This window comes from Sparus aurata, chromosome 23 (assembly GCF_900880675.1).
Source record: "Sparus aurata chromosome 23, fSpaAur1.1, whole genome shotgun sequence".
In the NCBI taxonomy this organism is placed as follows: Eukaryota; Metazoa; Chordata; class Actinopteri; order Spariformes; family Sparidae; genus Sparus; species Sparus aurata.
In genome coordinates this window covers 24620819-24692540 of record NC_044209.1, presented here as the reverse complement: position 1 = coordinate 24692540, position 71722 = coordinate 24620819, and the positions used below count along the sequence as shown (strand labels likewise).

Genomic DNA, 71722 nt, shown 5'->3' with positions numbered 1-71722 from the left:
CTGTAATAAATCCTGTCAGACCCTGATGGCCCCAAAGATAAATAAAACTCTAACTAACCCTTGCTCAGTGGTTCCCGAATTGGCCGAAGCACAGCGGTAATGACTTAAATTGGCCAAAATGAGTTAAATTAGCTAATGCACAGGATGACCGATTTACTGAAGTCACTGACTGTAAAGGCCAACAGCCAATTATGTAACCCTGCATTAAGTCACATCTAACAACAAAGGGGGGGTGGGGGGGGTCTGAAGGCAATCTCTTACCAACAGGGGTGGGGGTGGGAGTGAGGTCTAACATTAGTCTGTCTGGGGCTCCTTGACATGGTCTTGGATCTCTAATTCCTCCAATGACATTAATGATGGCTGGGAAGCAGCGGAGGAGACGCACAGAGCAACAATGTCAAAGTGGGACACCCTAACTCCTCTGTGCACCAATGAAGTCCTCAAACAAGGCCCTTGCTTTGGAGTGAACCCTCGCTTGTACAGGTCTCAAACTTTGTCCCCCTTTCAGCACTCGCTCCACTGAGGGGACTATAGGCACATTAGACACGGCACTAAACCGGAGCAGGCGGTCCACAATTCACTTCGATAAAAGGGCTCTTTGTGCCGGAGAAGTCACTTGAAAGAGAACTGACAAGACTCCTTTTATGAATCCGCCTGGAAAGCGGCATCCTCGCAGAGCTCTGCCCTGGAAACTGCGCTTTCAGATGATAATAGTTGAGCCAAAGGGGCGACCGAGTCCCAGACCTTACAAAAGGATATGGATCCGATATCAGCAGGGTTAGCTCCTTTCAACTGACACCACGCCGAGTCTCTTATTTGCGTTAAGACGGAGAGTTGCGCATGAAACTCAACCGAACTTTGTGCGTAAAGGAGACGTGGTGCAACGGCGGAGCTCTGCGAGGGGGGAAGTAAACACGGAATAGGCTTCGCAGCGAAGCACACTGTTACAGGCTCGTTACTAACAGGACCGATCAAAGAAAACAATGTAGAAGAAAGCGCATTTACCATGGTAACGCTTCTTTTCATCTTTGGCCAGCGTGACGGCGATTCGTAACCCGATGCCGGAGGAGCAGCCGGTGATCAGCACAACTTTCTGCCCGCTGCTCGCCATGATCTGTCCGGGTTAGGCGCCGTGTTTTTCAGCGGTCCTCTGCTCCGGATGGTCGCTGCCGAGGGAGCTGAGTTACCGATCACCGGACTTTAAAGAACTAAAGCGGATCATGCAGCCGCCGCAGCCATGTGAGCGTCTAAATCAGTCACATGTTCAATCAAATCAGGGACCAAAAAACACTTGGTATCGCACACGGCTCTCACTGACACGATTTTCTTCTTGATAGGTGCCGCCTGCCCTGAAAAATACACTTAATTCCTCTAAATGTGTGTGTGTGTGTGTCCGTGCATGCGCGCACGTGCGTGTGGAAGAGAGGGGGCAGTGCTTATTTGATTTCTGAGCTGTGTGACCCCAACAACAAGCAACACACATACACACACACGAGCTTTACGTCCTGAACTTTTTGTCCTCAACTGATGGGACAGGACTTAGTTTTACTCTCATGTATATTTTGGCAGCATTCCCCAAAACTGTTATGCAACATTTTAGACTGATATAAATCCAACACGTGAAAGTAAACCAGTTGATTCAACTGTCAACACAACTTTTTAAACGAGCTTTTACATATTTGGACGTAAGATTTCACAGCAAATCAAACGATTATTATTTTTTTTTAAATTATCATTATCATTGTGCTCTTTGCTGTTGCACAATTTGCCAAGCCAAATCGCCTCTCCCTGGTTTATTTTCCTTATTTTGCAATTTCTTTTTTTAACTACTCCTCCCACGCTCACCTTCATTTTTGAATGTTGTGTTTATGGTAATTTAATGCGCTGCATTGTACTGCCATCTGGTGGTAAGAAAAGCTGCCGCACCCTCAGGTTTTGATTAAATAGTGCTAATTACGTGACTGTTATCCAAATATGAACTGAATGTAAGTATGTAAGAAGTCTGGTCTGAGTTTAGTAATGCCACCAGAGAGAGAGAGAGAGAGGGGAGTGTTGCGGTGACTAATGGACCCTCTTTCTTGACGGATGTTGTAAGAGGTTAAAGTGCGTCTGATAAGATCTCAAAACAGACTCGCTTCTTTTTCTCTGATTAAAGTCCAGAGTGCAAGAGTCAGAGTCTGTCGTGTTCGGGCCTGTTGCTGAATGTGATGCAACCGCGTGTAAACAGTGAGAGGTTTGCTAGGAGACAGTAAATATGTGTTTCATCGACTCTAAATCCGATTCCAATAAGCCCGAAGCAGGTCTGAGTGAGTGATCAATGTGGAGTGACAATTCATTAGTCCCTCATTAATCATATCACTTGATTATTAACAAATAACTCAGGCATCATGAGCGAGTGATTTGTTGAAAATAATCTGAGAAGAAAGTTTTGGGGAGTAATGAACTACATGTCATTAAATCAGATAGTTATCAAAATGTTTCAGCAGCTTGCCGGCACCCTTTTGTAATTTTTGTTCATTAACCACTAAAACTACAAACGCTTTTACATTCTCCAAGGATGGGCCTAGCCTTTAGTTAATACACACTAATAGAATAGGGCATTGTACTGTAAATATGACACCTGACAATAAGCAGAAAAATGACAAAGGTCAATCTGGTAGTGTTTCACTGGACGTCCCTCAGTTTGTGGAAGGAGGACGGATGTTTAGCTACTAAGACGTCTGTCCCTCTCTTGTTGCACTTCAAATTCTTTATAGTTGTAGAATAATGAAGAACAACTCTCAAGTTTCATCAGTCCCCGGTGGTCAGATATTCTGACATCATGTACTGTTGTTCACTCACTTACTACTCACCCAATGCTTCTGCGTATACTTGAAACCAAACACAACTGCTGGTTGCCACATTAAGGATGTGTTCTAATTAGAAGTAGAAGCCTATACATTATTAATGCTTTGAAATATTTAACTTGTTTAAATTGTTCATTGATTAATGGCATAATTAACACCATAACATGTGTTTTTTAAAGGTTTCTTGAGCTATTAATGCCCCTCAAGGGACTGGTGTTGGAAATTAGCTTTGGGTATGTGCACATGTTCAGTACATCTGACGCTGCTTCTGCAACCATCACTATCAGTTTTTTCTGCATTTCTCCTTTTACACCCATAAATAAAATAATGGGGGTATCCTCTATTGGCGTTTTTCTCCCCCAGCTCATGAGTCCTGATTATGTATTCCAGTGATGAAACTAAAACTTGCTTCGTCAACATTTCTGCCCTTTTAACATATTGCAAGCACCATGATGTTTATGGGCGCCCCTGTTTAACCCCTTTAATCCCATTACCATTTTAACACGTGAGGACCTCAAACACAGTGTGAAGCCTTCATTTCGCTATGAGGACAGAATAAGAGAGTTGGTGAAAGCCGAGGACATCCACTAACACGCAGAGAGCAGCAGAGAAAACAGTGGGAGAGGACAGAGACAGGCTCTTGAATTTTATTGCCTGTTTGTCTCCTGTGGGGGTAAACTGAGGTTACAGGCCTCCATCTTCAAGAGGAGCCAATCATCTCTGTCATAACTTTGAAAGGAGAGATTCTCCCACAGGGAAGACATATTTTAACAATGAGTGGAGTCCTGGCCCGAACCGACAAGGGTCAGCCGGTAACCAGCAGACGGATGGTGTAAAGACAGGTTTAGATTTAATCTGAAAAAAATCAACCTCAAGCATATAATGTGACCCATCGTATCGTTCATCGGACAGTATCTTCAAAAAAGATGTTTTCATAGACTCCCGACCACCAACCGTCTATTGTGCTGAAGACAGAGAGCAGACTGTCAGCGTACGCAGAGTTCAGGCCCAATTTCCTCGTTCTGTCTCACAACGCTAATGTCGGCTTATTCAGAGCATCCCTGAGCTGAAACCCATTTCTGTCACTGAAAAGCAGAAGTTTACAACAGATAATAAAAGTGAAATTTGCATTGTCACGTAGAGCAGCTTTAAATCCGAGCTGACAGTGTGCAAAACAACACGCACTGCAGTGACATTTTAGCTTATATACTTACACATTTCTCAGATTTCAGGCATTAGGCTGACAATTGAGTGTGAAGGTAGAATAGATCAGCAATAAGAAAGAGTCAAGAAGACGATTCTTTATTGTCACACACCCAGTGCAACATAGTGTAACTCATTCTCTGTGTATAAATCATCCCTGATGGACACCCAGGGACCGACTCCAGGTCAGTTCCTCAGTGAGGGGCATCGGCAGGACAATGAGCCTAATATACACTGTTTCTGATGGCGGGAGAAATGGAAGCAGCTGGAGGAAACCCACACAGGGACGGGGAGAACATGCAAAGTCCATAAAGACGGGCCCTGCTGCGCCTCAGCTGGGTATCAAATGCAGGTCTTTCATGCTGTGAAGTGACGGGGCTAACCGCTGAGCCGCCGTGCTTCCCCACCACTACGCTGTCATATAAGAGAGGAGTGATTTGAGCCCGTACACTCTTGACGTGAGTGCAAAATCCTGTACGGCTTTTATCTTTTTGCATTTTTATGGCAGATCACCAGGTGGCGGTCTGAACAAATGTCGAGGTCAGGGAAGAGATAGAGAACGAGAAATGACCATGATCGTTTGACCCAGAACAGCCCACCAACATTTTGCTGCCACATCATTAATTTGAACTCAATGCTAATCGAAGTTATACTGAAACCATAAACGTAGTTACAAAGCTCATAGAAAACAACCTTTAAGCTGCAATTGACCTTTAGATAAGGATTCATGAGTGAGGAGTCCATGCTACATTGCATTTTATTTAATTCTATTCAGTTTTCATCAACCGCTGGCCAACAGGAGAGCTGTCAGTGCTCCAGATGGTCAGTTCACCTGTGGATATGGCGCTAAATAGGCCAGAGCAAACTCATGGAGTAAGGTCAGGGCCGTTCCTGGCATGCTTTCCCTTTTGCCTCCGGAGAAAGTGGACAGGTGTGGATGGAGATGAGGAGGGGCGCCGGACAGCCACTGATGTCTATCACCCTCCAAGCTATTGCTGTGGAATTTCAGAAGATTAAGGCACTAAGACACAGACGGAGTGAGGAGAGAAACACAGAGGAGGGGACGGCACAAGCCTCCACACGCTTTTCCTGCCACGTGCTTTCTCCGCTTTTAATGTCTTGTTGTAAACCCCCCTTCCTGCTTCACCTCAGACGTTTCTCTCCGCTGCGCTTCTTTTCTAAACCTTGCTTGTAATCAATTTTTCAGACATCCTTCCCGAGACCTTTCACCTGTTCTCTCCGACTCCTCTGAGCATACTCCATCTGTGCCCTGTGCTCAAATCATCTGTAACCTCTTCATCAAAGTCCACGTCTCAGAAAATGAAACCTCTGTGCACTCTAAACCTTCTTTTATGGGTTAATAGTCAATTTCCTGTGCTGTGATTTTTGAGGACACACTGGACATTCACTGCCTCTTCAGCTGGATTTGTAAATGTCTGTTTTCACTCATCATAATTAAAGATGGCTGGAGTGATTATGAAGATACTGAGTGACACTGTGTGAATAAAAGAGTAATGTATGCACTGCATTTCACACATTTTTTCTGACATTTCTTTTTTTCTTTGAAATACACCACTTTTATGCATGGTCATTCCTTATTATACAGTGAGTGCATCAGACTGATTATCCCGTGTTTCCCTCCTCCCCCTTTCCCTCCCTCCTGTTGGTGGTATCTTCATGCAGTGTTATTGGACACAGGCAGACTCTGGCTGATGCTACTGGAACGATAGGGGACTCTGGCTGTGTGAAAGGGCCTGGAGGACTGGAATGTTTGCCACAGGTCAGGAGTGGCGCTTTCTGCTCTTTTGTGTGCAGTCTGCAGAGGAGGTGTGGAATGCAAACTTCATGAGAATAAAAGGGATGAAGGGAGAGAGTAGCTGGGGGTCGGTGGGCGGGAGGGAGACTTAAAAACAGAGAAAGAATGGGTGCAAAGACTCAGAAAGGACTGAGCTGGGAAAGTGTTTTAGGGGTTCTGGGGCAGAGAGAGAACATCGATAATTGAGAGCAAGTGCTAAAAGAGTAGCTGCACTAAAAGAGAGGCTAGAAATGTTGCTGCAGCTGCAAGACCACACACAATGAACAGTCCACAGAGAGCGCTTTGAGAGCAATAACACTGATGATCGTAATGTGGCATTTCTGAGCACCAGTGAGCGACATTCTTAGGAACATTCATAGAGCCACATCTCATCACTGTACGTCATTCAGACATTCTAAGCCACACGCCGGTTGAGAAGCGTCGTTGGATTGGACTGTAACACATTGATACAAGTAGAAGCTAATTCAAATGTGGCACAAAATGTCGTCATGGAAACAAACACGAAGTTGTCCCTTAATGGTAATTCAGAGGTTTTCTGAGAAAGCAAAGGGAAACAACAGCATGGTTACATCCCGATCTTGGGCAAACAAAGTGTACAGATGGAGTCTCGGGGAGGGGGTCCACTTAGTCCCCGTGGAACCACGTTACGGACCTCTTCCGATCAAATCATTTGTTTATTCTCAACGTCCTAATGTATTCCCAATACCTGCTTTAAGAGGGAAACAATTGATACTGTTATAAAAAAAAAACTACTTTCATATTTGCAGGAAAATTGGTGTCATGGGGACCTAAAACCAAATGCCTTCCACTCAGCAGGGAAGTTCAAATAAATGCTGGCGTGAATCGCGTTTGGCGTCAGTGTTTGGATTTACCTTAAGTGCCCCTGCAAATGCCAGCTTTCAACCTAAAGCTCGTCAATCATGGGGTTTCGTGCCGTAAACTAGCGGTGAGGAGGAGGGCACACAGCAGGGTGAGCTCGAGTGTGGTTGCCGGTTCAGTTTATTTAGTCTATTTGTTTGCGCAGTTCATTTAACAGACATGGTCCTTAGATGTTAATTAGCTTAGTCTCCCGTCATCTCTAAATATTATAATTATCACCAGACTGGCAGTTCCCCTCAGTGTCTCAGGGCAAGAGGAAGGCAACATTTCCACACACTTTCTGGTGGTCACATCTTTGGTTTGGCAACTTCATGACAGCAGGGTTTCACAACCGACTGCATGGAGCAACACGTATGATGACACAGCTCTTGGATCCAGTCCCGGCTCAGTTCTGGTTCTGATGGCGATCTAGCTTCTTTCAACATGTTTCAGGTTTACAGCTAATTTTGAAATTCTAAACACCATTAGTGGTTAAGGTAAGTGCAGTGGTGGTGAAATGCAAGGCAGTCAATCATATCCTGCCTGATCTGCTCACTCTGCCTATTGTACCGCAGGCGGTTACCCCCAGAATGCCTGTTGCAGTTGGATCGGTGTTGAGGGTTTGTATTGATGAAAGCTCTTATGTAAGAATAGACGCTGCCTGATATGTGGAGATGGTATCATCAGCAGTCGGTGGCTGGTACAGTCATGTTTGTCTCGAGGTGCTGTGACAGATCAGGGGTTTTACCAGACTCTGACAGATTAACCTGCACGCCCCCTTCAAGCAAAATGTGCTTTTCTTTACTGCCTGAGTTTTATATTTGTAGCTATTTTATAAGTTAAGGATGTCAGACTTTTCACAATTTTCCTTTTTTTTTTTTCCATTGGCAAAAAACCCACTTTTAACACCGTCCTGCATAAAATGTAACACGTGCTACAGACAGATGTTGGCTGTTTCTTAACATCTCCATGTGCCGAAAGAAAAAAAAACAGTTGTCGCAGGCTCATAAATCTGTTACGAATGATAAAATGAAGGAACAATGTGACACAGACTCACACAAGCCCCAAACTTCGAAACAAGATCATCATTCCCGCTCGTCTTTAAATCTGCGTTGTATCACAATGACGGAAACTAACGACAACGTTTATCGCATAATGTACAACTAAATGACATCACTGGCCCATCAGGAAGCAGGGATGTAAGATCTGAATTTGATTTGTGAGCGGGTTATTTTATGACTGTGCAGGAAAGAAAAAACTAATTTTCACTTTTAACATACATAAATCATTTTTTGGCCAGCCGAAAGAGTCAGTCTTTTCTTTCTTCTAGGACTTCACATGCATTTTTTTCCCGACAGTTAGCCTGTCTTCCTGTTCTGGCATGTTCTGCAACACAAGTTGCAGACCGGAGGCAGACTCAATTGAAAGCCCATTTCAGGGTCTCTCTAATCCAAAACACTCACCAGATCCTCTTGAGGATTTATAAGGTTTCACTTTGTCTCACAAGGCTTAAATATTGTGATGACGGATAGCTTCGCCTCACTTCATCTTTCACCCTCTCAGTGATTAAATGATGAGACCAGTCCGCCATAATTTATCAGCACAGAATGACCTGCAGAGGGAGAGAGAGATGCTTCCAGTTGTACCGTATCACATGTCAGGGATAAACGTCCAACTCCAATACAGTGAGCACAGTTTGTCATCATGAGGGAATACAAATAAATAAATAAAAATTACAAGAGGCTGAACGTTAAAAAAAAAAAGGGGACATGTGCTTTTTTTTTTCTCCCCTCCTCTACAAAGTCTGTGGTAGATTCATCTCCTGCCAAACTTCATCAGTGAGTTTTATTCAACCGCGTATCCATAAATACATGTCAAAACACATATGGAGTGTAATAGTTCCTCGGTGTTGCCGCATGATTTATAAGTGTTCGCTGTGTGCAGAAAACAAAGCGGTTTCTGCGGATCGCTTATCAGGACAAAGAGACAGCCGGCGCAAACAGACTTCATTCTCCATGTTAAGCACTGTTTAGCAACATTAGTGTGTGAGAAAAGGATAATCTGTTCACCTGAAATCAATCATGATCCGTCTGATTCACGAAACTGCTCTGGGTTAATGAGAGTTGACAAACCACTGGCACGAGATGAATGGATTGACTTTGATTCTAATTGGAATCTTCCTGTGCATGACGGTCATGTCATGTGCGATGATTTAAATGTATGTGTTGGGTCTCAGCCTCAATCAGCGCATGTTGGGTGCCAGTCGTGTGTGAAATCAAAGTGTGGGGTTAACGTCAGTTTTATTTCTTCATAAAGAACTTGTGAGAAAGAACTCACCGTGTGTTGGACGCTTTTTTTCCTTCTTTCACTGATTGTTGTGCATTTTAATGAATATTTATCTGTAAGTCATACACGTCCCGTAGTTGGACAAAAGTACATAACACATGCTGTGGAAATATTTCTCACCCAGAGCTCAGACTACCCACTGGACTCTTAGTAACTATCTGCTAAAAGCTGCCAGGAATGTGGCCCTGACTCAGGCTGGCTAAGCTGGTACTGAGAAGCGAGACGGTGGGAGGTCAGGGCGTCCGTTGTTTACCGACCGGATCGACTTCAATCTGTCCATTTATCTGGGTGTTTCTGCTGAACCACCTTCTATCTCTGACTCATGTGGCTTTCTATGTTCTTTTTAATCCCATGTGTGCTCCCACAGCGTCCAGTCTCAGAGGCTCAGGAAACGTACCATTTGTCTCCCATATTCCTCATCTAAAGAAATCAGAGGGACGATTATCACTTGGGTTAATTATTATTTGCCATGAGGAAACACTTTTGTAGTCACATCATAACTATGTGGCTCAGTGATGTTGAGTGTCTAATAATTTGTGGCTCACAGTTGGATTTGGCTTGAACTAATATGGAACAGCATCTTCGAATAAAAGAGAGACTTGTGACTTTTGAATGGGCGTGTTTCTCCATCTTTCTGTGGTTTGAGACTGTTCTTCACTGAGAGACTCTGGTTTGGTTCATTTTCTCTGAACGCTCTCAGGGATTTCAGCTCCCTATTACTTTACATAGGCCTGTTGTAGCTGGGACTCTAGAAACGTTATCTTTGGTAATTTTCCAATTAGACAAGGTCTTCACAAGTCTTATCTCAGAGCATGTCTCAACCGAATTCCACAGTCTTCATAGAATTAATTAGGCTTCAGGCGGGGTTATATTCAGCTTCCAACAGGTAATCGACACTGTAGAAGCTAAAGTTTTGGCAGATGATGGGACAGATCCACGTCCCCGCCAGTATTAAGAGGTGGTGACTTGTCACAACCAATTATTTCTGCTCCCTCCTGTCAACAGTATCCCTTAAAGATGAATTTAATTTTGCTCCGTGCAAACTCCTTTCATATATTATACCTGTAAAGACATGTTTGACGAAAAATGGGGGTGATGAATGAGAATGTTTCCGTTGCTGGAATCAGGAACGTTATTGTGGGTCTCGTCTACATTAGAGGAGGCGGGATGACCACTCAACTTAAAGTGAGGGGCTGTGCAACAATACATATTTCTGTTTTAAATCATGGTTTCAGTTCAGAAGTGTTTTCCCCTAAATTAGCAGTCAAACACGTCCTCTAATCTGAGGCGATTCAGCCTCCAGCCCCCCGTTGGTCAAGCTCCAGCCTGAACAAGCAAGACATAACTGCTGCTGCAACGCAGAGCTGAGATTAGACTGATGGCGGAGATAACCTGTCAGGCTCTGCAAAAGCCGCACTCCTTGAACTGTCCAGAGCTGTTGTAATGTTCAGGTGTTACCCGCCGATGTGTGTAAGTTCAAAGCTCGGATTCACCCTCAAGCTTCAAATTATTTAGTCAGACCTCTGCACTTCACTGCCAGGTTAAAGGTGGGAATTTGTGCAGGCAAAACAAGAATTAAATACTGAGAAATCTGATTTTTTTTTCCACCTCATTCTCTATTGAATCCTTTATCCAACAGTGAGGCACGGTGCCTTTTGTTGAAGTCTGTGAATCAAAGTGTTATAAAAAGTACCCCATATTGATACAATGTAAAAGTAGCGTCACAAGATATCATTTTAAAATATTACTCTGGTAAAAGTCAACCTTAATAATAGTTCAGACTTTCACTCACATTTGTCCAGCTTCTTCATTTATCTTTTTTAAAGTAACTTGCGACTAAAGTTTTAAAGTAGTTGAAGTGGAGTAAAAGTAACAATATTTGCCTCCAAAACAGAGTGGAGTGGAGGAATAAAGGAGGAGAATGTGAAAGAACTCAAATAAAGTACACATACTTGAGTAATTTTACTTAGTTACATTACATCAGTGGAGGATGATATAGTATCTGCAAAAAAAAAAAAAAAAAAAAACCTCACTAAAGACCTGAAGCTGACAGGTAAGCAGGTAAGGGCGTCGTGCTTGACATGACTGATGTGGCTAATGAGCACCTCCGAGAAATGTAACAAATTATCGCGAGTCATAAACGTGATTTATGACGCAGCGAGCGGCGCACCGCTCCTGCAGGACACCGTCCTGTGGGAGGGAGGAGGCGGAGGAGGTGGAGAACAGAGGGAGGGAGTGCGGGTGAGAGGGAGAAATTGAATGAGAGGGGACAGAGGCGAAACTGAGACGAGCCACCACAACAAAACTTCTCCAACTAACAAGCAAGTGGAACTACAGGCTGGCTTCTCCCCTTCTCTCCCCGCATGGCTGCTGAGTTCCTCCAAGTTTAACTCGTGCAGTGTAAAGTTGTGGTGTCGGGAGGCAGAAGGGGGGTCCCCGCTGGAAAGATGGAGCATTTAATAAGGACCAGGAGAACGCCGCTGTTTCTTTTTATACTGCTTCACGTGACGACGACGACGCAAGCTGGTAAAGTATCTGTGTAGTCAGATATTAAGTGCTGTAGTTGCCAGAACAAGTGAAAACTGTCGACAGAACATCTAAGTTGATCTTAGTTTCAGGACTTTTAAAAAAAAAATTTTTTTTTTTTACCAGGCAGCTTCATTCATCACTTGACCCCCAGCCAGCACAGAGTCATTAGAGCAGAATCATAATCTGTACATGAAGGGTTCCTCTTCGGATCGTGGTGTGAGAGCCTGATGTCTTTGAATCTGTGTGACTGTGCTGCTGATGCTGCCCCTCGGCCCACTGAGTCGCCCGAGGCTGGGATTAAAACTGTGAGCTGGCTCAAATGACTTTTAGGAGTTGTCGGAATGTTTCAGAGCCGTGCAGAGGATTTGCAATTATTTATGAGCCAGGTTTTTTTTTTTCTTTTTTTATGTGTTTGCATACATATTAATCATCCTTGCCGTTGCACAAGCAGCACGCGTCGCTGTGTTCAGCCTCGCCTGCACCAGCTTGCATTTCAAGTGCACATATTTCCAGGGTCTGAATCTGAACGTGTCCTCCCTGCGTCAGGTGCTGCTTGGAGGACTCGCGGCGACCCTTTGGGAGATGCATGATGTCATGTTCGAGTGTGCTTGTGACCAGCGTCGGTTTGCTGTGAAAAGGTTTAACGTTGGCTTGAGAAAGAGGTTGAATGGCTGAACACCGGGCGAACTGAGTAGATTAAAATTCCTGTCATGGATCTGTTTAATGTGCCCTCTGCTCACATAGGTCTTAAGTGAAGGCGCTTAGCACTAACACTCTTACTGCCTCAGTTTATGGTTATTCTGGCGCACATCTATGTTTTGCATGCTTTTGTCGCAGGCTGCTGGCACGAATTTGCATTCTCCGCCAGTTGTAAGCGAACCAGCAACACTCCATTGTTGGAGAGCGGTGACGGGGCTCATTTTTCAATTATGCACCTGCAGGAAGAGAAGAGGGCCCTGGTGTGTGTCAGACAGCTGGGTCCCTCCGCCTGTCCCCGCGTGCTGCACATCAAGCCCGTTCAGCCACCTCAGGACCTTCCACGTTCCCAAGAGAGCCTGTGACATCCAGCTAGTGCATACATAGTGTGTGTCATTTGGCCCCACCGCTATCTGTCACCCACACAGGCCTCCATGCCCCCGCGGCCATGTCCCGACTATCTGCAACTGGCAGCAGACCATTTCCTCGCAGGTGCTACGGTTTAGAGACTCCCCCCGATGGAGCGACGGAGCCTCAGCAGCGGGAGTTAACCCTGTGGTCGCCAGAAGTGCTTAAAGATGTCATATTTCCATGCACCCACTTAACGGCTGGCAGGATTTGTTGAAATTCCGTGGCTGAAATAAAGCGATGGCAGGAGGAAGTGGGCCAGCGGACACACACACACACACACACACGCCCACACACACGGTGGTGTCCACTGCTTTCTAATGAGGGCCTGTGAAGTGAGAGGCAGAGATGACTTAAAAGTGCGTGGGACATATGGTGGTGCTGATACGGAAGTCTTAGATTGTGCATGTGGTTGATAATGTGTTTGTGTCCTTGAGTGTGTGTGTGTGTGTGTGTGTTACAGTACAAGTCTGCTGGAATGTTTTCCCATATGCTTTCTGTGTGTGTTCGACAGAGATGAGAGAGCACTTTGTAGTCATGTTTGCTGACAGGAAGTGAGACATTCTTGCACACGTCCACAGTTAGTTTCAGTCAGAATCCTCTGTTCTTTTGCCTCCGCACATTTTTGCTCGGTTTTCTTTTCTCTTCTTCTGCTCCGTTCAAAGTCGGGGAATCGGGATTGTTTGTTTTGATTTTTTTGTACGCCTTATCTCTTCATTTACATCATCCCTCTCCCCTTGCTCATGCCCTGCCTCATCCATGACTGGTTCTATGACAGAGGGGAAATCGTGCGTGCAGCCCCCTCACTGCCTCCCGTTTGATCCAGCCTCCTTTGCCAATCCTGCACCAGACTCCCCAGAGGAGGACGGCGAGCCTTGTTCGCCTTTGATCTAGCAACAAATTAGGGGCAAATGAAAACAAATGAAAGAGGCAGCTGAATTTAGCAGGATGGAGAATAGGAAAAGAGGAATGTTACGCCCTGCTACAGCGCCAGTGTTCTCCTCTGTTATGTGGGTTTTTGTTTCTCTAATAGAAACATTAAACATCAGAGGTGTCGGAGATGCTGATGTCTGTCCCCAGCTGCTGATGCTGCAAGTGTCATATCAAACCGCTTCCCAGACTGTTTGATGAGGCAAACTGTATTGGAATCCCCCCCCCCCCCCCCCCCCCCCCAAGTCTTTAATATGTAAAAATGCAGCTTAAACACTTCATGGCCCCGGACGCCAATCTATAGTATTCAACACACATCTGGCTTCCAGAGACTCGGTGACTCCCTTCCCCTCAGGCTTCTTTGGCTCTGTGTTTCTGATCAATGGATGATTCAAAGAGCTTTCTGTGGGACTAGTTGGAGATGCGTCCTCTGCAGAATTCGCAATGAGCAGACATCAGAGGAGCCCACTCCTTGCAGCGTCCCTTTACGCGTCACACGCCTCTCCGTCTCAGTTTATGAGCCTCGGAAAAGTTTGATCAGAGCCGTCACACGCACATTTTCAGCAGAGAGGTCGCAGGAGGAACCTTTCGCACCAAAGCCATCATAGACTCATGAAACAATATGCTACTCTCAGTGACACTGTGACCTGGCTCATATTTCAGCCCCTCTGATCTGCCAAGCGTCCTTCAGCTGGACACTAATCTGCTAACGTAGAGGGGAATGATCTGGGTCTCAGAGTTCCACTGAGGCTCACAACTTGTTGGGAATTCCTGCCCCTCATAAGCACAAAGAAGCATGAGCATGTATAGGCCTATGTACTTGTATTACACGTGCTGTGTGCATGTGTGTGTGGTGTGCAGTGTAAAAATGCAGACATGCCAAACCGACATCAAAGAACAAGCGGTGACGAAGAGCCACTGTTGTGTTGCCTCACGGTGCCTGTGTCAGCGCCAAAAAGCTGCCACTAATTATTATTTTGACTGTGAATTGATGTCAGATGATTATTTTCTCTATTCATCAAACAGTAACTTTGTCTAAAAATGTAAAAAAAAAAAAAAAGTCTGTAAAAAGGGTGTTTTCCCAAAGCCCAAGATGACATCCTCAAATGTCTTTTTATGTCCACAAGCCAAAGATATTCTGCTCACTGTCATTAAAGGGGTAAAGGGTTAATTTTTTTTCATCGGAAAGCACCCAAACCAATCAATTGATTATTATAATTAGTTAGCGATTCATTTGATAGTTAACAACTAGTTAATAAATCGCTAAATTGAGGATGAAATGACCCTCCATACCAGCAGGTGGCAGTAGACTGTATTCGTCTACGTGTACAGTGGATTGTTGGTGGAGTTGCTTAGCCGAGCAACCTATCAGTGTGATCTCCCTCACCAAGGGGCTCCGCAGCCAATTCAGAATTCTCACTCAACTGAAAAACCCAGCTAGTGCCATCTAGTGCCAACGGTATGGGACGCACTGTAAAAATCCATAATCGCTGCCTCAGTGTTGTGATGTCTGAGAGACAAAATGACGGCCTGGGGTTGTAACTTAGATGGGCTTGGTCATGTGTGCGCCTGCATGTTTGTATCGAGGTAATCCTCCGTGCCCGAGGTTAGGATTCTGCAGTTGCACAGTGCAATCGAGATTGTGTGTGTGAACTTGTGGTGGCGTGTGGTGTTACATATTTATGAAGACCTCCGAAGTAAAGAGACGAGGAGAGATCCCTTAACATCAGGACATGTTTAACTCTCCTCAGAGCTCTTAAAGGGAGTTCTGAGATTAGAAAATAGGTCAGGCGAGGTTAAGGGTCGGCATTAGCCATGCAGCGATTACAGTTATGGAATGGATTTGCTGTAGTCAGTGAATGTTCTCACAAGTGTAGCCGTACAAATGTGTGTTTCCGTTTGTGTTAGTGTGGGTCGCCTGCCCAGTCCCGGGCCTCGCAGGGCAGGTGTTTTCTCTATGGGCCGAGCAGCTTTTTGGCCCGTGGACCCGTCACACTGTGAATAAACACGAGCAGAACAAACTGTGGAGACTGAAGAATGTGATGGTGAAGAATGTGAATCGGGAGGAAATGTGTAACCAGATTCCATCTGAATTCAGCAGCTACAACAACAGAAGCATGACTCACAGTGAGCATGTACCTTAACAACAGGACACAGACGCTGACCCATATTCAGCAGGGCACCCCGAGCAAGCGACAGTGTTTTAGGATTTGTTTTCACATTTAAGACTTTTGGATAATCAAGTTTGATCTTAAATTGAATGTTTTTTTTTTTTTAAATATCTGAACAATGATTATTCTTCATGCAGCACAAAATGAGCAAAGAAAAAGAAATGGCCTACATTCTGCACGTCACTCAAATGATTGAGAGAAGATTTCTCCGGAGGCAAAAACTGGAGCTTTGTAATCCAACTAATTATAAAGGAAGATGTGCGAGGGTTTTAAGGCAGGGCTGGGTATCATATCAATATTATAACATTCTCTTGACTTGAGACTCTATATCATCTTAGATTTTGGATATCTTATATCATGAAATGGCATCAGTTTTGCCTTTCCTAGTTTTCAAGGCTGCATTAAGTGAGGTTATTTTACGAAGTCACTGGGCTCTACTTGTTTTAATACTTACTTTACCCACATAACTGCTGATAACATTCTGTACTAGCATCTATTGTTGCATTATCAATATCAGTAATATGATGTTTGGTCAAAAACATCATGATATTTGATTTCGTTGCCCTGTGCCAGCATTAATGATGTTCTAAACATGAATACGTAGCAAGCAACGCAATATAACATCAAAATATTGTGATGTATTGGCCATGTATTTAAGGCCATTGCTCCGCCCTGTTGTAAGGCTAGGTAGGAAAAATACAGTATGTGCGTTTGTACAATTGACAGGCATTTTTGATATGATGCATCATATGTTATACATCGTATACAGAGGCACGTTATGTACAGACATTGATATTTGTGTCCAGTTTATCATTGTAGGGTTAGGGTTATATGTACTTTATATATTATGAGAATTCACAAGCGCAATAAAAAAAAAAAGAGTTCATATTACACATTGAACTTTTTTGGAAAAAGGGACAAATTGCGCGTAGAATTGCTAATCCTGTGCGTTAGTCCTGTAATCTGACCATGTTTCACTGATGTAGAAGGCACTGTCAGAGCTGTAAGTACAGGTTAATGCCCTTGTAAACAGCCGTCTTATGAGTAGATGCAGTAGATGCAGAACATTTCATGTTGCTGCACAAGTCAGGTCTAGTCCTCCCTCGCACTAATTCTTTTTCAGTGTTTGTGCAGTTCTGCATGAAAAAAAGGAAAGACAAAAAACTTACATCACTTTCCGTGATTGTTTTATATCTCCTCATGTCTGGGCAGGCTGGAGAGTATCATCATATAAATATTAATAATGTGGCATTGGAAATGTTTCAGCATTAAAGGCCACATGCTTCAAATGGATCAAAGACTTAATTTTGGGTCGCTTTCATCATCACTTCCATTGTCTCTTAATGATATTCACAACCCGTAACCCCTTAGAATATGTTAGAAACCGTTCCCAGCAGTCGCCTACACAACCGCTGACTTGACTTGCTCCTAACTGTGATAACTGAAAGCAGACCAAACCACAAAGCACATTCAGGGCGATAAACATCTCCGCTCTCAGTTTACATACTTCCTGAGAAAATGCCTCGGCCTCCTTGTTACAGCACATGTAACTTGAATGGGATATTTCGTGCTCACTTGTCCCTGTTTTGATAACATCTGTTAACGTGTAAAAGAACAAAATATTTTACACATAAACTAATAAAGTGACACGTTGTTTGGTCGTACTAGTGTGGCTGTGTGTGCAGTCAGTGTATCGATCTTGTTCGGCTCTTCGTGGGTTCAAATTTTCATCTGTTCAGACCGTGCATAAGCTCTCCTCGCCTCATAGTGTCCTCGACCACAAACAGCAGTGACCCAGACAGAAGGTCACACCCACTGCTAATTAGATTAAGGCTGTTCTTCATGGAGTCGAGGAGAAACTGTTTCTGGATTAATTCGACCGTTTCCACTGAATCTGCCAACAGTTTTTCATACTTAACTCACTATATGTTTTGCAATTTGTCACATTTAGAATGTTGCCTGAAGGAATGCTCTCTCAACACTGTGGATCCATTCAACACATTTCAGATTTCAGCACGGAATCATGTGCTGTCATCTGTCTATTATAACCTCCAAACAGTAATTTAAAGTTCAGATGTCAGTGCTTTTGCTCCACTCATCTGAGGGTGTGGACCGAGACATGGAAAATACTCATTGCCCAGATTCATTCTGGCTTTATTTCTTGTTAAAATTCCCCAGTTCCCAGGCGCAATAGATTCTGACAGAGCAGTATTGTGTGTGTGTGCGCGAGTGGTATTTTCGGGCTGAGAGGGGAGTGTAGGTGGTGTGAGTCATAAAGAATGTCTTCAGAGACAATTGGCTTTAGAAGCACCGAGAACACTTTATATCCATGTATGACTGAAGTGGCGCTGAGCTGCGCTGACTGCAGGGCATGGAGAGACTGTGTCATGTGTCCCACAGACGGAGAAGACGCACAGATGTTGTCTGTTTGGTGACATTTTTGGGGGATAGAGAAACTCGGCTCGTTCCGTCAGGGACGGCACTGTTGCCGGGCAGTCATGGTCGTCTCAGAGAAAAAAGCAAAGGAACAGAAAGAGGGAAAACAAACATCCCGTATGTTTTTATATGCATTATTATGTACCTGCGCAGTAATTACACAGTTATTATTGCTATTACAGTTTCCCCAAAGTTGCCAGGCATATGTTAAATTGCTGGAAGTTTCAGCTCCTTCTCATGTACTTTGACCTTTTGGTGTGATTTGAGAGCTCCAGTGAGTCATCAGTCCTGAGGGATTTAAGAACGCTTTTTAAAAGAGGTTTGAGCCATATCTTTAAGTGGTGCTGCACAGGCAGCAAGTTCACATCAGAGAGCAGGGTGGACACTGTTAATGTTTAACCGTTACTGGTACCTTGAATTTTTTTTCCTACTTAGAAAAAAAAGCCCACACTTTTCAGATGTAGTCAGCGGCTGATTTTTAGCCAACGCTTATAAAAAAACACGCTCTCTCTCTCTCTCTCTGGCGCTGATTTATTCAACGCAAATCAACACACAGTAATATAAAGTTCAGTATCCAACCCTACAGCAGGGTTCTCTGAATGTGTTGATCACCTTTCTGTTCTCCCACCATTCCTAACTTTCTCCTGAGGAAACGCATTCTGACAGGTGAGATAAGGACACGATCATCACAAAGCCTAATGAGATGCAAGCAGAGCCTGCACAGACAGTCAGTGCTGCAGGATAGGCGATAAAGGCTGCAAAAATTGGCACAGTTTATGTGACATTAATGGATCCAAAGCAGGGGATAGATAACTTTCTTTTATTGATTGTTGGATTCAGACTTCATTTGGCCGCCCGCCACTGGCCTGAAGCACCAGAGTCAGGGGCGGCGGTGTTGAAATATTAAAGCAGTGGAAACTCTACAGAAACTTGTTTGTATTTTATGTGGGTCATTGTTGTATTCATCAAGCTTTTGATCAGGATTGCATCCTCCTGGCCGACGCAGGTTTTTCCCATGTCCTACAAACCAGCTTGCCAAACCTCAGCAGTTTATTTTGCACACTTGGGTGTGGGATGCCGATTATTTCCTGCACGTTAAACCGACAGACCGCCGTGAATGCAGTCCCTTTCTCTGAGGAATCTCTGCGGCTTGTCTCATATTTCTCCCTTTGGCATTGTTGCACTTTTCGACCGTTCTCCGTTGTCTCGAGAGTTTCAGGGGTCATCAGCCCCCCCTGTCAACACGTAGCTGGAACATGTTTGGAAATGGGCAACAGCTATCTTTAAAACTCATCACGACTGAGACGGATGCAGTTTTCGTGTGGCGCACTAACATTTTATCTTTGGATTGCTTGAAATAAAGAACTTCTTCTTAAAAGTTAATTGTGTTAGTTTGTTTTGAGGCCATTCTGTCAGGTGCTGTTCCGGATGGGTTGACAGAAACCCAAGAATCCTGTATAACTAGACCCATGCTGCTTTAATTTAGAACATTATCCAGACTGTTCCAAACATCACTGCCTTATGACCTCTCTTCCTCCCAGCGCGAGTGTGTGTGAAAGAAGCAGATAGATAGACAGAGACTGATAGAGGCAGAGTTTACTTGATTCAACCTTTGACTAAAACACAAACTTTCAACTTTGCTATCCTAAAGGAAATTGATATTAAAGAGGGACCCGACAGAACTACAAAGAGCTCACTTGGGATCAGACAAAAGCAGAGACACTCCCGCCGATGCAATTAAATACAGACATTAAAGATTAAGACCCAGACATGATGTAAATTGCAAAGTAAGGATTAAGTGCTCTGACAGAAATAGATTGAGCTCTGAGCCACAAGAATTAGAGATACTCTTGTCTCATCTTTGTTTGTTTTTTTTGCTTCTGAAGTGGCGACATGATTAGGTATTTTGCAAATGCAACACGCCTTTTTGATGACTTTTTAAAGGTGAATATCATGAGGGTGAGTTTGTAGCAACACATTCAGTTTCCCGGCCAATTTAACCAGAGTTGTCAATTTATTTGATTTTACCAGGCAACTAAATAGACTTGAAAAATAAATCTTTCTTGAATAACATGACAAACATGACCGTCTTGCACGTACAGAAAGAGATAATTGAAAACAGTGTCAGTGTCCTTTTGTTGATCTAAGTGAGGCTGACTGGGCTCTGACCTTTTAAAGTCAATAGATACCTTATTCCTTGACATTTAGTTTCCGTTCTTGTCATGATGGCAAGAGCAGATCTGAAAATGATCCTAAATGACTGTGTGTGGGTGAACATTTATTGGTACCACTCGTACATATTACAGCCTGAGGATTCTTTTGTTGGAGTCCATCAGCTTCTGTAATTATTTCATTCACACAGCTCGTTTATGACTGTACAAATTCAGAATTCAGAAAGCCCCGAGGTCTTAAATACGTTTAGATCTGTACCCTAATGTTTCCCATTGTTGGAGCCCAGCTGTAATTCACAGCTTAACCTATTTACAGCCCCGTTGCCATGCTAGGGGACTGAGAGTGTGAGCTCTCAAAGCTGCTTGGAATAAACGGCCTCTGCTTTGCAAATAAATAATGCCATAAAACGCAACGCAGTGTTTTTTCTGCGAGCAATGTCTGGGCAACGGTAAACTCTCTCCACATGTTTAATTAACAAGGAGAATAAAAGGCGAGCTCTGTATGAGCGGCAAGTGCTGCAGGAGGCAATTTGGGTTTAGGATCCTCATTTCAGATGCCTGGAATGCTAAGTGCTGAGTTGCTCCAAACAGGCTCTCTCTAGCAGCTGGTGGGAGACTTGCTGCGCACAAAACTCTGATCCTGGCTAATGCTCACGGCAGCGCTTTATCAACAGAACATCCAATAACATGACCAGCAGACTGCAAATAAAGCACAGGCACGTTGTTATGAGAGAGAGCGCCCGCACTGTGGGACGTCTTGTATCTGCAGGGGCAACAGTTGCTGTGCTCATTGCAAATTTGCATTAAATTGAAACTGTGTATATTTGTACAACATACAAATCACCATCTTATCAATTGATGAGATCAGCTGTCCTGTTTCCTGCTTCACACTCTCAACTCTATCTTGGTAGACACCGAATTTGACGCCATTTACGCAAGTGAAGTGTTCAAATTGTGATAAATGTGAAGCAGACGTATTGTTCATATCTCTGGTGCTGGCTGAGTGGTGTGCAGGTGTCAGCTGTCAGGTGTGCTGCAGCAGGATTACGGGTTAGGCTGTGTACCACCCCTATCCTATAATAACACCCACAGAAGCCTGGCCACCTGCCGCCACATCTCAGAGGAGCTCGTCTCTTCCGACTCCGAGGAAGCAGGAAGCCTCCACAGTTTAAGACCAGCTTCCAGCCGCACTAAACCCTGCTCTTCGGCTCGGTAACAACCGGCACTTAAATGAGCCAGACAACAAAGTGCTGTCACACTGGCAGAGTTGAAGTGTTAGATTGATGTGACTAAAAGCATGCCATCTGCCACAAGCTCCGACCTATCACGAGTAGCTTTTACACCAGAAGCTAGCGGACTGAAGGCTTGCAGGAGCAGGACGTCGGCTTATTTAAAAGCATGTAAACAGTATGTTGTTTAAAGAGAAAGAATTAGCGACAGTCAGTGAGCACGAAATGAAAAGAAAACACCACGTTTCTTCAATCTGCTGAATAACTATGTGCATATGGGCTGTTTTTTTTTTCTTCCCAATTCCAGCTAATCCCATCGATGTTCTACGAGTTCTGGAGCTGTCGGAGAGCATGGAGGGGGTGTCCTTGGAGGCCGGTCTCTGCACCAGCAGGAGGGGCGTGGAGGAGACGGATCTGGCCTACAAGATAGAAAAAAAGATCCAGCTGAGTGCTCCCACCAAGCAGCTCTTCCCTGGTAGTGAAATTTATTCCTATGAGACCACGTAGAGCATAGCCTCGAGTCCCATGTACCAACTTGAGGCTTTCCAAAAATGGCAAAAAGCACTCAAATATGTCACTTCTGTGAGGGATTCTTCTCTGTGCAAAACCCTGGGAAGTTTGACTTTGAACTCCCCTTTCTCCTCCTCATGGGTGTTCATTGCTTTCATGGGCAATATTTTTCATCATTATTATCTTTACTCAGGTCTCTGTAGCAGCAGGGGGTGGCTGCATGATAAAAATATCTGTTCCCTGCTGTGTGCTGTCTTGTATGACTTAAGAGCACCAATCCTCTCCTCTCCTCTCCCCACCTCTCCTCTCCTCTCCTCTCCTCTCCTCTCCCCTCCTCTCCTCCTTCCAGATTCCAAATTTCCCAAGAATTTCTCTGTGATGACTACCGTACGAGCGAAAAAGGGCTCCCAGTTCTTCCTGCTGTCAGTGTACGACGATCAGGGGGTGCAGCAGCTGGGACTGGAAGTGGGTCGCTCGCCTGTCTTCCTGTATGAGGACCAGAATGGGCAGCCCACACCGGAAATGTACCCCACCTTCAAGAAGATCAACATGGCTGACGGAAAGTACGTCGTTCCAGCGGCTTTAGGTCCTTCGTTAGAGCAGATTTTAATGAAGTACCTCCCCCCGTATCGGTTGTGCTTGCTCAGTAGATCAGATTCACCATCGCTGTGTAATTTACCTTTAACAAGCCTTAAAAATCCGAGGCGGGCATCACATTTATGCAGTTTGCTTCATATTCAGTCCCTGCTCTTGACCTTGAGTGACCCTAAAGGGAATAAGATGCTTGTGGAGAGCTTGCGGCAGTGATTTGACTCGATCAAAGGAGTTAAGGAAATCAAACCTTCACAGTCGCAGGCTCAGAGGCACTCGTGTTTTGCTTGACTTGAAAGAAGTGTGAAACAGCTCCTTGCATCACCGATTCAGCTGAGCGACAGGCTTATCTTCAGACACAAAACACCTCCACCACTAAATTTTAAACAGTACCTCCCCCCCAAGGCTTAACCGTCAATTCTCACCCTCCCTTTTCTTCTTGCAGATGGCACAGGATAGCCTACAGTGTTCAGGACAAGTCTGTGACCCTCTACCTGGACTGTCAGAAGGTAGAGACCCTGGATCTGCTGCGAGGGGACAACGCCGTCGTCAGCACAGATGGTGTCACTGTGTTTGGGACAAGGCTGCTCGACGAAGACGTGTTCGAGGTAGGACATCGTGAAGGCATCTGATCGCTTGTTTTGGTTTGGTAGCACACTCTCTCACATGCACGCACACACTGAATGCAGCTGAAGTTTCAACAGGTGTGTTTGCGAAGTTGCCAAGAAGAATAACACATTTCAGCGCATATTGCACTGTGGCCTTTTTGTGAAATTGAGATAGCAAAAGGAGGTAAATGAGAGTCGGCTTCATGTGAACTTTGCGTTATTAGATTTGTAGGTGAAACCACTGGAGACCGCTCTGCTTGGGTAATGTGCCTGTGAAATAAATCATCTGACACGGCGCTGTGGGAGAACACCCTGATGACCTTGTTTTCATTTGTAGGACTTTTTTTTTCTTTCTTGGTTTATTTGTCAGCCTCTTTTTCCCACTCACACATTTTTGTAGTCCGTTGGGTGGAGTGAGGATTTTGATATTTTCCCTCTCACCTAGTGTGATACATATCAATCAAGATTGTTCTTGGTGTGAGTTGCCAAGTTCTGGAGACGCCCGCCATCTCTCGAATATGTTTGAACTAGATGTCAAAGCGACAAAATAATGCATTTGAAAAACTCAACAGCAAGGTGGCCTTCTCCTGAACTGTAGTGTGCATCTTAATATCTTTAAAACTCGGCAACTCACGCTTAAACAATCTAGATGGATAATAGCACTGCGGGTAAGAGGAAAAAATCCATATTTTTCATTTTGAGGAGGATTGAACTTTAATACGTTTTCTAAGTGTCTGACACATTTTGATGAATCAGCATATACACAATATTGCATGATATATAGAGCGTGGTACAATAGGCGTGTCAGCGAAATGGTGGGATAAGCGGAATGTGAATTATATTTTGGAATCCCCCCTACTTTGAAAGCTAGTTATGAAAAGAGTTAAACGTAAAAACACAGTTCCAGAGGCTACGGGGGTGACAGAGGTCTGCTGTCAATCACGTGCTGCAGGAACAAAGCAGTGCAGAGGAGGAAAGGTGTTTGGGAGAGAGTGGGGAGGAGGTGTGCTGTTCAGACATGCCCTGCTTCATCATTTCCATTGCAAAGCCAAGAAATGACACTTTCTCTTGGCTTTTTGGATTACTCAGTATAGATGCGTCGGCTGTAGACGTGTTGATGTGGCCAGCTGTGCATAGGCACATTAGGAAACAGGATTGACTCATGAGTGTGTGTGTGGCTTGGTCACGTCTTCTGATTGTTAGGACTCATCCTCTTCTTCTCCTCTTCTTGTTTTTTGAAATTCACCAAGTAGCAGGAGACACAGATAAAGCCACGACAGTGAAAAATAGGACAAATGATCCGAGCATTCGAATGTACATGCATGTCCACGTGTGCATCATTGTGCTGGGAAAAAATGTAGGAGCGAGAAGATTCAAACCAGTGGTTCCAGTTCCTCTTTTCCTCTGCATTAACCTTTATTGTCATAAGCCATTCGCTGTGCTTCACATGACAATATGCAACCCCTGCTCCATTGTCATTCCCAATGAGGCTCCAGTCTAAATCTCTGGCCCACAGCATGAAACAGAGATCAGCATGGGCCCCTTCACCCTGCCATGTCCCCGCGGCTCTGTGTCTCCTCAGCAGCATAGCAAAGAAGGAAGAGGAAAGATAGAAAGTGATATAAGGTACAGTCAAGTTTAGAGCAAATGACCAGCCTCCTTTCCCCTCAGTGTCCTAAGAATACCGCAGTCTGCAGAAGGGAACATACTGTTAAACTTTACAGAGGGAGGATTGTTATCACTCCCTGTTGGCTTAATAGGCAGCGACCACTGCCTTCTTCACTTTCGCCAGGAGAAAACCAGATGTCTTCGGTCCTGACAACACCTACCGCCTTTAGGGTTCGCGTGTGTCGTCAGTAACTACCTTCCACACATTAACTTTACCCTGACTTAACCTCAGCTGCCCCTCCCATCATCCTGTACATTACTCTCTGCTCTCCTCCTACACTTCCCCTCTCAGACGCTGATAGCCATGCGAGTTTAAATGACCTCGTATCCCACTTCACTTCAGAAATGTGTCCCCTTGTGGGCTCTATAAATTTCCCTTTTCAGAAGCAATGGAGACCGATTCATCTTTGGCCCGACTCCAAAAACACTCCCATGTCCTTATTAACATCCCGTGTGGAGAGTTATGACGATACAGTACTTGTGGTGATGACTAATAAACTTCAGACTATCTCATGATCAGATCCGTCTTTTAGCCCAATTCGTGCACTTTTTTTGCAGTCATCGTGGTCACGTGTAAGGATGTTTGCAATTGGTTTAATCCAGAACTGAGTCTTCACATCTTGTTTTTTTCCTGTGGAGCATGGGAAAAAATCCACCCGAAAAATTCTGAACGTATTGAAACACGTGATGGTAAGAAGTGACTGTCAGCGTGTGCGTGTACAGTATCTATTCGCAGCCACACGTCTCGCTGCGCTTATTTAAGCATCGGTGTCGGACACCTCGGCTGAGGCTGGTACCAGGGGAAAAGAGATTAAGCTGGCTGACCTCTGGGCCTCTGTTCCCAGGCCCTGGTTCTGGGGGTGGAGGTCAGTGTTCCGGCCCAGTTCTCCCAGCGTGGGAGCTCAGCGTGAGAGCATGGGGACTGTGGTCAGCCACTAATGTCTCTATTGCTTCCAGATTTTCGACAAATGGCCACAGAAGTTTGGTGTTCAGACTCAACACTCTGCTTGCTTTCGGACTAAAGCAAACATGAAACTGTCCACAAGTCTGGTTGCGCTCCCTCCTCAGCTGTTGTGTGCCTCCAACACGCTGACTGCTAAGATAAGACCAGCCCAGCGTTTATGTGTTAGGAAATTCAGATCCTTTCTGTGTCGATTAGTTCTGGACATAAGAAATGTTTTTGGCTCACTAACAGGCATGTTGAAACCATGACTTGTCAAGCATATCATTAAAGGGCAGCTTTATTGGAACACTTAGCAACCCCATCAATTTACCACACAAATCGCAGAAGAACATTAAATCGGTCATGGTCTGTCTGAGTCATATTTCGCCTTGGGAATGACTTATGTCTGATGGTGGTCAGATGTTTTCCGCTTTGCTGTGAGCATCTGTTGCACTTTAAGGAAATGAGGAGCATCAAAAATGCCGTTTCATTACGGTGAGCTTGTTTGCTGGAAACTTGCGGTTGCTTCTTCACCCACGCGGAGGCTCTGACTCACAAAAGTACACAAGTTATTTTTTATTTAGAGATTATCTGATTAAGGTTGTGCAATTAAGTCTGCAGTACCCCAGACACAGTCTAGATAGTTGTGATTTGGTGAAGCAGTATGACTCTTGGCTAGCGGGCACCAGACACCTTATAGCAGGCAAAGTGGTCACGCTCTGAAACACTAATGAACCTTTGCCAACAGAGCCATGTGCGACCTCAGGCGGGATATTAGTGAGCCATCACAACTTTGTGGATTCAGCTGAGGTGTTTTCCTTTTTCGGCACGTCCTCACACGTCCTCCTCAGATGTCCTCGCCGCGTCCTAAATGGAGAATGGCGGAGCGCACTGGATTTCGGGCAACACTTTACTCGCTGTGTGTTTTCGAGAAGCGAGAGCCCCTGCTAGGGAAGAAAAACAGGAATACTTCTCCTTGAAAGTGTTGCCTTTGATCTCAAATTGAGATTGGATTAGATTGGATTAACTCCCTGTTGCCTTTCTCTCTCACTCTTTCTCTCTGCCTCTCACCTTAGAGTGCTATAATTTCCCTTTGCTTGACACTGGCTTTTGGCCAAAACAGGAAGAAAAAAGGATAAGTGGATAACAGCTCCTTTCATGTTTGGTGTATTAAAGCATAAATGACTGTTTCAGCATTCTTTTCCTTTTCCCTTTCCTTTTGTGTGTGGTGATTGGGACTTAACGTAGACATGCATTGCTGATAAGGCATGATGTGAGCTGTATTAGAAGACGTGCTTACGGTGGGTTGTGTGGTGTTTTGATTTATTTCACCTCTGCCCGCTAAAGCCTAATTAAAGAGATTACAATGGGACTATAATTACCACAACATCAAGCTGTTGATCTGACTTGATTTATCACAAATGGCTGCCTGGCTGTCCCTGGGTAATGTTTCACCAGGCAATATGTTTGCAACGGCCCGTCAGTTACACAGATTCGTATCGCTAATGTAATCTAAACCTTGTCAAACACTGTGCGATGGGGCCGCCGGCATTTTATTTATCCTGAATTACTTTCGTACTCGTGTCTCAAAAGGAATTCACACTGCAGCTCGTGATTATATACACTTGCGTACAAACTTTTGGATTTATTATTTCAGTCATTATTCAACTTGTGAAATGTCAAAAAATAACTACAAATGACAAACGCACGTTGTAATTTCCTTGAGCCAAAATTGTTGTTCTGTAAACCATCATGTTTGGTATTTTACAATTTGCACGTTATTGCATCAGCTGACAGTTAATCAGCTCCAGCACTGTAAAGCATTATGTAATGATATAATGTTGACGGATCAGAACAGGAGTGATGGTTGAGTGTAATGCCATTAAAGCCAGCAGCGGCTCTGGGCCGTGTGCTGCAGGGTCCAGCAGTGCTGTCTCTGTGCATGTTTGTGTGTACACACTGGCTTTTCCTCCAGGGCAGGATGGGAAGTTAAAGGTCCTGGCAGCGGGGTGGGAGAGAGCTATTTGACCGTTCGTGTACACAATCAGACCCCTTCTGGAGTTCTGGGAACACAAGGAAGCGACAGTCAGCAGCAATTGTAGCAGTAGTGACAGTTTGATGATACCACTCTATTAAACATTGCTTTATACGAGAGAGCTCTGCCAGTTGTGTTGCTCTCAGAGTGTCTGTGGTGGCGAGGTGTATTTTTTAAAGGTGCAGTCTGCTGTATAGATATATGCTCCACTGAGATGATTTTGCTCAACCTATATGACTGACTTTATAATGTGATATCTGTCTGTCTCTCTGTCTGCTATCTGTTTTTATTTCAGGGAGACATTCAGCAACTACTGATTCTGGAGGACCCCCAGGCTGCTGCCAGCTACTGTGTAAACTACATACCAGACTGTGACTCTGCTTTGCCCTACAACAGCCAAGCCCTGGGGCTGCAGGAGGTCAGTAGTGCCACCGACAGGAAGCAATTCCAACGGGAAAAACCCCATGCAAATGTTTGTAGAGGTCCTCAACAGTTGATATGATGAGGTGTAGCCTTAGGTCACCTCCGTCACCTGCAGAGACGCAGCTTGTATTTTTGCTATTTTCATTCAGTCTTAGTTATTGTCTCTTTGTTTTCCACATTTCCTTAGAAATTATCAGCTCCCTTTGGCTGCTAAGATGGGCCTTGCAGAACTCCTAGCTTCACATCCAGCCAGTTAAAGGAAGAAAATTCCGGTTATCAATAGACCTATGTGTCCCCGAGACCTCTATGATTTATAAGCCAACAAAACCCGGCCAAAAAGAGGTCTGAGTAGTGCAAAGGAACTGAGTGTTTGCAAGAAGAGACTTGAGAGATTAAGACAGAACAGGCCATCAGTCAAAGGAGAAGTGTCTTCTTTCAAAGCGCCGCCAACAGTGGAGCATTGTGAGGGGCAGTTGTTCCTTTGGCAAAAGACACACACATAGACACATCAACACACACTCATAGAGCCAGGAGCAGATAACTCAGACATGATATGATAGCTTTTCACCTCCTCAAGGCATGCATAAACATGAATAAATCATGGATGTGAATTACTGTATATTTCTCTGGAAGTGTGTTAAAAATATAGAGATGTGGATGGAACGAGGCAGGCAGAGGAGAGGAGGCAGAAAGATGTAAGTGTGTGTGGCTGAGCCTCGAGGAATGCACAGTTTCAACTGAACAATTAAATGTCTTGTCTCTGTGTCTATTTTTTATGTTTGCCGCAAGCGTAGACTCGAATGCATAAACACTCAAGTGAGTCTGCACGCAAACGTGAGCACTGATAGTGCTCCAGAGATGATTCACTGATGGTCGTGTGAGGTCATTTGGATAGTGATCCAGCTGGACCTTACAGAGCTACAGCTGAGCGATGAGTTCTGAATCCAGAACATGTCCACATCTGTCACCCCACTGACCTACTTCCCATCATTCTCCCCTCACACACTGACCCTGTTTACAAGTGGATCTAAATCACGTCTGGTGTCCTTCACAGACTGGGCCTTCCTGGCGTCCTTTTTCAGGCAGAGCCCATTCGTATCCCTGACATGCAATGGAAATCATTTAGGAGAATGACACAGCCCATGTTTGCTCACTTGCCAGAGCACACTAAGAATTAGCACCTCTGTAGGATCACAGACACGGTGACCTCTGACCACAGAAGCAAATATGTCTTGTGCTTTGAAAAAGAGGAAGCAGCTCTGCCTTTGTTTGTCCCTTCTCATTTGATGTTTGCTTTAGGCTTTTACCAGCTCAGTGGCAATCACAGTATGTATCCACTGACCCTTTAAGGACCTGTACACATCACTTTACTGTTGCAGGCTATTTCCCTTGTTGTATTTTCACTGTCATCAGTCTTGTGTTTTTTCTCCATCCTCCACCTCACGTTCCCTTTTTCACAAAAGAACTCCCCACTGGCGTCTGATGCCTTAGCGCAAAGCGACCAGCCCGGTGAACCAAAGGAGCACTCCAAAAAGGACAGGAAAGGCAAAAAGAAGAGGGACAAGGGCTCTAAAGGCAAAGGCAAAGGCAAACGCAAAGGCAAGGGCAAGAAGGGATCCAGAAAGAAAAAACATGAAGAGGCTGCTCTTGAGGACGGTTTCCTCAGAATGTCCACAACACTGCCTGAGTATCTCTCCCAGGAACCCTTTCAGCCGACAGAGTTGCCAGAAATTAAGAACACCCTAGAAACTGTCATCCCCACTGACATCTCCGGCAAGTCACTCGTGGAGATGCCGACACATGAACCTGACTCGGCAACTGAGGCCCCCACTGTGATGCCCAGTGCATTGCCTGAATCAAAGGTTCCTGAGGAGGTAGACAAGTTTGCCTGTAGACGCTCTTCACCCCAACCCTCACCTGCTATCTGCAGCTCTAACTGATCACCCCCCTAATACCTCCTAACAATAACGAGCACCTTTTCCCTCTCCAGCTGCTTACCACCACCACCACCACCACTAACCAGCACCATCCTAATCATCTCCTCCTCTACATCCCTGCCAGAAAACATGGAGAATACATCTTAAATTACAATTTTTTGCTGCTCTCATTAAATGCATTTCGGCATGTGTTTTTTTTTTAAGAACATGCAGTATATTTCCAAAAAGCATCGTATGAACGGCACATAAAGTATCCGTACACAAACCAAGAGAATGAGTAATGTGTTTATGAATGTTGTGCTCCGACCGTTGAAATCCCTCAAATCAGACCACAAGTGCTGAATATGAATATGGCATAACAACTGTTTATTAGGGCTGAACAATATGCCAAAAAAAAACCCTACATTATTTATGGTGTAATTTAGTGTTGTCAACAGAAAAATCGATAAATATTCTGTTTCTGAATATTTGAAACAGTTTCCCGGAGTTGATTCGCTCGCGCCAGCTGCACTTTTTCGCTCTCTCTCCTCTCAGAAACATCACACAAGCCTTGTTATATTTATCTTTAAATAAAATGGCATCGAGCGTCAACATTTTTTAAGATATTGCACTGATGTTAGAAATTCCAATAACGTGACAAAACTGCTGTGAACGATACTGTGATTGCAATATGAGTCATCATTTCGTGAGAATGATAGTTTTTGCATTTTTATTCCGCTGAACAAAATATCAAATTAATGATATGATGTTTTATGTTTGCTGGGGTCTCCATCAAACAAACATGTTCTCTTATGTCTGGAGGATATGATTTATAGGCCGGGGCACCACAGTGCTTCTTTTTAAACGGCATGTTATGACACACTTGTGTCTTTATCAAAACATGGCTGCTCCTGCGATTTATTGCTCTTGACCGTATTGCAATTTCACAGATTTTTTTGACTTAACTGTTCAGCCAAACTGCATATCTTACTTGTTTGTTTTTTTAGAAAAAAATCCAGTCGGTTTTTTGTTTCCCACAGCAACAAGGGATGTTTCTGTGTGTTTCCATCGTGGTCATCATTTGCTAATTTGCCAAGTGAACTAATTTTTCATGCTCATGCTGTTTCTGTAGCTGTTGCAGTCTCTGCCATGCTGTCACATGAATCTGATGTAGTCCATTAACTAATTACACTCAAGCATTGTAATTAACATGCACAACTGTCAACCTGTATCCTGGATAACCAACACTTTCCCATAAAATCCACTCGTTTTGCTAACATTCATGTTGTACATTAGAAAATGTGCTGGGTGCTAATAAGACGTGCTCAGCGTCCCCTGGTTCATCTTTGCTATGACTCATTTGAGTGTGTGTTGGCCTGCAGGAGGGCAAGCCGGTGACGAAGCCCATGGTGGAGGAATATGGAGATGACCTTTACGGAGACCTCTATGATGATCTCTCAGTTTCCACGGTAACAGTGGGCCCCAATGTTACTGACTATGAGGTAGGCTAAATGCAAATACAAGAAATGTCTTCACCTCAGCGCAGAAACACTGAGAGCTTCTTTCAGTATTCACCACGCCTGTCACTAATGGAGCTTTTCATTCCTTAACAGATTCTCGAATATGAAGATTTCAAGAATGAAACAGAGTCAGAGTACGAGGAGTATGAAGTATATGAGGACGGCTTTCAGTTTGCCGAGCGGGAAAGAGCAGAGACTTGGAATAAAGAGGTAAATCTCAACGTGAACTCATACATCAAATGAGTGGTCACGTCTTCAATTGACTGTGTCAAGTGATTTCTAACAACCCACATCTATTCATCTGTTCCTCCATCTCAGGTTAGTCTCAGAGCCGAGAAAGGCCAGAAGGGAGAGCAGGCTATTATTGAACCGGTGAGCTGCTGGAGGCATTCACAGAATAGCCTTGGTGATTTAGTTATGAGAAAAGTAGCTCATATTCTTCTAATTTACATTCTATTTGTGCTTGTTTCTAGGGAACTTTGGTGGATGGACCCCCAGGTCTTCCAGGACCCGAGGTAAGCCTGCTCACCTTCTGAAAACAGAGGAAACTGTAGTTGTACAGGATGTGGCATAATGTAAGTCATCAGGATGTAACTGTGGTGTTTTCGGAAAAGGAAACAGGATTTCCCCTCCCCAAAATACCCCCTGCACGATGATGCATTGCAAGCTGGCACTTTGTGAAGGACAGTTTCATGACATTTACTGCAAAACTATTATCACACTTTGAAGTGACCTCTGTAGGTACATCATCACATCAAAAGTGAAAAGATTTCATTTCCAAAGCACATAGATAAATGAAATGGGAGCGTTGTCAATCACTCTCACAGCATCGGAGCGTTCATTATGGTTGTTTGAGTGCTGTTGATGTTTCCTCCACAGGGACTCACCGGCCCAGCTGGACCAATAGGTCCTCCGGGACCCAGAGGAGATCCTGGTGAAATGGTGAGTTTGGCTTAGGTCCTGACCTGGACCCACTGTTTAGTTCGACCCCTTTACCTGTGGGACAGACTGTGAGTTTAACTGGGAACACAATGTCCTCCTTCAGCCCCGAACTAAACATTGTGGACTTCAGGGACGGATGTTGACTCACACATGTTTGACCTGATTTTCCTGTGTGTGTGTGTGTGTGTGTGTGTGTGTGTGTGTGTGTGTGTGTTATGTATTTGTCCATGATTCATCACAATGGAACACATCTGAACATAGACGCAAGCTGACAGATGCTCTGTCATCTCCCAGTTGTCGATGGTTGTTATCATTTTGCTTTGCAAAGCTGTTAATGATGGCAGCTCATCAGCATTCAGATCCCCACTGAGCTCATCACCTTCAGCCATTGTACCCATCTTTAATATATATGTACATTTCAGGTTCAGCCCATATCAGAAACACGTACTCTATTTGAAGAGACGCAACAATAAAATGAACAAATGCAATATATCTTCAAATAATCTCTTTATCCATGGCATTAAAAAGACATGAATATGCATCACCATCAGGATTCTGCTCGTTTTCAAATAGTAAGCTGAAACTGACAAACTGAATCATTGGAATCTATTGCACTGCTTCTGCATGTGTTACAATGTACTGCATCATGTCTTTACTATGATTATGGACATTCATTTACAGGATTGTTTTAACAGTCTAGTGTAATTGTAATGGCAGGTTAAATGTAACCAGTGATTTGCCCCAGTTATATGTCAAATATATTATTATAATATTGATGTCAGGTATAATTAAAACTCAGCAATAGCCGTCTGGTTTCTCCCCTGTCAGTATCACGTGTGAAGGAGTCAAAGACAAAGAAAAACAACTTGTTTCTTGTTCAAGCTGCTGCATGAGACTGTTTAACACACATTAGCCCGTCCACCAGTGATTGGCTCATATGAATTATCTCATGTCTTTAAGGCTTTATGTGATGAACAATTCAGGTAGAAAAATCATAAGCCTGCCGTATCCAACCTTGACAACTCATTTTACTGCACATTCAGAATGATTATTTAAATATTTAAAAATGGAAATAAAGATGTTCACCAAAGAGGTAATTAAACACACTTCTACCGCCGCTTCACTTTTCCTCAAAATTGCTCGCTCAGTGAGTCAGTTCTTTGACATTAAGTATTGATTGATAAAAAAAAACATTGGATCAAAAGTATTTTAATCACTAGTGGAGGAATGTATCTCATCAGTCTCTGACCAGTTTGAATACTTATTAGATAACTCTATTAGTAATCTAATGAACCGATTCCTTATATCTTAATGTTACATTAATAGACTTAAAATGGATATTTGAAACGTGTAAACAGAGTGTGTGTGTGTGTTTGTGTGTGTGTGTGTGTGTGCAACATGCCCCATGGAAAAGCAAAGGTTGTTTTTGTAGTGATTAGATTGCAGGGCTGTTTTCTCTCTCTCTCTCTCTCTCTCTCTCTCTCTCTCTCTCTCTCTTCTCTCTCTCTCACTCTCCCCCCCCCTTCTCTCGCTCTCTTACACACATGCAAACACAGTAACACAATACACACAGGAGCTGATGCTTATCCCTTTCCCCGTGCTCTCTCTTCAGGGTCCCCCAGGACGTCCGGGTCTTGCCGGGGTTGATGGGATTCCAGGTCCTCCAGGAACCCTGTTGATGCTGCCAGTAAGACCTTAAAGACACTTGAAGCAAACCTTTTCCCAGTGTGGAGTAGTGGCATGACCACAAGGGGGGGCTGTGTGACTGAACTTCATTTACATTTGGGGAATCCTGCAGTGGGGACTAATTCCTCCTTTCTCATTGTCTCCAGTTCCAGTATGGAGGTGATTCCCAGAAGGGCCCAGTGGTGTCTCCCCAGGAGGCGCAGGCACAGGCTATCCTGCAGCAGGCCCAGGTACGTTTGACAGAAATCGTCAAGGTGCCACATTATAAGTATCAGTTATCAGTGACTGTTAGGTTTAATGCTGTCTGAAGCCCAACTCATTGCGTATTGAAAGTCCAAAAATGCCTTGTGCAGTTTTGATAAATCACCCAGTTGTGTTTTTATTCCAGCTGTCACTGAGGGGACTTCCAGGTCCACTGGGTCTTGCAGGGCGACCAGGCCCACTGGTAAGGCACTCCTCTGACCTTGACCTTTTTTGCCTCATCCCTCACAGGCTCCTGCAACCTTTCACTTTTACTTCACATTGTATTTGACCAAGCACAAGCTTCACGCTCTCCTTTCCATCCGAACCTCATCATCATGCAAGATCAGTACGTTCAAATTGCTGTGATTGTGAAATCGCTGCAGGGTTGCAGAAATGATCAGATCTGTGCGGTTATTTGTTCTAAGCTCATTTATATTTATGTTTGATGCCAAGTTTGAGGAAAGAGTTGAACTACTCCTGCACACAATGTCATGCTTGAATAATACTTGTTTTTATTTTGCAGGGTGTTGCAGGTCCCACTGGGCTCAAAGGAAACAGAGGAGACAACGGCCCTACTGTAAGACCAGACAATACTATCTTCAATCATATCGCTCTTTCTTTTTGCCACACTTAAACATCTTTATCTATTTGTCTTGCTCTCTTTCTTTTCTCATATAGGGACCGCATGGGTTGCCAGGCCCTGCAGGAATTAATGGAAAGCTTGGAAAGAGGGTGAGATATCTTGAGCGTTGCAAGTCTCCACACTGAGAATCTGTGTACCCGCATCTTTTTTTTTAAAAGCATACTGTGCCTGATGTACTATAAAGAAAAAACAATTTCAACTGCTTTGTGTTTGTCATAGGGGCGCGCAGGAATGGACGGAGGTCGTGGGATTCCAGGTGAAACAGGCGCTAAGGTAAACTCTTTGACATCTAACTGCACTGCACCGCTGCAGGGATAAACACAACAAAGTGAGCTGCGGCAAGAGCCCAAATATTCTGTTCGAACAAAGTATTTACGTCCTTTCTCCGTGTTTGGATGCTATTTCGAGGCGAACAGATGTGTGAATGGATGTGTGACTGCAACATTTCCGTTTGATGAACCATATTTCTGATGTTAGGTGCTCAGTTCCGATTTATTCAGTTTCTTGTTTCCATGATCACAACAATGCCATGTTTAGGCGGCAAGGTCTTGCACAATAACAAATCTCCCCTCGCGAGTGCAAGACTTTGGGTTTCCAGCAGCCCACAGCTTATTATATGTATAGACAACGAGGCAACTCAATACTTAACAGCTGCAGGAAGAGCTTAGTAAATAAATCAGGCTCCCTTGATGCCGGCTCTGACAGAACAGCAGAGTCTTTATCAGTCAGAGCAGCATTTTAACAGACCTACAGCTAATCTGAAAGCTCCCTCTCCCCAACACATACTCGGAGCAGATGGGAGGCTCTGCCAGGGGAGACTCTCTCAGTACAATTCAGCTAATTTTTACACATTTCCGTATGTGTGCGTGTTCCAGTATTTAATTCACTTGCTTTTCTATTACTTTTCAGGGTGACAGGGGTTTTGATGGCCTGCCAGGCCTGCCAGGAGACAAGGGACACAGAGTGAGTTAGTCTTGGTAACTTACCATTGTCACTGTATTCATTCAGTCGCGCAGACACTAACACACCAGCACGTCATGTGGCAGATGTTTATCTGCAAATGATAATGACGATTCTTGTGATTCTTGTGACGACAGTGAACGCTAAAAAGCATCTGCTCGTTGCTGCTCTGCTGTAAACAGAGCTGTCCTAAATATCTTGAGGCTTGTGGCTAATGCTTTTATCTTGTAGGGGGACAGAGGAAAACCAGGTCCTTATGGGCCCGTCGGAGAGCCAGGAGATAAGGTGAGTGCACTGTACTTTGCAAGATTTACTTACCTCACATGCAACCGAAAAAAAGCACATCCTGCGGCGGGGCTTTGTTTATCAAAAGGTCTCCACCATGCGAGGTGATAAAGGGAAAACTTTCCAGACCAATGAATCAGTTCTGCAAAGCATTTAATGGCAAAGCACCACAGATCAAAGCAGGCGTCACTGAATTGAAGTAATAAACTCCTGAATTTATTAATTCCACTGTGCTGGCCTGAGTTTATTCAGTGCCAAGGTTTGCAAACGACATGAAAGCGATGCAGTGCATTCCTGACATGAAATTGAAAAAAATGGAAGATAGAAGCTCTGTCAAGATAGAATCAATCCACGCAGGCAGGCGGGTGAAGTTTAGAGAGCGGTCTATTAGTCTTAGCTCGGAGATAGTTGAGCCTTATCTGTCAGACAGTGAATTTCTTTAATGAGCTATTTTCCTCAGATTATGTCTGTGGGGATATAAATGTATCCACGCCGGAGGTTGACTTGGAGAGGTGTATGAGATTGATGTGTTGAATCTGTCTTCATTCCATTTAGGGATCTGATGGACCTGTGGGGCCAAGAGGGCAACCTGGCGAACCCGTGAGTAACCACATCTGGATGGATGTAACGCTCTCTCATAACACACGCACATCACACCGTACAGTCACATCATCAAAATATTGCTGTTTGTCGGTTTTCTACGTTGAAAACACTTGATGTAGCGTAGAGGGTGTATTTATCAGGTCTGTGCTTCAGGCTCTCAGAGAAACGATAACAAAAAAAATCTTTTTCTGAGCGCAGAAACACAGAAATTAGGATTTCCGTAAAAAAAAACCAAAAAAACTTAAAGGGATTTAACTGGATTTACGCCGAAATCTCATAGATTAACTCACAGAAGTACAAAACCTACTGCTCATAGAAAAACACTGCACAATACCTCACATACAGCCAATACGAAAAACTAGGACGGTCAAACCATATTAATGCAGTCCTGCCACGGTGTTCAGCCTAGCATTAAGAGAGAAAAGGTCACTACCGTTGTAGGCACAAACATTTACAATGGTAGTATCTAGGAAGTAACCTTGGATCATGGAGCCAAAGATCTTAAGAGCCGTCATTCTGTGTAACTCAGCCGAGAAAAATGTTTGATGACTCGCACTCCATCTTTCTCCCAGTAGGCGAGGTTGGGGCTCAGCATGGTTCTGTCCCTCCAAATGAATCACCTTGCACTGGAAGAAATAGAGTGCCATAAAGCTTGTGAAGAAATCTGTGGTAAACTACAAAGACACAGGAAAGGAGAGGAGTTGGCTATGCTGACATGTGAGATGGAGCGATGGGAGAAGTGACAGACAAACGCAAGACAGATATTTGGTCGGATGGGGAAAGAGATAAGAGCGATGGAGAGAGGAAAGAGAGAGCGTCGGAGAGGGAAGAGATAAAATCCTGGCCTGAATGATTATATTTCCATATCAATCACTTCCCTGGAGATCACAGATGTGGCTTTGGAACAGGTGGCTTGGCCAGCCTACAAAGAGGGAGGCTGACAAAAACAGAACACACAAACACACTCGCGCAAACACAGGCTAGTGCAGTCTCCGTGACTACCACAGAAATCCAGATGCGCCCACACACACACACACACACACACACACACACACACACACACACACACACACTCACTCACTCACATACATATAGACACACACATACACATACACACACACATGAACGCATACATGTACTCTCACACACACACATGCAAGCACAGACAATAATATATTCTGTCGCTCCTTGTTTTTTCAGTGTGTCTCTCTCCTTAGTTCTGATTTATGATTTAGTATTCAGCACTCACTCCATCTCATCATGAATGCAGGTAAGCCGCTGACTATTTGCTGTGTTTTGTCTCCAGGGTCCTCGGGGTCTTGTCGGGCCAAGGGGGCCGCCTGGCCCACCTGGCCAGCCGGTAAGTCAACAACGCCTTGATTACAGAATCAGAGCTATTCAGTCCTTTCAACTCTATCAAAGGTCTTCTGCTTCATGGAATTATCAATATGCCAACAGGGAAGCTATTGAACAATATCTCTGTTTTTGATCAGACTTTGACATTTCATCTGTTGTTTTCTAACATCTTGCATGTGCGCATTCTTAACAGGGTATTAGTGGAACTGATGGACCACAAGGTGCAAAGGGCAACCAGGTCAGTCCTGTTATTTTTCCTTAACACATTATCCAGTCAATATCACTGCCAATATATACCACTGACGACTGTAACGTATGTAAAAATTGTTCTATGAAAATGTATGTATGGGTAACATTTTTGTGAAAGTGGTGTCAGCAGCCGCAGCGGCTTAGTGTGGCCTTTCAGTGAACCTGTTAACCAGTCATGTGACGATGAGCTCATGACAAAGATCATGTAGCGGCAGAGTGTGTGACTTCCAGTGTTTCTTGTTGTTAGGGTCTAGCTGGAGAGATCGGGCCCCCGGGTCAGCAGGGAAATCCAGGAGAACAGGTACGAAAAACTGTCCCGTCACTGTGAGCGTTAATCCACTTATTACACAACCTATAAATGTATTCACGGCGTGTAGACGAGCTTCGGTTGTACACAGTTGCAGGCAGAGAGTTACATAAGCTCTATTGCTCTCTCTCAATGATGGCATAAACTTTCTGCCTCTGAATATTTTTAGATTTTGATTCAAAGGGAGATTAATGTTTATAGGATTAGACAGTCATCTCGCCTTTTTACAGTCCAACTACATGTCACTAAATGTAGTCAGAATACAAGGCTGTTCTTTTCACTGGACAACAACAAAATGTAATTTTAGAATAGAATCAGAGATATTACAGTCATATAAAGAAGATGTAATAATGTTTTCAGTTTCCAGCATGTCAACAATCCACCTCGTGCCCCCAGCTCATATGCACACACACTGCTCACGAGTCTTACATACACACATAGCAATATGCACACATGCACACAGACCAGAGCAAAATCTCAACTCCTAGCCCTCTCCTAGTCTTTTGACACTTAACCTGATTGATGCTTTGTTCTGGTCCAGGGCTTGCCTGGTCCTCAGGGTCCCATTGGAGTGCCAGGAGAGAAGGTAGGTAGCATGTCTCTCACTTAATTTCAGAATTAAAGCTGTGACCTTGCGACCCCTGTCATCGCATTCCCCGCGGGAGGCCCGCTGAGCTGGAGAGTACGATCCAACCTCTTCTGGCTCCAATTCAGACCAGACAGAGCTAGACAGGAAATCAATACACAAGAAACACACACAGGCATAACAGACACTAGGGACGGCCCTGGCCGGTGCACCTCCAACTGCTAGACCGATAAAAGAAATAAAAGTGGATTTAGTCATGAATACAATATGTTGCAGCAAAGTGGGAAATGCTCTGTGTGGCATAAGTTCAGGTGTTCAACATGTTTTCGTCTCTGAAGCTCAACTCCAGTACAGTATTCATATTCATGTCTCTGTCCTATACAGGGTCCCCAGGGGAAACAAGGCATGCTGGGACTGCCAGGCATTGATGGTCCTCCCGTAAGTACACACATAAACAAACACACGCACACACACACACACACACACACAAATGCTCATATCCATGTATTCTTTTGCACATCAAGTATTTATGTCCAGGTAAAAACAGAGTGTGCTGTTGCTGCTACTTCATCAGCCGACTCAGAGCTCAACTGACAAGATAAGACACGATTCTGCACTATTCAAAGCAAGGCATTTTGGCACAGGTTGTTGTCGGGGTTTTATTTTTTAAATTTTTACAGAATGGTTAAAATCAAGTGTACTTAAGAGTAAAATAAAAACAAAGACGTTTATAGACCAGTGACTCCCAGCCAGGGCCTTCTTGATACTTGGGGAGACTGTAGAATAGCTCACTTAATTTGAAAGATCAAAGCTGTATTAATAATTTTATTGAAAAAATGAGTCAGCTATGGTACAGACACTGATCTTTTTAATGAACACATCTGTTGCATCCAGGCGCTGTCTCACAGTCACACAGTCACACAGCAGACTACGGCTACCAAGTAGGACGGCGATGCGCTATGGTTCACCTCACACAAACAAGTGGCTCTGTCTCACACGCACACAGCGCTAAGGTTTATTGCAAGGCTGTTACTGCAATGATTCCGTTCATGACAGACGGATTTCTGCCTTTGCACGTCTTACATTTAGCCCATTGTTTCACTGTAGACTAATTAACTGACTGATAGAGCAGCAGTGCTGTGTCTACCTCAACGCTGCAGGAGAGCTTGTGAGTGAGTGAGGCCGGGTTGAATCACGAGTGTGATGGAGTAGAGATGCAAACCGCATGGTGTTACAGAGAAAAGAGGTTATGGTTTATGATATCCATATAAACTGTATTGTCTCAAGCTCAATAAATCTTACAATACTGCCCAGCTCTAACTTGAAGTAACGGATATGACCGGTGGTTATTCATAATAAAATCCCTCACTCAGGTTTGCAATTTAAGTATCTCAGGGTTCATATTAATAACACACTCAGTTCAAGAACCTATGCTCCAGACTGCAACAGCTGATGTATATTTGACATAGACTTAGGGTCTGTGGATCTATGCAGACATGCGTTTTCCTGTTTTACCATGCAGTCTTAGACATTATTATGAGACGTAGGATAACAGCCTGGTGCGGTTTCTCTCCTGTATAGTTAAAATCACAGATTGCTTGCCTGGTATATGAAAACGATGGGGGTTAAAAATACTCTCCAAGCAATCGACGAGCAGCCTATTATCAGACAGACAAATCCCGTCTGATCCAACTCTCACATCCTCCACTTAGATTTTCAGCTCTTAGCCTCTGGTAGAATATTCAGGGTCTCCCAGAGCAGGCTGGACCGCCATAAACATCCATTCTGTCCATTAAAACCCTCAGCACTAACAGGTAATGAATGATGTTGGCTAAATGGGGTTGTGCATTATGTCACCACTGTCAGAGACTCTGTGCAAACTGTAACATTGAAGGTTATGTGTTGTTTAGATGTTAATGTGTTTTATTGTACTACTGTATGCTGTTTGTGTTTTTATCTTAACTGTTGGATAGAGGCCAGAAAAATTACCCTACAACGACATTAACAGTGTAGTCATTACTTCTAGTGATCCGATCACTAACAGTAATGGATAAATGGTTGCAACATCCAGACATCGGCAGTCATACACCCACATCCATCATAATATCTGCGTTTTAATGATCAATAGCCAGTAGTAATATCTAGTTTGAAATGTATCCAAATGAGCACGCTTAGAACATTAAAGGCTTTTGTTGATAAAGGGGTACCTGAGTTCATCGGACTGTGCTGTGGCGGTACAAAGCAGGTTGGGGGTCACTGATATACTACACATAATGACTGAGTCTCTATCAGTTATCCAAAGAGGGCAAGACCCAGACAGCCAACACTTTCCAAATTAAAGTCCACAGATTGCCGTGGAAACAATCAAAAGGATAAAATTCACTACTGCACTTCCTGTGGTCTGCCAGTAGGGGAACTCGGGAGGCTTTTCCGGAACTGTGCTAAAGCTGTGTGACTTTTAGAAAAGAATGAAACATCCTCTTACATTGAGCCTTTCTCATCTCGCAGAATCCATTTTAGATTGCAGTCAGACACATTTGAGTGCATTTCACTTAATGCCCCTTCTATTATTCCGCAAAGCTTTGTGACACACAATGATATTTTCATGGTGTTTTACTCTCAGTGCCGCTGGTGCCTCTTCTTTGTCATTGGTTGGTTGCATTCAGAAATTTCCATCAAGAGGTGATAAAATGATGATGTACTCGCAGCAGCGCTAAGTCGGTCTGATTCGTGTTTTTTCCTGTTTCAGGGTCACCCAGGAAGAGAGGGCCCCCCAGGAGAGAAAGGCATCCAAGTGGGTAACTGCATATCTGAGGCTTGTCTGCTGTAGTGTCATAGCAAGATATCAAAAGTGCAATATCACGCTGTAACCTGCAATCTATTGTAACTCTGCACTCGCTCGCATTATGTTGCAATAGCGCTCATCATTCTAATCAGTGTGTCCCGACGATGTCATCATCTTCGTTGTACAAGAGCATTAGCAAATTAGAGTCAGCAGCATGCACTCATCAGATCAGATCAGATCTTTTTTCAATTTGAAAATGCTTATTGACAGTAAAGGAAAGGACACAGTGACTGAGTGCAATGCTTGTACATATCTAATCTGACAAATGCATTCTTTTGTTCTTTTGTAGGGTTTACTGGGTGCCCAGGGGCCTATTGGGTACCCGGGTCCTCGTGGTGTCAAGGTGAGACATATAATGCATCATGATCCCAAGTGTGATGTCCACTGAGATGTTTATTCCCCTGCACATTGCATTCTGCGCGTGTGTCTACCTGTGACGGACAAGCTGTTTGAGTCTATGAGTGACAGGTGACAGGTGGAGGGAAAGCACCTCGGTTCTCAAGGGGAATACTAACAACAGAGTGAGGAACATTTGATGGATGGGAGAAATGTCAGAGTCTGATAGAGCAGAGCTGTGTGCGCAGGTGTGGAGCCGACCGTTCTGACTGAGAATAAAAGTAAAGTTGTCATAAAGTGACACTCTGATTGGTGTTTGTTTTTGTCACATTTACACACATCTGGGGTTTTATCTGGCAGTTTGGCTCGACATCCCTGAGGGGAAGCTTTACCATGTTGGCGAGTAATAAGAAATTAATGTCAAGGTCAATAACTGCTCAATAACCAGAGCGATGTTAGGTCAAGAGAAAATCAATAGACACTTCTAAATCATTTGTTTTATGATGGGGTATTTCTAGAAATACAGGCAGCCAGTGTTTTTTTCTATATGGTGTCTGGAGTTGTTGAGGGCAGGCTTGTCTGTGAGGATCCCTGTCAGATTAAGTGTTTTCACTTTTACACAGGGAGCCGATGGAGTGCGGGGTCTGAAGGGGAGCAAAGGAGAGAAGGTGAGTGAAACGGATTAGCGGGTCTTTACTCTGACGCTAGTTGCCAAACTGCGTTCATGACTGGAAGCACACTTGACAAATTACAATCACTCCCTTCATCATCAAAGAGCTTCCATTACTAATCCCCTCTTCTCAAAAGGGAGAAGATGGCTTCCCTGGTTCCAAAGGTGACATGGGCATCAAGGGGGACAGGGTGAGAGCGGCCACAACGCCTCAGCATCATTTCCTCTCATTCTCAGTTAGACTGGAGATAAGATCCTCACCTAACTTCTTCTCTCTTTGACTTCAGGGTGATAACGGAGTCGTTGGTCCTCGCGGAGAGGATGGACCAGAGGGGCTAAAGGGCCAAGCGGGACCTTTGGGAGATTCAGGAGGTCCTGGGACACCTGGCGAAAAGGTGTGTTTTAAAACAGTCACATTTTCATTACAAGACAAGATGAGGAGGAGGATTTGGAGATCAAATAGGCTGAAAACTCTTATCTAAACCTGCATTATGCTGCTACGGCCATTATCGTGCTGGGGAGAAAAGTTACATTTCTTCATTTTTCACTTGTGACAAAACTTTCCAACAAAATGACTGAAAATCTCTGAAATACTGAACATATGGATTTTAATGCCCTCACATTTATTACATCGGGTTACAGCCCATTCCTAAGGCGACTGAAGCAGCGCGCATGTTTAAGCATTTAATCTTTCTGTCATCTCTACATGCATTAATTTAGTGATACCCTGCTGTATTGGTTCATGCGTAGTCAGCAGTATGTCATAAAAATCTTAATTAAAGCCTTTCACACACTTCTTTATAAATTCTCTGGTTTCTTTCTTCTTCCCCCTCTTCTTCTGCCTTCTTCCCCTCTTCCGTCTGTCTCTGCAGGGTAAACTTGGCGTGCCTGGATTGCCAGGATACCCAGGAAGACAAGGTCCTAAGGTGATTTAGCATTGATGAGCTATTATGATCAGTTAATGTGTCCTCTGGTTTCTTTATCAGCGCTCTAACCAGCGAGATGTGTGTCTTTGGCTGGACTGTTTCCTGTCTGATTAAAAATAAAGGATGATAGATGGCTTATTAAAAAAAGGCTTTTTTATTAATAGTTCATTAGTGACATCAATTCATTACATGTTGATGAATGGTGTATTTAAGGCTGTGTTGGGCCCATGGATTAGATTTGCTTTAATTCGATACAGTAGTTAATTATAAGTTAATGAGACATTGGGGCTGATGTGTGATGAATGGAAGGCTGAGGCTGATTAACCTCTACGTGTGTCTGCAGGGATCAGTTGGCTTCCCGGGTGTGGCAGGGGTCCCTGGAGAGAAAGGACGAAGGGTGAGGAATTGTGTTCACATCCCGACTGCTTCAGAGTATATAAACTTTTTCTGCGTATCGTGAAATAACTAAGTGGTAAATCATTGTTAACCTCTACTCTGCAGGGTCCAGCCGGTCAGCCAGGGTCTGGAGGCCAAAGAGGTCCTAATGTGAGTACAGCTTTAGGTGATGATGCCCGTGCACCGCGTCTCTTTCTGAATGTATTTCGCTCTAATTAGATACCATCAGTTTACCGCAACTTGTGGGAGGCACACTGTTACTTCGCCGCAGTGTTTTCCACCAGACGTTTATCTTCCACCTCCAGATGAGTAATGCATGCGCTAATCAGACCGTTGTTTGTTTTCCAATAGGGAGCCCGGGGGGGAAGAGGAGCAAACGGCCCCACTGGAAAACCTGGAGAAAAGGTGAGCTTAGGCTGACACACACACACACCCTGATGTAAACGCAGACATGCACACGGAGTTACACCGGCATACACACACACACACACACCTGGCTGTCTCATAAAGTATGGATGAATGCGCAGACCGAGTTGGAGCTGGTTGTTGCCTTTCACTTCTAGATGACAGGCCATCTGGTGCAGTGACAAGCTACTGTCTGGCAGCCAATGCTTCAGTTTACACTCTCACCCTCGAAGACCATCTTGGGAAAGCTAAAGATTTGTTGGAGGGGCGAAAAAACTCAAAAATGTCCGAGTGGCTGTTGTATACAGAAAGTGTGATTTTTATTTGTCTTCTCGCTCCTCCATCTGGTAGGGTTCTGCCGGACAAGATGGTCCTCCAGGCGGCACCGGAGAACAGGTAATCTTTTGTCTTGTGTGATACTGCCTATACTAATGCCTGAACAAGACGATAGCTCTGATTAAGTAAAGTTGGCCTGACAGATACAGTCTCATAAATCAGTGTAGGACAAGCACCAAGAAAATCCAATCTGGGGTTTGAGACAGCGCTTTGACAACCTGTTTTTTATTATTTTCTAGGGTCCCCAAGGACCGCAGGGAAGAAATGGTGAGCCAGGACCCAGAGGGCCTAATGTGAGTGTTGGAAGATGTGCTGCATAATGTTTGTCCTGTGATTTAGTGTAACTCCTTTTTACCTCATCCCACATTTTATGCTCACCTTTGGTCATGTTTGGTTCATCATGATGATGTAAGAAAATGCTTCGCTTTCCAGGGTCCACCGGGAAAAGATGGATTACCAGGTCATCCAGGCCAGAGAGGGGAACCAGTGAGTCAGCTTTTAATGTCAAAATGATGCAACATATTTAGGGAACAGCATTATATTCTTTATGAGGTGCAAACCCCATCATTAACTTAAAACACCAAAGTCACACAGTACCATAAACAAACCAACCTACCGAGACAGCGTTTGACAACTCCAGTGTTCTGTAAGGGAAAATTAGTGTTTTTATCAAAGGAGCCTGGTGGCTTTGAACAGAGCAATACAACTGCTGTTTCTGGTTAAATAAAATGATCTTAGTCTTCAACAAAAGGTTTATTTGTGAAGGATCTTCTCAATAATTAACAATCTGAGCCTGTCAGTGGCAAAAACAAGTGCCTTTAATGGACGCACAGAAGCAGGCTCAGTTGCCCACAAGAATTACGAAGCAGCCATCGCAGCTGCTGGCTGATGTGATCTACGGCACCAGTCCCAAATCTTTTTGTACCTTTTAGTCAATGACACACCAAAATGTTAAAATTGGGCTTAAAATAGGGCAGATTTGAAAAATACTATAATTACCCTTTAACAGAGAGTTGAGAGTCAACATTAACTACCAGACGAGGGCTAATTTCAGCATGAAATAACTGAAGTCAGAGTGCAAGCTGACAGGCACACTGTACTAAATCTAGTAAAGCACCTGTGTGCAGTCCTCAGATAATGGGTTCTATGCATCCCACTGACTCTATTTCAAATCTTGACTGAGGATAATCCGACTCTTGTCTCTTGTCTCTTTCATCAGGGCTTCCAAGGCAAGAACGGACCCCCCGGCCCCCCAGGCGTTGTTGGACCACAGGTAAGAGGATCGGCTAATAGTCTTAGTTGATTATTAAAACAAACAGTTGTTTGTTTCAGATGTTTTGAAATAACTGTTATGTAATGTGTGTTGTGTAATTTGGTAATTTTCAGGGCAAATCTGGTGAGACCGGGCCAACTGGAGACAGAGGGCACCCAGGTTCGCCAGGACCACCGGGTGAACATGGTTTACCGGGAACTGCGGGAAAAGAGGGTGCCAAGGTGAGTGTCTTTCATCATAATGTCAGGATCATAATCAGTAAGCAGCGTCACCTTATCGTTGTTATGTTAGATAAAGTCCAAGGACTCTTTCAGCACTGCGTGAATATCTTATCTCCTGGGTCTCATCCTATCCTCTAATTTGCTAATAAATAACGGAAGAAAACTTCACAGTGTTAAGTGTATTATGGCTCATAAAATATAAGTGTTCCTTCTCTGTGTGACTTGCTGGCTACTGTGATTTATGACTGCATAAGGACCTGCTGTCTGCTGGCTACTTGCCTTACATCTAATCACATATGTGTGAATGTGTGGTTTCCAGGGAGACCCAGGTCCACCAGGAGCCTCAGGGAAGAGTGGCCCTGCTGGGCTTCAAGGCTTCAGAGGAAGCAGAGGGACCCCTGGTGCTATGGTGACGAAAAAAATTCTATACATCTCATCTCTCCTCTCCTTTGATCACTGTCAACATCAGACTCTCTGGAAACGTGTATCTTGCAGTTTGATCAGAAATGAACTTGAAGTCACGACAGCATGCCATTCATTCAAATGTTTTGCAAATCTAACCAGACCAAAGCAATTGTTACTACTGTAAATCACTGATGGTACATTTTATAATGAAAGCACTCTTGTTTTCTTTCCAGGGTCCTGCAGGTCTGAAGGGAGGAGAGGGACTACCTGGTGTTGGAGGAAGTCTGGTAAGTCTGGTTTTGTTAAACCCTCCCATACCACCTCCCGCTCAGCTTTCATGTTCTATAGAATATGCGTGAGGCAGGAGGCTGTTTCCATGGTGATCAGTGATCGTGACCGCCACATTAAATCAAAGCGTAAATCATGTGACACACTCACCCCACCTCTTTATCTCCTCTCATTTCCAGGGTGCTACTGGAGAGAGAGGCCCCTCTGGACCGGCTGGCGCTATTGGCCAGCCAGGACGGCCGGGCGGCGTGGGCCCTGCTGGGCCGATGGGAGAGAAGGGCGAGCCAGTAAGATTTCGTACATTGCTAATTTTATTTCTGAGGCAACAATGTCCAAGAACACATATTCCATCACTATCCGCCGTTGGGTAATAAACAACATGTGCTCTCGCTTTGGAACATGCCATTATGAGACAGAGAGAGCGAGGGAGGGAGAAAATATTAATGTGATCAAGCTTGCTTTCTTGGGTGCGAGTTCTCTTCCTGGTACGAGACATTAATCAATGTGTCGTGCCGCTATATGAGGATGATAAGTATTGTGGCGTTTGCTAGATGTGCGTGGTTTTCCCATCTGTTCTCCAGGGAGAGAAGGGGCCTGTTGGACCGGCTGGGCATGATGGGGAAACAGGACCTGTGGGGCTGCCAGGGGCTGCAGGGTCTTCTGGGCCTCCGGGAGAGGATGGAGACAAGGTAGTTACAGTACACTGCCACCTGTAGGGCTGTTTGTCTATTGAGATTGTTTTGGTGTGATTTACAGATTTTTTAATTGGTGGAACAAGACCGCGCTTGGCTTGTGATAATCAAAACTAAAAAAAAGTTTGGAACTTTCCTCTCTACTGAAACCACCGGCCACTGTAGCCAATGGAAGCACACATCCGCTCCTGGAAGAGAGGCTCGTGCTCGTGACAGAGTGGGATGTGCATATTAATTGTGTCCTCGTCAGCTGAGCTGGCTCAGTTAGCGTAGTGAGCTAACCAGGTCGTAACCGTGTTATAATTTCTGGAAGGAGACACTGCTCTCAAGTTTTTCAGATGTGTATTTTTGGCGCTTTGAGCAATACAAGTGTCCTTTAGTTCAATTATATTAGAGAAAAGTCTGCGATTTCTTTGGCTGAAACTGAAATCGCAAAACTCAGCAGCTCATACCAAAACAGTCCTAATGGATCAGTAGCACTGTTAGTTATTGATTTTGTGGGTAAACTGTCCCTTTAATTTTTTTGCGCCGAGCCCTTACACGTGTGCATTTGTCTTCATAGGGAGAGACGGGCGGACCAGGCCAGAAGGGCAGCAAAGGAGACAAAGGAGAATATGTGAGTGTAAATTTCATGTGAACAGTTCATCATCACCTTGCATCAACAGGGGGTGGAGGACACACTGGCTTGTAATTGGTTTGGGGCTCGTCATTGTTACAACGGTGTGCCTGGACCGTGCATCCCCTGATGAAATGAGCAGATGGTTCTAATCATGTTCTTCTTGCAATGAATTCTAGGGACCGCCAGGACCTGTTGGAATGCAAGGACCTGTGGGCCAGCCAGGATTGCCAGTATGTTACACAATGCATAATTTGCGTTATGATATAATAGGTTTAGGTTATGCAGGGTTCACAGTACCGGCCTGTCTGTGAATATTTCAGGGTGCAGATGGTGAGCCAGGTCCTCGTGGGCAGCAGGGCATGAACGGGGCAAAAGGAGATGAAGGACACAGAGGCTTCAAGGGGGCATCTGGACCTTCTGGACTGCAGGTACAAATTACAACTACCTGAGTTTATTTCTATCAGCTCTGATTTCACATGTTGTATCCGTTTCCATATTACGCCTGAGACCGTGTTGATCAGTGTGTCTGCATTTTATAGGGAATGCCAGGACCATCGGGGGAGAAAGGAGAGAGCGGGCATGTTGGCTCAATGGTGAGTACTGCTCAGCAATCTCAGCACACACAGCACTCATCTCAAGCCCACTGCATTGGCTCAGTGTCAGTCTCAAGTCTGTTCTCAGCACCACTTTTCAGACAACTTGCTCTTAGCTTCATGATTATTATGACTTTGACTTTTCTTGGCCTCGTCTGATATCGACTTGACTTTTCCTCACTTTCCAAACACCTTTGAAGACGCTGCTCCACTTCTTTCACTTCCCAATGTCAAAAGCAGTTTAATTGATCCTTGAATTGATCCCGAAGAGCAAACAGATGTGCTTGCATTTATTAGTCAAAAGCGCAATACATTATTTACTGTTTAGTGTGTAACGAAGACCAAAATATTTCACATTTATTTTCTGTTTATGGTTATGGGAACTTCAGTTTGACAGTACTTAACTGTGACTTACAGGAGATACTAATGTCTTTGTCTTTTGTCTGTGTTTTTGTTATCAGTCAATCTCACAGGGGTCGAGCTTGATTAAAGCATTACCGCATGCGATAGCTATATCCCAGAAGCAGACAACAAGCATCCCCTCTGCTGTGGAAAGATTAGGTGATGCGCGGATTTGTTGTCGAGATCAGGAGAGCACAATAAACAGCACCTAAACCAACATTATAATTATACGGCATTAGAAGTAGGCCACTGAGTACAAGTGTGCTCGGTGTAATTATGTTGCTTGATACCTGCAGACAATGCAACCCAAACAGAGTTAGTTAGAATGTGACAGTCACTTGCAGTCTGTAAAAAAAGAAAAAAAGAAAAATGAAATTAAAATCAACCATGTAAAAACAACAAATGCTCCTGAACTGCAGTGTACGAACTAAGTGCCGTGTTCCCATTGTAATAGCCATGACAACTCTTGACAAAGCCATAAACACCCCAGATTAGCTCTGCTCAGTAGCTGTCCTTAGCAGTTAATAGTAGGTAACACTATGACATGAGCAACACTTGTGATTTTCAGAGTTGCCAGAAGTAAAAAGCTGAAGTTAGGCTATAAACAAACTACACCACAGCCGCATTGCTTTAACATCACCACCACCACCAATCATCTTAGTACTAAAAAGATAGCCTGCATGCTTTTATATAAATTGATCAATCTACTAGTTGGAATTTAAAGTCGGAATAAAGTTGACCTCTGACTGAAAACCCATTAAAAAGACTCTTGACTCTGAGATGAGGGAACTGGAACTTTATAAATGCTAACTGATTTCCAGGCTTTACGTCTCATTCCTGCTACACTCCACACATGCATGTAATTGGTGAGCTATTACATGCAAAGTGCACAAGTGGACGTAGCCTGTGTGAGATGGAACATGTACTGTGTCATTATATGCTGGCTAAGAGAAAAAAATACAACCTTAGGTTAAAAAACAGTCAGCCACTCTCTTATTTCTGTTCCTCACATCTGTGCTGTGTCTGTTGCCACCGGCTGTGTCTGTCCGGGATCTTACGGAACGATATCCCCTCGGTGAAAAGAAAGAAAGCCTTTTAAATCTGTCAACCTAGAACAATCTGAAGACATCTTTTTAATGTGTGAGGACTCTTCAAGGGGCGAGTGCGAATTACAAAAGCGACCATGACTTCATGCGCAAGAAAGACGAGCCCAGAGAATGAATAGGTGGTCCTGTAAGTGAAAGGAAGAAAAGGGATATGAAAATCAAAAAAGAAAGAGCGACAGAAAGGAGGCAGTGGAGCAATGGCGTGGAGGGAAGAGACGGGGCACCGATTGTGAGCAGGAAGACGGTGTGACAGCTGCTAATCAGATTAGCCTCAGCCTTGGCTGTCTAATGAGCATCCTCCTTTGTGACAGTCATCTCACAACGCTGTCAACCATGAACACACGCTCAACAAGATTCTCTGTAGCCTCTCTTTTCCACCGCCAGATTAGGGAGGGAATGCATCAGTATGGAACCAAAACAAAAGAGAGAGAGAAAGAGAGGAGAAGAGAGATGCTGAAGACTCAGTGGGGAAGTTTCATTCATGTGTGAGTGTTGCGGATCACAGAATTCTCCCCTCTAATGCTCAAGTATCTCTCCGCCAGAAGGATATGTGTTTCCTCTGGTCCCACACAGTCGCTCTCTGGGCAGATTGTCTGTCTTTCTGTCTCAGTTTCTTTACAACACAAGGCTCCCTCCCAGACTTCAGAGTGATTCAGAGCGCAGCTCAACATCTACTCAACTGAAACTGAAGCCGAGCACAGTTAGGATTAATTGCTTGGCACTCTCTTGAGCTGCACAGAAAGTCAAATCACATGCCGTCACTGTGGCTGAGAGAATATGGTCCTCACATATCACAGGCTTGAGGTTTCTTATTAATAAGAGAGAATAAGAGAGGTGGGTGTGGGGGAATCAGAGCCTGTGTCATATTGAGGGTAATGACCTGTCTGGATGTCTTCATCATGTCACCACGATAATGATCATAGATACTGGGGCCATTGCAGAAGCAATCCACCATGGGCCTTCTTCTAACGCTCTCTCTTAATTTTGGACACTCTTGCCAACCCAGATCTCTCATTCAGTGTGTATTTCTCTGTGTTTTTTTTTTTTTTTTTGATGCAGTATATCCTCATGTCTGCACTCCGATTCTAATAAATCTATTTTATTTCTCTCTCCACAGGGGCCTCCAGGACAGCATGGCCCACGAGGCCCCCAGGGGCCCATTGGGGGAGAGGTAGGGTGCTGGATTTATTAATTTCTAATAACCTGTTTTGAATAATAGGAATAATTACATTACATTATAACAAATAGTATGATTGGTCCGTACATAATGAACAAAAAAAACAATTACCATAATTTATTTCTGTCAGATTATTGCCTGATTCCCATGCATTATTAAATTGATTTATGGAAATGTATCACTGAGGCTTTATAATTATTTTTCTTGATTTAATTCTTGTTTTTTAAAAGATGAAATTACATCCTGTTCAGATATTTGAGTCTGACATTTTCAATTGATGGCAGCTGCTTGCCTCTGGTATAAACAATAACCTGAAGGTATCCACTTTGGTATCAATAAGACTCCTGTTCAGTACACAGCATTACCTACAGTTCCAACTGAACAATAGCTCATCCTCACACACCTCAGATACTTTCTGTTTTACAGCCTCCTGTCCGTTCATTCCTGCCACAGACTCTCCACTGCTTTTGAAATTTGAATTATTAAACAGTATTAGAATATAATCCCTGGGAGAGAGTTATATTTACTGCTCTATGAATCATTAAGAAGTATTAGACTATCATCCCTAAGAGGCAGTTATATTTACCTCTAGTAATGGCTGTCTCTCTACAGCCTCTCACACCGGTCAATTATTTAGCAGTGAGCTGCAGAAATCTGTGTGAGCCGCGCTAGTACTTCATCACAGGAAGGATGGAGACACAGCAGTGCAGAGATGGTGGGATTCATAAATGGACTGATACAGGAATAGTGGAAAAGAGAGAAATGGGATGGGATGGGCTGCGAGAAAGCCGTTGACAGCAGGAGCTCAGTAGTAGTGCGTGGCTGTACTCAGCTCTCGTGTTTGTGCACTCTACCGAAAACATGCTTTTACCGGGCTCGTTTCAAGACGGAAAGCACAGTACACTGACATGCAAGTGCGCGCTCTAACACACATTGCACGCGCACAGACAAACAAACTGATTGAGGGAAGCGGAAATGGAAACTGTGTGACTCAGACTCTATCCACACAGCAACCCTGACATTTAATATTTCTCCTTGTGTTGTGATAGTTCTGTTCCAGATTCAGCGTTCTGTGAGCAGAACTGCTGACAAACACAAAAACAAAAAAAGCAAAAAACACTGCGCCAGGAACTTCAGTCTCAAAAAATCAAATGAATATTTCAAACTTGCCCTCGTTTTATGATATTTTTGGTCAAGCTTCTCTCTCTGTTCCTGCGACAGGGCCCACCTGGAATGCCTGGTGGAGTTGGTCAGCCTGGACTCGTTGGAGAGAAGGTCAGCATCTCCCCTTAGCGACTGCACAACTTGTGTCTGTGCCGACAGTGAAGAGGTGGTGGTTTGTGTGTGGGCTTGTGTGCCACTGTGTGTGTGGTGTGTGTGCTGGAGCTTCCAGATCTGAAAGGTGAGAGGTGATGCAGAAGTACCTTAAACGTCTTTCTAATGGAGACTCCACCGGTTTCAAAAAGAAGTGCAATGGTATATAAGCTTATGATAAAATGACCCTACTTCTCACTCAGTGTAAAACCTCCACTTAACAGTTTCTCAATGAGCGTTTGTCCTCAGTTGCTAGTTTCAAATCTCTCTTGTTCCAAATATGGTCTTACACTTACTGAACGTTCCGTTTCTACCAGGGCGAGGACGGCGAAGCTGGAAACCCGGGGTCAGCCGGAGAGCCTGGCATTGCCGTGAGTCACTCTGCTCCCATCTCTCTGTCCTGTCCTGCTCAGCTTCATCCTTTCTTCACCTCTCATTGATTGACATTTCATATGCTGATGTCCCAGGGTACTAAAGGCGATGTGGGGGAGAAGGGTGACTCTGGTCCTCCTGGTGCAGCTGGACCTCCAGGAACAAGAGGAAAACCGGGGGAGGACGGAGCCAAAGGCAACCTTGTGAGTCTTTGTCCCTCTTAATCAGTGACTTTTTCTTGCTCTAGTTGTCAAGTCAGTCAGTCTATAAAATGTCATGCAATGTATTTGATGTTTTTCTGAATGACTGTTTTTGCCCATAGGGCCCTATTGGATTCCCTGGAGATTCAGGCCCTCCTGGAGAAGCTGGTGTCAATGTGTGTATTATTATTGTGTTATCATTATTTTATTATTAGTTTTTTGCTTGGGTCAAACATGATTTATTATTTGTTTTAGGGAGTAGATGGTGGACCAGGGCCTAAAGGAGACCATGGAGAGCCTGGCAAAGCAGTAAGTGCACATATTGACAACACTAGTACTGTAACTGTATTTGCTGGACTTTATTAAGTCTTTATTCTATGTGATTCATTGAGGTTTCTCTGTGATTTTAAGACTGGGAATTTGTTTCTGTTTTTAACTTTAGTCCTTTTTCTACTCTCCGCAGGGACCCCCAGGAGCCTCTGGAGAGCCAGGTCCAACAGGACCTCCTGGAAGAAGGGTGAGCTATGCATTATATTATAACAGAGAGCCAAACAGAAGTAACAAAAAAGCCAAAAAGTCACATCAAACAGAAACAAAATAAAGAATGTTGCAAAATGACAATATAAAAAAAAATCTAAAATGTAAATAATACAATTAAAATAGATAAACAAATACAGATCAGAGCAATGAAAGATCTGGGATTTAAACAATATGATTTCTGACTTCAAGGTGTATCTGTATTAAGGTAATGCTGTGTGTCATCAGTGTATTTGATATAGCAATGAAAAGATAGGATGTTGAACAATATATGTTTTGTGTAGCTATATGTGTGTTTGTGTATAACATTGTCTTTCTCAACCCCAGGGTCACATAGGTCCTGCAGGAAAAGAAGGGAAGCAAGGCACGAAGGGAGCCAAGGTATGTGTAATGACTGGAGGGCAATGAGCTCCGTGCTTGTGCATTGGCCTTCAAACAGAGCTATTTGTTTAAAATCTTTGCCTAATGCCTTGCTGTCTTTTTCACTGCTGTGTAGGGGGGAACAGGAACCCAGGGTCCAGTGGGGAAGACGGGCCCAGTGGGACCCCAAGGGCAGCCGGGAAGGCCCGGTCCAGAAGGTCTTCGGGGCATCCCAGGCCCCTCGGTCAGTACACTGTCTGAATCTGAAGACCATATTAAAAGAACACACTAACAATAATCAGGACTTTCCAACATCAGGTCTTCTTTGTTTGTATTGTTTCAGCATACAGTGAGATGATCTTTGATTCACATGTTTATTTTCTAGGGTGAGCACGGGTTAAATGGGCCACCAGGACAAACGGGACCACCAGGACCACTTGTAAGATCCTTATCTATTTTGTGTTAAATGAGAGGAGGGATTTGAGACAATAATTACAAGTCAGGATGTCCAACACAGTCAAACCATATCATCACACAGTCTATATCATTGGCTAACTGACACTTCTGACATTGTTTACAGGGGCCACCAGGACTTCCAGGGTTAAAAGGAGACCCTGGAAACAAGGGAGATAAAGTGAGTGTTTAGACCTTGAGAGAGAAAACATTCTCTACAAGTTCTTTGAAACAATGGTGATGAACCATGTTTCTGTCTGCAGGGTCATGGTGGGCTGATTGGTCTAATTGGCCCCCCAGGAGAGCCTGGTGAGAAGGGAGACAGAGGTCTACCAGGGAACCAGGGTACACAAGGTCCTAAAGGAGATGAGGTACATGAATTGCAACATGATCCATCTGACACACAAAGGAAGATCTGTTCACTAACAAGAAATGCTTGCTCTTATTTCCAGGGAGTGGGTGGCACATCGGGTCCCACTGGCCCGCCAGGACCACCTGGACTCTCAGTAAGTGAAACAGCTGTTAGAACAATATGAATGCTTTTCTATGATAAACGCAGGAACAATAATGTTTAGTTTCTCAGTGAACAGTCATACTATATCTATATATGCGTCACCATATTCATACTCCGTTATTGTCCATTTTATTGGGTAAAATCATTTTTGACAGTGATATTCCTGACAAATGAATATGCCTCTAAAAAAGTTTCAGTGCAACAGCAATAAGCAGTTATCATCCACAGATGTGATGTCCATGTTGTTTTTGTTTTTTATGTAAGTAAGGTGATAAATCCTATACGCCACGTGGCTCCATCACTGACAGATGCCCTAAACAGGAAGAGATTTATGAAGCGTTTACATTATTCCTGCTGTGGATAAGCAATAAAAACTACCATCTCCTTACAGTGAACGGTTGAAACCTGTTTATGTTTTTTTGTTTATGTATTGTTTTGGATGACATATGTGCAGAAAGGAATAAACTTTATACCTTGGGTTTGCTACATCTTATTAATGCAGACGCTATTGGTATCAAAAATGCATCTTTTAATCTTAAGCCATCGTTTTGCAAAGACTTTGCTGGTATATAACAAACACATGCTGTGTATGAAGAGGAGAACAGAATATATATCGCCAAGAACAGTCATTCTTTAATTCTGGTGCAGATTGGCTGATTAATGATCACATTATAAGCTTCTAAGTCATCTCAGGGATTTAGCTGATGGTTACACCTTTAAAGAGCTGAGGAACCAGGGGCCTCATTTATAAAACATTAGATATTAAGGATGACTTAGGCAAAAAACATATAAGTAGTTATTTATGGAATCTTACCTCTAAGCAAAGCCTCGACCTAGTGTAAGAGATTTTCCTGCTGGTTACGTAAGGGTATTGCAACTCGGGATACATATGCACCCATGCCTGTTGTGAACTTTGCATGAGCTTTCTGAACAATGTGCAGCAGTGACATACTCCCAACCTGCGCGTCCGGCTTGGTTTGTCAACCTATTTGACCCCCATCGGGCTTCAATCTCCCCGACCGTCACTGAGACCTCGTCTTCCAAAAAGTTTGAGATTCTCTTTTGGTCCATGGCTACTCCTGACTAATCCCTCATTTGTGTTGGCATTAAAGAAGGGGAGATTGCAAGGCAGGTGCTGTCAGTTCAGGTTAACTTGAGGTGTGTTAGTAAGAAATGGGATTCTCAGAACCTGCATAACCAACGTTTCAAGTACCCTGTCAAAGTTAAAGTTTAAAGACTTGACACAGCATACAGTCCTGTTCTGACTCACTGTCGCTCAGTAGTGAAAGTCATCATTTTCACCCTAATCCACGTCGTTAAGCAGGTGCCTGATTTTAAAGTAAGTAGCCGATATGTATTTGGTTGTTCTAATCTTTCTAAAGCTTTAATGATCCATCCTCTCCTCTTTTAGGGTTCAGCTGGTGAGAAAGGATCGAAGGGAGAAATGGTGAGTCCCTACAATCTTTCTTATTTATTCACTGCCATTCGCACACTCACACCTCGGCTCGGTTAGCAGCTGCTGGGAACATATGCTGGGGAAGAGGGAAAAAGAGAAAAAGTGTTTGTTGGCTTAAATGTACCATGCTTCATAATCATAATGCTCCACTGTGTTTACTGCATGTCTTTGGAACTAAAAGCCTGCTGTACAGCCATGCTTGTCTTGTGTGTGATTTTTCCATTGGGCCCTTTTAATAGGATTTGGTTCTGGTGTGTGTGATGTTATGAAAACCACTATAGTGTGTCTTGAGAGCCAAGGCTTTGACCACAGAGTGCTGATGCGCACAACTGGATAATCCTGTAAAGCGGCAGCCATAGTGTATCTGCTCGGATAAAGCTGGGATTTAGCCAAGTGGTGCGAGTGAAGCTCCAGGTGAGACATGATTGACACAAACTTTTCGTCCTCCTCCATTCTTCAGGGTGTCGTTGGTCCCAGAGGAGACACAGGCCCTGCTGGCCCTCCAGGACCCCCAGTGAGTACTGCCAATGATCCACATCATGGCCTTCTCAGTGCCAGTGCTCTCTTACTTCTTCCTTCACCTCTTGCTTACCTCTTTGTGTTACCTGCAGGGACTCCCCGCGACAATGATTGAGCCCCTGCCTATCAGGGAGGGCAGGCGGAAGAGACGAAGGCACTCAGATCGGGGAGGCGGAGCAGCCCCATCCAGAGAGGAGGATCTGGATATGGAGGAGCTCCTCCAGGGAGATCAGCCTCTGGAGGACCCTGAAGGGATGGAGGAAGTCTTTGCTACCCTATCTTCCATGAAAACAGAAGTGGAGCTGATGAGGAGGCCCCTGGGAACCTTTGAGAGTCCTGCCCGGACCTGCAAAGAGCTCATGATGGTCCAACCTGACTACAAAGATGGTTAGCGAAGACCTTGTTGCTGATTCACCACCTTCCAAGAAAAACTAGTCCAGGAAAACGTGGTCATTTTTAAGAAATGCACAAATTCTCCAACACATACCCTAAACACGCTTAAAATGCTTTTTATTATTTTGCTAATTGCATTTTATAATGTTGTCACCCTGGGTGTGTTTATTGTATCAGCAAATGGTGCTTGACTGATGTCCTTCCTCTGCACACTTTATAGGAGACTACTGGATAGATCCTAACCAGGGTTGTCACAGAGACTCTATTAAGGTGTACTGTAACTTCACAGCTGATGGAGAGACATGTCTCTACCCTGACAAGAGGATTGAGATGGTAAGTCTCCAATCTCTCGCTGTCAGCCTTTACAAACCCGACCTCGTCATATTACATCAGAGCACAAATCACTCCCTATATCCCTTGAGCCTTAAATTTTTACCTGCCTCTCTCCCTCTGTGTGTCTAGGTGAAATTAGCAGCGTGGAACAAAGAGAAGCCAGGAAGCTGGTACAGCCAATACAGGAGAGGCAAGCAGGTACATGAAAAAAAACAACATCAAACCTCACCTCCTACCATTTATCTCAGCTGGCTCTAAATGTCAAACTTTTTTCAGCTAATTTACTCTTCCTAATTGAGAGTGTATGAATGATACTGATAATGATGAAGATGTGTGTGTGTGTGTGTGTGATCATCCATGTGCACATGTGAATACTTTTTGTTTCTTTGTAAATCTACCCATCATATAATTTGGTAGTAATTTATTAGCCACTGTGCGATGAGAGATGATCTGATTTGGTACCGCCAGCAGCTGATTGCAGCAGTCAGGATGAGTCACACAAAGCCACTGGCAGCGCCGTCTCATCGACTAGCATTCAGGGCAGCACGCTCGGAGCGCTGGCCTTTCATGTGCACCTGATCAGAGGTCTCATAACCCTCTCAGATAATCACAGTGCTGCCAGCACAATTGCAATTCGCAAGACTTTCTCATGCAGAGTCCTTGACTCCGCTGTTTTTTTCCTATCTTTCCGTTTAATTTCCTGACTTTCGACTTTTCTTTCTGATTCGGAAGAGAAGTTGCTATAACTTTTTCATCCTTGCTTACGTAAAGCCCTTCATCAGAACAAATCGGGAGATTTGTAATTTCATGTTTGTCAGACAGATTATAGGATCAGACGTGTTTTCTCTGGCTTCATCTCTCTTTGACATTCAGTGAGATTTTGTGTAATTCAATGCTGGTTTAAACCTGTGCCTATAGTAAATATTATATTCCTCCGCCTGTGTAGTACACAAATGTTTTTCCCAGTTTTTTAAGATAGCAGCTGGTAAGAAAGAACCAAGTTCCACAGCGTCTTCACTTTTGAAAAGATTTTACTTATATGCGTATGGACTCATCTCAAGGGAAATAAGTCACAGTTGTCACGGAGGAGATTCTCGCTGTCTTACATAACGTGGTGTTGATGGTTATCTGTACTGGACATTTGGTTTGCCGTCCCTAGGTAAAGTACAAACTGAGTCAGACGAGTATGACCCACTTCCTCTATGCTCACATCAACAAGTTATCTTACGATCTTCATGCCCAACCTACACAATATTTGCTGTGATCTATAGGGAATGGTACATGTGTGTGAAAACGAGGAGCACATTGGAACGTTCATGTGTCTTACATCAGAGGTTAAGAGTCAAAATAAATTATAAGTATAATGATAAGTTCTCATTTAGAATTGTAGCCTTAATACCTATGTGTCTGTGTTGTCCAGTTCTCCTACGATGACAGGGATGGGAACCCTGTACATGTAGTTCAGCTGACCTTCCTCAAACTACTGAGCGCCACGGCCAAGCAGAGCTTCACCTACACCTGCCAGAACTCGGCAGGCTGGTTTGACAGCACCTCCCGCTCCTACCAGCATGCCCTCCGCTTCCGGGGCAGCAACGACGAGGAGCTGACACAAGCCAAAAGCCCCTTCATCAGTGCAGTGCATGATGGGTGCCAGGTCAGTGCGCAGACATGCCAGGGAAAGGGGACGAGCGGGACAGATAAGAATTAGCTGTAACGAAACTAATGTGCCTATCCATTGTGTCACTGTGTGTTTGATTTAATAATAGCCATCAGATCACTGACGAGAACATGGATTTAGGCCAGAGTGAGTGGGGAGGGCTAGTTAGTGGAATCAAGCCAGGCAAATTCTAATAATGGCTTTAATTTTTCTCTTTCAGTTACGCAAAGGTCAGGAAAGGACTGTTCTAGAGATTGACTCCCCCTCAGCAGAGCTGCTCCCTATTATAGACGTGGCTCCAGCAGACTTTGGCAAGAGCAACCAGAAGTTTGGATTCCAAGTGGGACGAGTGTGCTTCAACGGTTAACGTCTTGCCAACGACAAAGAGAAAAAAAAAAAGAAAAAAAATGACACACAGCAAGAAAAGAAACTGGACTTTTACCACTGCCCCAAGCAATATTTATTATATTCTGTTCCTGTATGCGGTGGGTTTGTGGCACATTATTTAAGACTCTTCGTCGGCCACGTTCTATGGCTTTACAACAATGAGAAGAAATGCGAGAAAAGAGGATATGCAACAGTGGGAACAAAGCACATTTACCAAAGGGAAATATTCCAGTTACATCTATTTAATTTTAAGTGTTTCTGTGTTCCTTTTCTCTCACTGTTTGAGCGGCTGTATCCTCGCGAACAAAGAGGACAATGACCACTTATAAACCAGACAGACCTGTCTGATCACAGAAAGGAGACGGTCTGTCATTCTGTGGTGCGGCTCCGTTAAGTGGGACCTTTAAGACTGTGGATGAACTAGTTGCTACCTAATGTTTTTTCATAGACTGCGACTGAATAATTCAGGGGTGCAGTCGTACTCATTTGCATGCTCAAATTTCACTATAATGACAATTGCCTAGCAGTTGTGAACTAGCTTAGCACATTAATTCCACACAAGTACAGTAATTAATTTCCTGTGTGCAGGAATGATAAATTGTCCTTTTTACCCTTCAACTGCAGTTTTCTCAGTGAATTACCTTGATTAGTATTCAGTAGGCGTAGCTAGTTATTGAACCCGACACTGACTTGAACGGATAAGGTTGTTTCCTTTATTGGACTGCTTCCCTCCACGGGTTTGATGATAAGCTTTTTGAGCCGTGCATGTTTCCAAGGACTACATCACTGTATATGTCAGACCCGTATCCTTTCTCCTGCAGTATATACTTGCCATGACATACCTCAGCAACTAGGTTGGGGATATTTCAGGGCAACCATTAAGAGCCTGGTGTTTAAAATGTTCTCTAGTCTTAACTGCAGTCCTTTACACCAAGAGACATTTCACACATCTCTTGAGAGTTTTTTGTAATTGCTGACACGACGTGTTTTCACATTTCTGCCCGACTCAGAGGTTACTCAGTTTTTGTTCATATGTTGAAATGTTGCTGTTCGTGTGACACGATATGCTCTTCAGTGGTGCTAAAGATGATTCTGTTACGTTTGTGTCACTGTGTTTGTGTGTCTCTGCGGGCAGGATTATGTGGCTAGAGATGGAGAGGGTTATTGCTCTTTCAGCGGCACAACAGCCTCAAAGGCTGGGGACGAGTCTACTGTGTGTTTTTTTTTTTTTTTTTGCATATCTTCTGGCTGAGTGTGCCAATTTCACAGGGCCAGTGAAAGGAGGGGAGGGACAGCTCAGAGCGATGTGGTTGATGGCATAAAAGGGAAAATCCACTCTTGAATCGAAATTACATATTGCTGTTCCACAAATCGGACTTGCTCAATGTAGGCTGTTGGTAGGTAGTGGTGGTTAGTCTGCATGTCTAGGAGAAAAACAAACATGAACCTCTGACAGGCTGACTGTGTTAGGTGCTAAATATACGAACCTACACAAGCTAGCAGGTGTTACCTTTCCTTTTCTGGGGATATAGCCAGGGCTCACCTCCCCACTTGCAAAACAAGTTTCCCTTAACACTCTTTGTCACTACATCCTCAGTTTAGCATCAACCAAGCTGATTGCGATTGGCTTAAAGAACTACAAACAAATCGGCCAGAGGTTTTTTTTTTTCCCTATTCCAGAATGAGAGACTCTCTCCACTGCCATTCTGTACTGTTCCACTGACTGTGTACAGTGAATCCGGTGTCTACGTCGACCGAAACCAGAAATTACATCATCAGGTAGATAATGAAAGCGACAGGTGACATTTCCAGAACTTGCTGCACTGCAGATGTTTTTTAATGATTCTTTCAAATTGCCTTTAAAAAAAAGATAAAACTGTGAATGATGAATTCTCCTCACATCCCAGTGAAATTACCATGCATGCTAATATGGCGCCATGCTATTCCATTATTCACTGTCTGAAGAGCAGCTGCGGGATTTGTTTTAGATGACATTATTACCACAGTCTGCCTTGTGTGTCAGCTTAAACAGAGGCCTCTTAAATTAACAAACAGAGCTGTGAAATACTACTAAAATAACATATGTATGTAAATTCTATTGAATTGTTGATTTCCCCCTCAGCAAATGACATTTCTTCACGCTCTGGCTGCCTCCTCCGACTCAAACAGTAGACTGTGTATCCAGTGTGTGTGATTTTCCCGCCGCTCCGCTGTTTTACAGCATTTAAACATTCCAGTGATTGAACTCCTCTCCTCCAGTCTCATCCTGCGCCGCCCCTCCTGTGTATAGTGTTCGTTGTACTAATTTTATATACTGTACAGTTATTCTGAGGATTTTATGAGCAGTAACCTGTTGCCTGAATGAAAAACTAAATGTATTTGTCGAAAAAATTGACGTGCGAATAAAAACAAACAAGAAATCATTCTGGTTTTTTTTTCCCCTCTCGAGACCGTTACCGTTACAGGCAGGTTAGAACAACATCCACGAGAGCATGACGATGTCGGCAGTGTCCGGTCAGGGTGCAATAGACAAACAAGGCTCTTCATTACCAACTGGTTCTGCAACATTCACCCAACAAGCATGCAATCAGAATCCCCACACAGCTGATGTAATCAACTCTGATCTGCTCCCCAGTTCATCTGTTTCAATTAGCCATGTTGCAGTCCTCAAGAGTGAAGACGGAGACGAGGCGGAGGTGAGGGAGGGGTGGGTGGTGAGAATGAGAGAAAAGGTTAGTGATGAAATGGCTGAAAGGATGAAAAAAAAAAACTTGCACCTGGGGTCATTCGGTGTGTTCGGATTAGGGATGTTAACGATAAATCATTAATCGCCCATTAAAAATGTATTAACGGACAATCAGAGAGAGAGAGAGAGAGAGAGGAACAGGTCAAACGTATCTTACACATACTGAAGGAAAATACAAAACACTGGAATGACAAAATGTGTTTGTTGGGAATTCTTACCAGTTGGACCTTTAAAATGAAGCCATTATTTTGTGTTATTTAATTTATCATTTAGGTAACTTGGTGTTTAATTTATCTTTTAACTCTTTCTCTGATTTGCTTCAAACATGGATCATGTCACTGGTTAAAACAGTTTTCCAAAAGAAAAAATGTCCAACTTATTTAATATTCAATTTAACTGATAAGCGACTGTTGAGGCGGCCGACTATCAGTTCAGGAAACTGCTTTAAAATTTGCGTCCCTCGTTCTGAGGCAGCTAGAGCTGTGCAGATGGACATTAATGTGGGACGGACAAAAAGAAAAGGTCCCCACGACCTCTTTACTCTAACAACCTTTGAGTTTAAAACTATTTCATCGAATCTCTTTCACACTCTCTGTCCCTCTGTCCGCTTACTTATCGCTGCGTCTGCCGCAAACACACACACACACACACACACACACACACACACACACACACAATAATTGCCTTTTGCACAGACTCATGCACGCACACACACACACAGAGACACACACTCTACAGTCGATTCTCTCGCGCACATTAAAGTACAAGGCGCTCATCCCCTTTGGGGCCCATTGTTCAAGGTTAGCGTCAATGGCAGAATAAAGGTTACCATGTTATTTTTTTTTCTCCTTCCTGCTCTCTTCCACTCAATTGAATTTTAACCACACTCAGCTCCTGGCCAGGAAAGGTCATCCATTGCCACTACCTCAGAATAATGATCAGGCAGAAGAGCAGTGTGACTATCAATATGGTATTTCCACATTACTATACCCTTTTCCCTTGCTCACATTCCACCTTAGTCCCCCCCCCCCCCCCCCCCAGTCCTGTGACACTGTGTCTCCAAAGTCCTGTATTTCTTCCTCTGAGAGCTGGATCTTTATTAGGTAACAGTGCTGCAGTTCTAGACAATTATTATCTCTACTGAGAGCTAAAAAATCTTCATGAAAGTCTCAAATACAAGAATAAACCCTCAGAATTGAGTTGTCAAACACGACAATCATTTGGAAAACCGTTGTCACACAGTCTCTCCGCCGCACAGAAATAAACCAGCTTGAGCAAAGCCTTGAGAAGAGCCCTTCATCCAGCTGATCCCGGAGCTCAACTCTGTGAAAGCTCGTGGAAATCCCACTGAAATGCAGAGAAATGTGCTCTTGTATGCTCACAAATGCAAACATACAACACACAAACAACAGTGCAGATGAGTGTGGACGGAGCTCAAAGAAAACAATCTAAAGTTATATATTGTTTTACTTCTTTTACTAAGTCCTTCTTTGTGCTACAAAAAAATACAATATTTAACGTTTCGTGGAAGTTGGGGAGATGACAGTAAAGAAGAGGAAGCTCGTCATGTGAATATCAGTCTTTTTGCATAAATGTTGTTTTGCATACCATTAGCACCCCAAAACCTCGGCCTGTTCGCTCCTTCCAAACAATATGACCTCTCTTCCCTCATTTTATGATTCATTCCCCCCTTAAAAACAAATCGCAATATCAACAGATGGGTGTGACTTTTGACACAAAGCGAGTTACAAAAGTAGTCTTTTGCATCTAAATTCAAAGGATTGCCGAACTCCGCGTTGTTGACTGGGAGCGCCTTCTCTGGAAGACGTCGCGCCTCTAGAGCTTTGTCTCTTAATGCAATCTGGACAGGGCTGTTTGTCGCTTTATCTGTTGGGAGGCACACCGAACCGGATGCACTCTGATCTGTCAAATATTATCCGCGTTGGATACAGAATAACTGAAAGCTTCGGCGTACACATGTCGTGAAAATGTTCGGTGTACCCTTGAGCCAGGCTCCACCAAACTAATTGCCGTTCACTCCCGGTCCATCACGGTTCTGAGCGGAGCTGCGGGTCTGGAGTTGGCATTGATGAGCTGCATTTAGGCCCAGGAGTACATTACTGTAACCCACAGGCAGGAGGAGTTTCTGCATAATGGAAACAAGATCCTCTCTCTCTCTCTCTCTCTCTCGCACTCTTCTCACACGTCTCATTATTCTGGAGATGAAAATCTTAGCGATGTTTCTCGTCGTTGTTTGTTGGACTGCCTCATCTGCCTCTTCCTGTACTCTCTCTCTCTCTCTCTCTCGCGCTATAGCTTCCCTTGCCCTCAGCTCCTCTCCTGTGACATTGATTCTAACGAAGCCGAACGCGACACAAAGTCACAGTGAGGAGGGAACAAATTAAGCAGACGTTCAGATTAAAGAGAGGAGGGAGAGTCAATGGGAATATCTACATTTCCGGGTGCACAGGGACATTCCCGTGGTCTCAGCACGTCAGCCCAAATCCGGATGTTGTGTCACAGTAGATAAGAGCAGACATTATTTTCCACGCCACTGATGTGTGCATGCGTGTGCAAGCTGCTCTCAGTTTAGCATCTTGTACCGTACAAGTGGCGGGGAAATAACTTGGATCGTCTCGGGCTTGTGCCGAACATGCTCCTTGAAGCGTAGGCCTCGTGTGTGTGTGTGTGTGTGTGTGTGTGTGTGTGTGTGTGTGCCTGTGTGGGTATGTGAAATCAGCAGCAGTTGCGGCTGAGCAGGGGTGCTCCTATTAGTGTGCATGCAAGCGCCTCTCCTGCCAGGTCCCATCCACAGCTCCTTTATCTCAGGAAGGGTGGGGGGAATCATTTCCGCCGATGCCTTTTCCATCAAAGGCGCTTATCGACAAAGCTAACATTAGTAAAGCAGTTTGAAAAATGGCTTGGAGGCGAGGGAGGGCAATAGAAATCCCTGGGCGAGTGGACAAAGAGCAGGGTGACGTTCTGAAGCCCAAGGCCCTGTTTGTCTGAGAGTGTCAGATAATTATCTGGCAGACAGAGAACCCAGATTCAAACGCACAGCTTGAGAACACCCCCGCCGCCTCCAACACACGCACACACACACACACACACATCCTACTTCTAATTTGCCGTCTGCTGCAGCTCTCAGCGCCCGCCGCCACAGCCACAACCAATACCACTGCCGTGCCATCCTCACTTAACTTAGTCCTCAGTAAAAGGACGACTGAGTTGTCTGCAAGATCCCTCCGACAGCAGAAGTAATCAGTGGTGTCTTATTTACCACAGTGGAGGAGGAACAGGGGGAGAAACAGGGGGGGCGAGGGGGAGAGAGGAAGAGGGAGAGTCCTTCACTCGGCAGGCCTGTGTTGTGTGAATCACTCAAGCCAATTTAAGCATGCACAGCTGTTCATAAATCCAAGGAAGACAGTGTTAATGAACACATTTAGCCCTGATCAGGAAACAGGAGAAACCCTCCACATGGGATCTGTATCCGGCTTTTCTGCGAGGGGAGAGACAGGTTTTCTGATTTGTTAGTTAGTGAGAGTAAGCGAGAGAGGAGAGAGCGCGAGAGAGCAAGAGAGCGAGCGGTAACTGCATGACCCCATCGCTCAATAGAGATGATTTCTTCCTATAAATCAGACGAAGCAGCGAGGGAAGGAGAGCGAGAGAGACAGAGACTGAGTGATTCAGCTGTGGGAGTCCACCGGCGCAGACCTCGGTTGAAAAAGCCGGGGAAACTAATCGTTTCCACTCACCTCCACTAGTCTGGCTGCTGTCGTTTGTGGTCCTGAATGCAAAGAAATCCTCATCTCCATCAACCCCTCCCCTCCCAGCCCCTTCCCTTCACTCTCCCTTCACCCTCCCTCCCCTTTCCCTTCCTTTCCGTGTCTCTTCCTCTCTGAGTGATCAATGCACGCTGTCCCGTATCAGTTCCTGTTGCGGCACTGACGCGGTTGTTACTTCATCACAGAGAACCAGACGTGGCAGCATTTCATGGGCACCTGGACACTTTTCATAAATCTTGCATGGCAGAGGCGAACTGCAGAGAAAGCAGAGCTCGTTGTGCGACAGACCAAGAAAGTATTGGCACTCAAAAGCCTCATTTAGTCTAAAGGGAGATACAGATGAAATACATTGTTTGAGGATGTGCGGGTGCTGAAACTCATATAGTGGTTAGAGGCGGCAATATGTTTTCTGTCACCTGTACTTAATCGAAAACGTTGTGTAATCTCTGTAAAATGGATAAGGCCAGGCAATCAATACACGCTGAGTGGATAAAGTGCATCCCTTTCTCCCCACTTGTCAGCGCAACTGGCAACGTTTGAATTATGCCTTCATATGTTTCACTGTAATGAACACAATTGGGCCTGACTCTGCTGCACTTCAATAATTCAACACCAACCTGAGACACAAAGCAATATTCTGAATCCGCAATCGGGAATTATTCCTGCAGTCACTTGTTTTTCTATGTCTGTCTTTCTCGCCGCCTCTGATTCGCTCTTTCAGACTGAGGTTTTTTTTTCCCATTTGTTCGGGCTGTACACTGAACAATCGCAAATCGCAGGATCGCATGACTCATGCCCTCTCTTTATCTCAGTCACACACTCACAGTATGGTCAGACAAAAGTGTATTGGTGGCTTTGAATCAGTTCAGGGTGAATTTACGGGCAGGGAGGAGATTAGAGAGAGTTGGGAAATGCTGCGCTGCCAATGATCATCCTTACACCAGCATTACGGAATGACCTTGACCGTGATCATGTCACAATGAACAGAACAGATTAAATGTACTACATGGATCTATTACCTGGTTTTCTACATCTTTACTAGAGTTATTCTTATTGTCTGTCACTGGTTCAGATTCCAATTTATCTGGGTCGGATGTGCCATAGAATTGTAAGGCACAGTGCAGAGGGTGAGTCGATGGGGTCTCACAGCCTGAAGAAATCAGCTGCTCTATAGTATATCCATCACTAAATCAAAGTTTTGTTTTACTCTTATTGCAGTAAGAAGTAGCCGATTGGTGGCGTGCTTATTTGATCATCAGACAGAAAACAAGACACAAAGGATAACATGTTAAAGTGAAAGCACAAAATGCTCCCAAAGATGTTAGAAGTCTTCAGCAGCCTGGTCACTTGCCTCAAGTTTGACACTGTAGTTACACCTTGTCACTTATTGAATTGCCTTTCTAGTGAAGTGGTATAAAGAACAGGACAAGTCTAGAGGGGTAGGTAGAGCATCATAGCTTGAAGCTAATGGCTATATTTTCTGAGTTGGGAGAGAGACGTGTTGGTCAAAAATTGATACATTACCTCGTCGCCATGAATCCTGCAAAACTGCTGTGTTTGACGATGAAAACACAGAATTCAGAATACCTTGCCTCTTGCTTTCTAGCTCTTTCCAAACAAACGCACACGTTAGCTTAGATCTTTACAACAGGAGGCGGTGGTGATCATTAGGCTTCTGTCCACAGGGGCCGACAGAATCAACAAAACAAGAGGAGCTTCTCGTGGCTGTGTAGAGTTTAAGAGAGAATGTAGCCAGCCGCCTTGGCATTATCTTAAATTCAACATCCTCCACTTATACACAAGGTTTTCTCGTCGTGCGTTCTACCAGGTATCGGTTCTTTCTCACTGATAAGCCCTGTCCTGTTTGTCTGGGACACAGTGGACAAGTATGAAGGCAGAGAGAGCCGGCCAGTGTGAACGTTTGAACCGCTATAGCTGAGGAATGCCTTCATGCTGCTGTTTCCTTTCCTTTGACTATTCCACATACAGTGCGGCACAAACAGAGGTCTTTAGTTAAACCCCCCAGTTCTCTGTCAATTTCCTCTAGGACACATCAAACAGCCATTTCTAGTCAAGTCCCATATGCACGGCTGTTTCAGCATCAGATGAAAGTGGAGCGATGTGCTGATTGAATGCTTTGCTGTCTGAATCAACCAGAACCTGCTCTGTTTAAACCACAATGCTTCAATTGGAATTCCGCTGAAGACGCAGGCTCCTCTGTTCCTCTGTGCGCTCTTCTTCTTCTTCTTCTTTTTTTTTTTTTTTAAACGTCGTTACACACGTGTACGGGCATTACGGTCATGTTGTAGAACGAATGTATGCTAATGTTTGAGAGAGAACTGACTGTTGATGCCTGCGCTGCTGCAGCGCTAATGAGAGACTAGGGGGTTTCAGGGTTTCAGGTGCTGGTGCTTTGAGAGGGGAGGTGAGTGACAGGGCTCATGAATAGTGATGGCCGACAGCTGCTCATTAACCAAGAGACTGTCTGTCAGCAAGCAGACTGGAACAGCCGCCCTTCCCCTATGTGTACACGCTTGCACATAAACACGCGCAAAAATACATGCGCGCATGACCACGCAGATGTGCCCACAGCCAGCGCCCACATACACACATGGAGTTCATATCGCCTTCATCTGGGTCCCCTGTGCTTCACGCGGAGCGGAGGCCGATTCTGTCTTTTTCCCCTGACAGCCCGAGCGGAGTGCGCTTATTACCCGCGTGCTCACACCACTCCCGCTGGGGCAAGGCCCTCGCTGAATATGGAAACACCTGCCAGATGTAAATTCTGAATGAGGCCGAGAGAGCGAAAGGTACAAAAGATTACGGCTGAGGTAGCGGATCTGTATTCAGTCAGAGGGAATCATTTTCACTTTTTTATGTGGCGTTAAACTTGTAATGAAGGAACGTCTGCTGCCTTTATTGTTTGCCTCGCTTTCATTCTGACAGCCCTTAAAGTTCTAATACAAGGTGACCTAGATACTGTACGTACGAGTGTGTGTTTCATTACTCCCATAAATGTGTCACATTGCACTTCAAAACGATGCTACACCAGTTTGAAATTGCACGCGGAGAGTTACAGAGTCGGCAAGCCAGTGGTGGCTGCATGGTGTTATGAGAACATCACACTGTGAGGCTGGTTGTTCTTTAAAATCAGGTTAGGAATATATTTGGTCTGGCCACACTGTAGGCAGGACTGGAGGCTCATAATCCAACAGGACAATGTAAGCGAAATGTGACAGTGAAATGAAATGACAGCAGTTTTTGAAAGACAATATTCTCTGTGTTGATTTAAAACAGATTTTCTATTTGAGAATCGAAAGGGTACAAACAGAGAAAACACGCACACGCACACGCGCACACACACACACACACACACACTTTTCAATCAGAGAGGTAGAGGAGTTATTTTCCCTACCAGACTCAGGTTTAGATTAGGTGGTGGTAAAAATAAAAAAAGAAAGAAAGAAAGAACGAAAGAAAGAAAGGACTCACAAGTTTTGTCCCTGCTGGTTGCACAGAGCTAGAATGTGAACGGTGTCACAGCCATTTCAGTTACAAACTACCGATGGATTAGACAGAATTTTGGCTGCTGAATGACAAATAGCAAATAGCAGGACAACATCTACATTAGGGACTGTCTGGAATCCAAGTCCCTGCTCATGAATTTCCTTAACATTTGGAATGCCTACAATCAAAGATGGCAAAGCATCCTTAAAAGCAGCACATTATACAGAAATCCAACTCCCACACAATCCTAAGCAATGACACCCTAGTTATTCATCAAACGTAGCATACGCTTAAATCTGCAGCCCTCTCTCATTATCACCCTCAGCAGCTGCACAGGGTCTACGCTGAAGATGACGGAGTTGTTGATTGTGCAGAAGGCTGTTGTTCACTTAACTCCATTACACAACTTTGTGTGGTACAGGGCTTATATTTGAAGCTTGACTGAGCTGATGCCTGATGCGTGAAAACACAAAGAAAGTGTGAAATGTGTTGATTTCCAAGTGCTGGTTCTGTGTTGAACGTGCTTTATTGGCATTGTTGACCATGACGATTGTACCTGAAAGGCTACCCGTGTCAGTCTCAGGGCGGAGGGAGCATTTTGAGATTACAGCCACAGTTTATCGTCGCCCCTCGCACAGACCCGTGGCACTACAATGACTGCAGTTTGTTAATCAGGGAATATTGAAAGTACCAGATTCAAATAAAGACAGTGACATAATAAGAGAGGAGACTAACCACTTAAAGTATTTCAAATAGAAGTCCCTGACAGCCAATCATCTGCTTCGC

General features: G+C 44.2%; 2 protein-coding genes across 4 annotated transcripts in view; one reads left to right on the top strand and one right to left on the bottom strand.

Annotated features, from left to right (window-relative positions):
• rdh8a (retinol dehydrogenase 8a) overlaps positions 1-1432 on the bottom strand; it is a 7192-nt gene extending 5760 nt beyond the window's left edge. The window contains exon 1 of one of the 2 annotated variants that reach the window (XM_030408843.1): positions 1006-1432. In XM_030408843.1, coding sequence (XP_030264703.1) covers positions 1006-1111 — 106 coding nt within the window. In that variant the 5' untranslated portion in view covers positions 1112-1432. Of the gene's footprint in view, positions 1-261; positions 694-1005 lie in introns of those variants that run through there. The other variant, XM_030408844.1, reaches the window with a different exon arrangement.
• A 9863-nt stretch (positions 1433-11295) lies between these two features.
• On the top strand, positions 11296-63321 carry col5a3a (collagen, type V, alpha 3a). 2 transcript variants are annotated; one of them, XM_030408519.1, is made up of 67 exons: positions 11296-11595; positions 21947-22114; positions 22499-22712; positions 23186-23348; positions 28290-28412; positions 29881-30291; positions 31716-31835; positions 31947-32063; positions 32172-32225; positions 32327-32368; positions 32733-32795; positions 34408-34482; positions 34628-34711; positions 34870-34926; positions 35248-35301; positions 35403-35456; positions 35587-35640; positions 36277-36330; positions 36559-36612; positions 37168-37212; positions 38522-38575; positions 38765-38809; positions 39068-39121; positions 39669-39713; positions 40098-40151; positions 42463-42507; positions 42848-42901; positions 43518-43562; positions 43702-43755; positions 43852-43959; positions 44437-44490; positions 44834-44887; positions 44992-45036; positions 45238-45291; positions 45643-45687; positions 45867-45920; positions 46060-46113; positions 46847-46900; positions 47014-47121; positions 47441-47530; positions 47760-47813; positions 47994-48101; positions 48396-48503; positions 49069-49122; positions 49302-49355; positions 49446-49553; positions 49665-49718; positions 52344-52397; positions 53625-53678; positions 54035-54088; positions 54185-54292; positions 54412-54465; positions 54545-54598; positions 54753-54806; positions 55154-55207; positions 55323-55430; positions 55572-55625; positions 55767-55820; positions 55903-56010; positions 56092-56145; positions 57565-57600; positions 58070-58123; positions 58221-58515; positions 58742-58854; positions 58984-59052; positions 60275-60508; positions 60732-63321. In XM_030408519.1, exons 1-67 carry the CDS (start codon positions 11517-11519, stop codon positions 60876-60878), a joined length of 5607 nt encoding a protein of 1868 aa, XP_030264379.1. In that variant the 5' UTR covers positions 11296-11516; the 3' UTR covers positions 60879-63321. The 2 variants fall into 2 exon arrangements, with proteins under 2 accessions (XP_030264379.1, XP_030264380.1); XM_030408520.1 differs by lacking the exon at positions 29881-30291 and having other exon boundaries at positions 11297-11595.
• Positions 63322-71722: the final 8401 nt, after the last annotated feature.

What these genes read in the sequence shown, in the direction of transcription:
- col5a3a (XM_030408519.1), top strand. Translation starts at nt 11,517, where the DNA reads ATGGAGCATTTAATAAGGACCAGGAGAACGCCGCTGTTTCTTTTTATA. An exon ending in TCGACGAAGACGTGTTCGAG is followed by an intron (nt 23,349 to 28,289) that starts GTAGGACATCGT and finishes TTTTTATTTCAG; the next exon opens with GGAGACATTCAGCAACTACT. An exon ending in CGGGAGAGGATGGAGACAAG is followed by an intron (nt 48,504 to 49,068) that starts GTAGTTACAGTA and finishes TTGTCTTCATAG; the next exon opens with GGAGAGACGGGCGGACCAGG.